Source organism: Camelus bactrianus, chromosome 2 (genome assembly GCF_048773025.1).
Source record: "Camelus bactrianus isolate YW-2024 breed Bactrian camel chromosome 2, ASM4877302v1, whole genome shotgun sequence".
Taxonomy (NCBI): domain Eukaryota; kingdom Metazoa; phylum Chordata; class Mammalia; order Artiodactyla; family Camelidae; genus Camelus; species Camelus bactrianus.
The window spans coordinates 58,231,535-58,302,997 of NC_133540.1; the positions used below are offsets into that span (position 1 = coordinate 58,231,535).

Genomic DNA, 71,463 nt, shown 5'->3' on the forward strand with positions numbered 1-71,463 from the left:
TCCTGGAAGTGATTGTGAAATCCACTCAAGACCAAAGACTTCTGCCTTCTAAATCTACTCATTCTCTCCAAAAACCTGGGGTGGTTTTTCCTTGGTTAGCAAGAGAAAAACATGGGTGTAGACTAGGATTCAGCTCTACCCACCACCGACCAGGAAGAGATGCCTCCCCAGTGGAAGACTCCCGTGGGGTGGGGAGGAAGTGAGTAAGCTCGGCTGCACTGAAAGTTGTTGAATCTGGTGCTGAGCCACGAGGCTTGGGGACTGCACCAACAGAAGGACTACGCCCCCTGTATTCATGATAAATTGGTTTGGCTTTTGTAGTAGACAGACCAAACCAAACAGCATCTTTTAAACAAGATGGAAGTGCATTTCTCTCTCAAGTGCCAGTCCAGCAGGCATGGCAGTCTCATGGCACTAGGAACCCAGGCTCCTTCTAACTTGTTGCTCAGTCACAGCTGCTCCAGCTGCAGTCCCTCCCACCACACTGCAGCCAGCAGAGAGAGGAAGAGGAGAAGGAACGGGCACGTCCTTTCCTTTTAAGGCCACAATCTGGAAGTTGCACACGGCACTCTTGCTAATTAACATCTTACTGGCTAGAATATCATCACATGTGCACACCTAGTTACAGGTGCCCAGCTAAAAAGTTTACTGCAAAAACCAGGGAAAGCAGATGTCAGAAGACAGCCAGCTGTTTCTGCCATAGACCCAACCCTGAAGAGTCATCCCAAACAGAGCGTCCCCTTCTTCCTCCACCTGCAACGATTTTCCAGAACTTCAGTGTAATAATGAGGCTCTTGTTCCACCTGAACTGCAAGCCCGTTTCTGAGGCACTAAGTCACCAGCCACGCCTAAAAATAGGAGGCACAAGCCCAAAAATTGCTTCCAAAGACTCTCTACTCCAAAGTCACTAGCCTTATGAATATATTACTGCTGTTTTTTAAGCACTTGCTCTTAAGACAAGTGTAAGAACTCGTTTGTAATTAAAAGAAACATTACCTTTAATAGGAAAATATCAATCCATGAGAAATAAATGGTCTCTGCCCCTTCAGAGAAATCGTGTACTTTGGGGCATGCTAAGACTATTGCATCACTTTCAAACTTGAGATATGAAAAAATGATCAAAGTCTTACTGTCTGTTTTAATGATAGTTTGAAAGGGACAGTTAAGAGCGAATTTCTCAATTCTCTCTTCATTTACCTATCTTAGTAGTCACTGCATTAGTAAAGGAAGAGGACACGAGATCTGAGGTTAAAATGACTCATACCCAGTTCTAATAAAAACTGTGTTGAATGTATGCATGGAATTTATTTGGATTAATATTACTCACAGTAAAGATACCAGGAAAAACATCCCACGTGATGGGAGATTTGAGGTTCTCACCACTGTCCAGAGCATGTAGACAGACCATCCAGTAGCTATGTTACATTCTAAGGGCACGTCAAACATCTTGTATGTGTCAACATTAAATAGGGATCTGGAAGCGAGTTCGAAAATCCCTAAACTAAGTTTATTTGCGGGCTTAACCATATAAATTGCAAAAGAAGAGAGAAACTCCTCTACAATGTAACACACTACAAACAGCCATCCAGAAATGTATTTCATCAGCTGAGCAGGATCCCCTTGGCAGGCCATCTCCCAAGGGTAAGCTGCAGCATCTGTAACATCTCCAACTCCGGGAGGAAGATGACATTCTCTGAATCCTAGACGGACTGTATTTTCCCCTTAGAACAAAAAGCCTCATCCTAGAGCATAGGCTTCATCAGTTTTATTACCACCGCCAAACCCTCCCATCTCTGTTCCCCCAGATGTGTGTCCTATCTCTCTCTCTCTCTCTCTCATACACACACACACACGTCACCATGAAGAACATCATTTCTAGTAAGAAGAATAATTACATTGCTCATTGATACTTTTCAGCGTCAAGTAATTAAGGTTCTCTGATCAGCAGGGTGGTTAGAATCTTTAACTTTCACCTTTTTCCCAGAAAATGAAAAAAGCATCTGTGGCAGAGAATGGAAGCCATTTACCCTCAGTATCCTTCTTGGGAACAGAACTCTGATTTTCACTTCGACATCTTGCCCCCCAGAATGAAGATTATGTTCCCCGCTTCCTTCCAGCTGGGTGTAACCATGGGACCAAGTTCCGCCCAATGAGAGGTTAAGTGGAAGGTTTCCAGCAAGCCTGTTGAAAGGACCTGACTGAGATGGGAGAGCCCTTTGCCACTCTGCCTTCCCTCCTCCTGATTTGCAACGTGGATATGATGGCTGGAACCGTCACACACAGACAGCCCAAGCAGCCATCCTGGACCATGAAGCGACTCTGAGAACGTAAGCCATGCCTAGGATGAAATTTAGTTAACAAAGGTTAAGGTGCTGTAACAAAGAACACCCAGACTTGGTGAATTAGAAAACAGATGACCTCTCTCCTGTATAACAGGTCGAAGGGAAGCCTCTGGCATTGGGCAGTTTTGCTCCAGTCAGTCAAGGACTCAGGCTCATGGTGGCTCTGTCATCTTTGGTGTGTGGCTTCCAAGGTCACTCTAGCTAACACCATCCAGACCAAGCCAAAATGGGGAAGGGTGGGAGGCCTGCATCAGAGCCCTCCTCTTAGACAGGGAGGACAAGGCTGCCTGGACCGTGTCTCCTCACAGTCCATAGGCAAGAGCTCCGCCCATGGCCACATCCAGCTCCAGGAGAGACTAGGAAAGTCAGTGTCTAACTGGACAGCTGCAGGTCAGCACAGTGCCGTTACCATGGAAGAAGAGGAGAAGCAGAGGTTAATAACCAGATGCTAGTGTCTGGACAGAGGATAGAGCATCCTGATAGGAGTCTGGGCCCTGATGGCACTTTGGGGCTGCACTCTATACTGACTACATCTACATTTCTCTTATTTGACAGAAAAATCAATTTCTGTGCTGTTAAGCTACTTTTATTTTGGACTGTTTTCTTTCTTTGAGGTCAAACATAACCCTAAATGGTACAAATGATCAGATTTTATCTTTGAACATAAGAACACTTTGGTTTATGAGTACAAAATACATATTGTTCAATTAAACAATTATAATATTCCAACTATAAAGGATTACTCTAAAAAACACTGGAGATCATGGCTGCAATTTTGAATTACCTTTAAAATGGAACTTTTTCTTATCTCCTTCCATATTGCTCTTCCTTTAACTGTGCAGTTCACCCTGTGATTTCTCTGTGGCTGAATTATCAATAATATTGGTGTAAAAACTGAGATTTATTTTTAAAAGTAAAACAAATTCTAGACTTAGCAATTCTCTCACAGATGACACCTCTTTAATCCAGATAATTTAATATATCACCTACTCAATTCTCCGTTTCAGAATTATGATTTTTAAAACAGAATCAATTTATCAAATTGATCAAATTTTCTGTGAGTTGAAACAAATTGAAAACAATGTATAGATTTCCCATGTAGAACATGTATTAATTAATTTCAAGTGCTATAGTTCATTTGACAATGTATAACTTTTTTCTTGACACTAGTAAAAATCAGTATTCAAATCTAGGAGGATTCCCTACTACTTTGAAATAGTTTTTTTGTTTTTTTTTTTTGAGTTTGGGGGTTTTTGTTTGTTCCTGTTTTTTTACAATCTATAGTCTCTCACATATCTTGAGTGAGGTATCTGCATTTGTTCTAACCACATTTTATAAAGAAGAACTTGTACACATAAAATTTTCATTTGTGGGATCATGAGTTCTTACTAAATAAAAATTCATTAAATCAGATACTCCCTGATGCCTCAGGCAGCATATTAACCCTTTTAAGTGCTTAGAGCTGCATTTAGCACTCACCTCTCACCACAGCAACATAAAATCAAAATGACTTAGAAGTCTGCTTGCGTAAGTAGGGGAACCAGAAAACATAGGTTCTGGTCTGACTGATCAAACTCAGCTCTCTGATCTTGAACAAGTCCCTTACGTGCTATGATCTCATTTTTCTGACTTACTAAAGCAAACATTCGACTCAAACACTCTCTAATTTTGTTCTACTCTACCCATTGTTTTCCCAGTCCTAAAGTTCCCCTGACTCTGTGCCTACAAGGCCAAACTTGTAGCAGGGACAGCAAATGGCCTAGCCTCGTAATCAGAGTCCTTAGGAGCATGGGAGGAGGCCACGTATTAGTCAGAAATGGTTACACAATTGTGTAAGTCAGGAGGCTGTGTTGTTCACCTTCCTGATAGTTACCTTTACGGGGAGTTTATCATTCGTCAGGCAGTATGCCGAGTGAATTACATGCAGTACCTCAGTTAATCCTCCTGACAACTCCATGAGGGCAGCGAATGACCCCCATTGCACAGATGAGGAATCAGAGACTTAGAGTGATTAAATCATTTGCCTGAGCCACACAGAGAGCAGACTGGAACCCAGGGCTGCTGCCTGGCTCCCCTGTACTCTGAGGCCATGACAGCAGATGATGGGGTCTTCCTGGCAAATGGCTCTATTAACCCCACTTGTGGGTCTGCCACTTGAGTCACCCATCTTTAACTACGTCATGAAGTCTGCATGGTAAACATTCTTTGCGTCCCTCTCAACTCCATTCTCTTACTTCTCCTAATAATAGATGCAAACATTCATTTAGCACTGGCCACAGAGCTCTGCTCTTTAAATAGATGGTCTCATTTCATCTTCACAACAATTTCGGAGATAGATACAATTATTTCCTCCCTTCTGCAGGGAAGGACACTGAGGTACAGAGAAGTTAAATACATTGCCTAAGCTACCCAGCTAGTAAGTGGAAAATAAATATTTGAATCTAGTTCCAATTCCAAAGTAAATAAAAATGTGTAAATTCTGATAGCATTCTAAATTCACACGCATTGAACCTTTACAGTGTGCTGAGTCCTGCGCTAAAGCCTCACACAAGCCATCACATTTAATCCCATAAGGCAGGTATTACTGTTAATGATGTCACTTTTTAGATCACAAAACCCAGCAGTCTTGGTAAATCCTGAAGGAAAATCAAGCAGAGGCTGAAGAGTAGGATGGTCAGGAAATCAGGCTTCCATATCAAACAGGCTGCTGGTTAGAACTACCAGGATGTGTGCTTTCAACAAATTACTGAATCACCCTCTGCTTTAGTTTCCCTACATGTGAAATGGCTGTGTTATGAGGGTTAAAGGTGTTAATATAAAGGTAAAGTGTTTGAAACAGTCCCTAGCACAGAGTAAGAACTATATGACTGTTAAGGCAAAATAAATAAAAGTCCAGACTTTGCCTTTTAATACCGAAGTTGTTTTCTCTCTCTGTGCCACAGTTTTGTCATTTGCAAAATATAAATAATAACAGTACCTCCCTTGTCCCAGAATAGGTATATGAGTAAAAGTGTAGGTACATGTTAGAACAGCAAGTGACATATAAGTGCTCAATAAATGTTAGTTTTCATTGCTGCTGTTATTAGGATTATACCATTATCATTTTGATCCTTTCCCCAGTCATAAAAAATCTTCCCCTGCCTCAGGAGCAGTCAAGCCAGTCTTGCCTGAATGCTTTTTCCTCAAAGGAGCAGAAATGATGTCTTAGATGATCGGCAAATGGGATCATTTCATTTGAAGGACAGGTGTAGATCAGAGGATGTTTTCTTTTTCCTCAGAACTCACCCCCAGGAGGGCTGGAATGATTCTCAGTATCTGGGCATAAATGGTACTCACTACACCATGCAAAAAAGCCCATAATTATACCCCATCTTGAAATGTTTTCTAAGAATGAGCCTGAAATGCATGACCGCAAAGCTATCAGGGCAGAGGCTTCACGTTTACTGTTTTGATGACTCCTGCTGCAGCAAGATGTAGTCCAAAGTATTGACTGATTGCTTGGTTGACTGAATGATAGAACAACTGGCCCTCCTAGCCGCTTCGCTGAGAGCAAAGACGGTCCTGCTCCTGAGAGGTGGGATTGCTTCCAGAGCCTGGCTGTCTGGCTTTGAAGCCTGCCTCTTCCCCTTCTGACTAGATGAACTTAAGCACTTTACCTCACTTCTTTGTGTCTTAAAAATCTCTAAAAGAAGAATCATAATCTCTATTCTGAGGATTAATTGAATTGATCATGTAAATGCTTAGAAAAGTATCTGGATATAATAAATGCTTAAGAAATGTTAGCATTATTGACTGGCTGTCTCAGTTAACTTCAAGTGGTGTGGGTCGTCCAGTCCCTTCACAGTCATATTATGTGTCCCTGCATGAACAGAAGAGAGCTCCTCTCCTTTTGTTGGTATAGGCTATCCATCCAGCAGTGAGAATGCTCTCACCACAGCTGTGCCCTGCCCATCACTCCAGCAGCAAATGTGTGCCAAGCATACATACCTCCATGAATCATTTTGGCTGTTAAAAACCATTCACCAACATGACCTTCTCTTTTCTTTTTGAGCCATGCTAATAAGACTCTGTCACTTGCCACCCACACCTACATACACATGCAAAAAAAATGTTTTTAATCTTGTCTATTCTATTACATTGTACAGACTTGTCCTTGGGCACTAAGGAAAGAACTGTTCCTTCCTTCCCTTATTCTGTTCATCAGCATTCACTGAGTGTCCCACTACCTCAACACAGAGCTAGGCACTGCAATTAAAGTAGTGAAAACTCGATTTTAGACTGGAGTTTATAATCCAAAGAGATGGGGTTGCTGAGGACGTGGAGTCAAAAGAGAAGTAAACAGGCAAACATAAAACCTTGTGATAGGCATAGAGTTTCAAGCTGGGCATCAGGGGTTGGATTTTCAAAAATTAGGCACCAAACCAAAAATCAGAGGTTCAAGGAAGGCTTCCTGAGAGAAAGTAGCATCCAAGCTGAGACCTTAAGCAAAGTTGTTTTTTGTGTTTTTTTTTTTAAATTGAAATATAGTTAGTTACAATGTGTCAGTTTCTGATGTACAGCGTAGTGTTTCAGGTGCAAAGGTATGTTAATTCTCAGAATTATTTCATTACGTGGGTGGAGAAACTGAGGCAGGAAAACATGACCTAAAGTTGTAAAAATGTTTGAGCATCTTAGGAGTAAGACATAGTCCTGTAGACTTGGCGTTCTTTTCTTCCACCATCACACCATGCTCCCTCCCTCCAAGAGATCTAAACATTTTAAGTTTATGAGTCTGACAACTTCAATGGCATTCCTTACCCAGGCTATAAAATTCTAGCCCTGCCACCACAGAGCTGTTTTTTTCTGAATTTCACAAACTTAGAGATAACACTGACTCTAGCTTTCTGGCCAGAAACAGTAATGGAGCCCAGGACCTCGGTTTATATTTGAAGGCTAACTTTACAACTGCAAGAAAAGCTGTTGCCTGTGAAATCCAGGCTTAGGGGGAGGTGGGGGGAGATGAGAGTAGAAGAAAGGATCTTTTTCTGAGATTTCCTGCTTGGGGAAAACTAGAACTTTCTAATCATTTTGTAAATCTTGGATTTCCTTTCAAAGTTGGTTTTGGAGGGTTTTGTTTGTATCAACACAAGAAAATATCATGTCATAGCATCACCTATATAATAATAAAAGTGCTCTGTCTTTTCAAAAAAAAACACTTTGTGTAAAAAATTTTAAGTAGCTATGATGTAATAATTTCTCATTTGATACTGACTGTTCAGCAAAAATAGAAGTTGGATCAATGTGTCAGCTTTGCACAAAGGCATCAACACATACTCTACCTTATAAAATAGTTTGTAAAGTAAGATTATAAGTAAGATTTTCCCTATTTTTACATGTATGCATATGTGCAACCTCTTGACTCTGATAATTTTGTACAAGCATTCATTAACCAAGGAACTTTATATGCCATGGTAAAACTTGTTCAATCCAAATATACAATGATGTCCCTTGCCAAGCATACGAAGGCTACTGCTCTTACAGCCAAATGTAGCTCACTTCCCTTCTTACACTCATGTGATTTGACAAATGAGACATCCCTACTCCCACCCAAATTCATTTAATCAGCCTGATTAGACTTTTATCAGTCCAAGTTTACAACGAAACAAAGAAATTATTATTAGAAGGGAGAAAGATGTTATTTTGGCATAATTATCACCAGTAACCTGAGGTGTGCCAGTGTTAAGTCAATAAAGGTTATTTATAAAGCATGAGGTACCACAGTACTGTTAGGAATAAATACAACCCAAGACTTCCATTCCTAACTTCAACTAACAACTCCTTCTCAACAGAAAAAAAGAATTACCTCTGAAGTTCTGGAAAAGGAATAATGTCAACAAGGCTATATTTCACGTTCTTTATGGAAAGAATATATGAGAAATGAAACGTGATAATAATCAGATGTTTACTCCAACAAGAAAGAATGCATCCATATCAGCTTTTGCTTCCATCATCTGATTATAAACATTCAGTGTCTGTAGGGCTGAATAGAGGCCAAGGAAGGATGAAGGCCACAGTGCAGGGGAAGTGCAGAGAGCTTGAGGCTAGCAAGCATGTTCCCTCAGGGCGATTCTTCTTATTTAGTGCTTCACAGTTTACGAAGTTTGTTTTAATTTGACCGAAACTCAGAAAGTGTCTCCTGTGTGCTTGCTTTGTCATAGGAGCTCTGGTGTCGGTGCCAGCATGGAAATCGGCATCCCATCCCTGCCATTTTATCCAAACCTTGAAACAGACTCACAGGAGGCAGATGCTCTCCCTATTTTTATGGTTACAAAAAGCAAAGTTGATCAGGGCAAATAGATTCTCCTATAATCACGGATCCATTAGACTGAGAAATTAATAAGAATCTGAACTCTGATCATTTGACTCTGGGACCAGCGCCCTGCAAAAGAGATCACCCCACCTCCAGCGGGTGCCCTCGAGCTCCCTTGTGGCCATTCTTAGAGCTTTTTCTATTTAAACCACCTATTATTATCTGGAGGATAGCTCCTGCAGTCAGCCAAATGACCTTGAACAAAAGGTTGGAAAAAAGGAAGAAGGCTCAGAAACTGGAGATGAGGGTGGAAGGGGATGATGTAAAGAAAGGAAGGTAAAACTCCAGCCCCTCCTTTCTCTCCTCCCCATCCCTGAATTAGGAGGAAACTGCCATTATTTTCAAGTAGCTGCTAATTATGATATTAATGTATCACTCATTTTTGAAATAAGTTTTGATTTCCACCAAATTTTACAGTTGCTCGAAAAAAAAGTTTAGCTGATTCTGTGCGGAGTGCAAAAGTTACCCCTAGGTTCAAAATCCTTGAATATTTAGTATTCAGGCAAAAGCCATCCAAAAACAAATCCCATGCTAGTGATTAATCTTTAGGCAGTGGTTCCCAGTTATCATCTCCTGGAGAGTTTTAAACATTACCAATTCCCTAGGACCCACTGCAGACTAATCAGATCAGAAAGTCTGGGGGTGGAGCCCCAGCTTGAGTTTTGCTTCAAAGCTCTCCTGATGATTCTGCTGTGCATCTGAGGTCGATAACCTCTGCCTCTCAGTGGTTCTCAAAGTCTGGTCCTGGAGACCAGCAGCAGCAGCGTCATCTGGGAACTAGTAAGACATGTGGAGCCTCAGACACCACCCCAGAGCTACAAAAACTCTGGCGATGAGGCCCAGCAAGCTGTGTTTTAAGAAGCTCCCAGGTGATTCCAGCACATGTTCAAGCCGGAGAACCATTGCCTTAGAATGTTTTATTAGTCCAAGAGCTCTGATTTATCTAGTTAAACATCCAAGACAGCTAATAAGCCTTTTCATTTCCTCATATTAGCAATGATAAGCTACTTGAAAAATATACGTTGCATTAAAAAAAAAAAAAGGTCGCAGTAAATAAACTCAAACTAAAAGATGCAGAAAAAAAACTCTATCATTTAATTCATCTTTTATGAATTTTTTTTCCTATTTTTCATTGATTTTTTGTTTCCTTCTGTTTCTAGTGATCAAATGATGAAGTTATCAGAGCGCTGGCCTAATGTAAATGAGTTCCCTTCCTCTTTAATTGTATGAGACACATGCGAGCCCAGAAATCTGAGTTACAGATTTACATGTATTAATCTTTGTGAGAGCAGCATTCTCCAAGTAGCATGCAAGCCACACGTGACAGTGCTGGGTGCCACAGGCAGGCATAAGTTGTTTACATTAGCAAATACATTTCAACAAAAACACATGTTGGCAGTTAGCACTCTCTCAGCTCCTCACACAAGCCATTCTATGGGGAGTTAGAAGAATTTGAATTTGAAGAGTTTTTTTTTAATATGTGGTTCCTAACAACCATCTGAAGATCTCCAAGTATTTTGGATATGTTGGATTTTCAGTTCACCATATAGTACAAGGAGTTAACGTGACCAATCCAAAAACCATAAAGTAAGAAATTTAAAGCTCCTCAGGCCACCCTTTGAGTGCATATCTTGATAGGAACACATTTCAAGGAAAGGCGTGGGGAAAACATTATTCAGAAACCAACAGAAACAACCTGTGTTGTGGAAATGGCGACAGAAACAGTCCAGATGAGTGCAGTTCTGAAGAGCCGAGGGGGGGTCATTAAAGTGACACAGGCTGAGGACAAGCAAGCAAGCCATCTCCATAAGGAAGGACAAATACTCAGCTGGTAGAGCCAACCTCTTGGTACAAAATGGAAATACTTCTGTATTGATTGGTAAACTGATGATACTCTGAGCCCCCATAGTGCCATCTCCCTGTTCGGGCCACCCCTGACACTCCCCCCAGGCACCCTCGCCCTCCCCAAAACCCATCCTGCGGCTACAGAGGCAGCACCACACAGAGCAGGGAGCTCCCGGGCTCTGCTGATGCGTGCAGTGATCAGGGAGCTCTTCCAATGGCCAGGCCCAGCCGCATAGTCTGCTGAGTGTTTGGAATGTCACCTCTGCATCCATCTAGGCTAGGCTCAAAAATAACTCACAAGGAATGAAATAAATTCCAGGTGATTTTAGCCCATTACTAAAGTATTTAACGTCTTAGTTTCACATCAATATATTTTTGTTCTGGAATGAAATGTCCTTTAACAGGTATACCTTTTTTAAAGCGGGGGTACACACCTGCAGAGACCTCGTTTCTAACAGCAGCATTGGCGTTGGCAGCATCCAGGTGTCATCGTGGTCGCAGTCGCGGTCGTGGTTGTATTGCCACCACTCCCGGGCCTGGCTTCTCGCCTTGCACCTCTCTCCTAACTAGAGAGAGAACTATGGGCCGCCGGACTGCTGGTTCTCTTTCCCTCAGAGCCAGCATTTAAAGGAGCATACAGTGGCTCGGGGGGAAAAAGTGCATAAAAATCACAAACTCTAGAGTTGGAAGGTGAAAACGTTCACAATCTCTTTTTTTCACCTTTCTTTCAAAGTGTTTGTTTCTGCTCTAGTGAAAGAAAGTTGCTGCCAATGCAAGTATCCCGATGGGCTATCAATGAACCGCGTTGCAGACGCATCAGCCGGGAGTGTCCTCTTGAGTGATCATCTCCTTCAAGCCTTTTTGGCTCATCAAGAGAGAGGGCGGGCCGAGGACTCTCGGAGCCCTGCGCAGTCCGGCGCAGCGTCCAAACTCCTGTGTGAAGCCACCTGACTGTCTGAAGTAGGTTCAGCCAGTCACAGTCTCTACCAACTTTTTCAAGTCCCCACCTTTCAGACCTGCTTATTTGGTTTTGCTGTTGTCAGATTCACACTCCTCAGTTCTCTCCAGCTCCGTGTTTTTGTTCTCTGCCAGCTCCCTTAGCTGAGGGCGTTACTTGTTCCTTTGCTTCCTCCTGTTCCACCCTTGACCCCCAGCATCCCTTGGCGTGAGACCCTGCAACCTCGGGACAGTCGCTCCCACACACCAACCCCAGCACCTGCAAGACCAGCCTGAGTAGCCCCCCTCCTCCTATCCCAAAAACTGCTTGCTGGCAGGGGTGAGAGGGGGCCGGGTTTTGTCCACATCAGTAGGACTTTTTCACAGAGGGAGTCGCTGACCTCAGCATCATTCACTTCCTATCCCCTTGTACTGACATTTAACCAGCTAACTACCTTGAAGCACCAGTTCTTTATAAGTTACCTTCTCAGGGCTCTGGAATCCCTGCTTCCCCAGGGCTAAAAATTATTAATAACAATAGTGGTGGGTAAGAATGAACATTAAAAAAAAGACATTTTAAGATCTATGCAGAAAGAAAGAGGATTCAAATAAATGTATCCATAGTTTGAAGCAAAAAAATAGTTCACTTTTATATACCTCTTTTTTATGTAGCTACTAGTAAAGAAGTCCTATTCAAAATAAGCCCCAAAGGCATGCGTCCAATGGAAAGTTCCTTTTCACTTTTTTAGGTTATTCATTTTTTAGAAATTCTAGAAAATGATATTAATTTAGTGTCCAAGACTTTGCTTGAGCTTTGAGTCCTCTCATCCAAATTCTGATGGGGTTTACAATGTAAAGAGGATTAACTTTAACATTTAATTTAAGCACTCTAAGGATTATATTATCCATAAATGTCAGTAAATAAACATTATCTTTATCCTTTGGTATACAGGATGTAACACTCTTGAACTTCACCTGTTTCAGTAACGGTTGGCAAGTTTAGTGTGGGATGGGCCTTTTTAAGAAACTAATATAACCAAAAACGCGGGTCAAAGATCCATCTGGCACTTAAATGGTTCGTTTTCTCCATTTACTCTAGACTTACGTAAGTTCTGGGTTTTAGTTAATCAACCCCACAACAATATAGTTAATTTTTCCCAGAAGTGGAAATCTTTGCCTTCAACCATTTGTATTCAGATTTTTGTATTTCAAGTAACTTCTTTATATAAATCCCTGCTGGTGAGAAAGAAACACTAAATTAGATCTACCTTGGCAACAGGAATATCCAGTCTAAAAAGCTTTGCTTATCAACTTATTCTTTACCACAAATATTTTCCTTTTGCTTCTTCCTAGTTTTATGATCACATTCCTTGTTGTTATGACTCTGCTAAAGATCTGGTTATAAATTCATCAGAACTAGTGCTCTCGAGAACTTACCTGTACAGTTCATCATCTCTGACCACTATCTTGAATCTCACCACTACTGAATTATAGTACAAAGATAAGAAAGAATTAGATTTCCAGCATCACCCAAAGTCTTATTTTCTTTGTTTGTCAATTATTTCATTTTGCACTCATAGAACAATAGAAACATCAGGATTTTACTTTACCTATAAAATGCTTACAGAACGTCCAGTGACTTCATGTAGAAATAGAACAACAAAATAAGATAAGGTGTTAGAGATGTTGCCAGACATCTTAAAGAACTGGAATATCTAAAAGTAGAGCTGAGGAAAGAACAGCCAGTGCTCACTTTTCCAATGTCCCAAATCAAAATTTTCACTTCTGAAAACAGCAAAACAGAAAGATCTGCTTTTCCATAAATTATCTTTAAAACTGAAAGCTTTCGATCCATTCCCCCAAAGTATATTAATAATAAAAACTACCATTAATTACAGCATAGTATCAGCCACCTTTCAGGAGTGTATCTGTTCCTCCTCCCCCCATGCTGTCCCCTCACTGTTTCCCTAGGACTCCCCCACCTTGTTATGTCTCTTTATTTAAAAGGGGCAGCACATAAGCTTTCATTTCACCTCAGTCTGTGTACATCGTGGGAAATCTTGGTATATTAGTTGACTATTCTTGCATAACACAGCTACAGGATTTCAGTGGCATATGATGAGTATTATTTAATTCTGACTCACAAATTTGCCAGTCAGCGGGGGGAGCTTCACTTCAGGCGGTGGCTGCGGAGGTGGGTCAGACTGGGCTTAGCTCCTTGCCTCGGGCTGGGCTCTAGTTCAATCCTCCTGGATCCTTGTTTTATGGAGCTCAGACTGAAGGAGCAGCAGCTGCCCAGGGGAAGTTCTTGTCACATCAGTGGCACCGATGCAAGATGGCAACACAGTAATACAAGCACTGTCCAGCCCCTGCTGGTGTCACATCAGCTTGCGTCTCACAGACCAAAGCCATGACTGAGCCCAAGAGAAACTGCAAGGTTACAAGGCAAAGGGCATGGGTATAGGGAAAAGTGAAGAAATTAGGCCAATGTTTCCACCTACCCAACCTGGCTAAGACAAGTACTCTTGTAACAAATTTGAAAGGTTATCTCTAGTTCACAGATAAAGAAATAACCATCCCAAGAGATAAAGAAACTTCCCCAAAGTCACAGGTATGACTGACCCGGGATGCTGAGACAAGTCACATCTATCAGGCTCAAAAGCCCTTCTATTCAGAAATGCAAGTGAGTGGCCACCGTGTGCCAGGAAGTGCGTAAAGTCCTGGGGATACCCAAGCAAATAAAAAGTGTTATCCTGACCTCAAAGAGCTTGCAGGCTGGTGGCAAGACGTATAGACATATAAGCATAATACGATTAGGTAAGCGCTGTCCTGGGGGTGCAGACTCTCTTCAGTGGGAGCATGGGAGACAGGGCCCCGGAGACAGAACTCTTGGGACAGTCAGAAGGTCCTCATTTTCCAGGTTTCTCCACCACAGCACACTGCTCGTTCATCTGCACGGTGTGTCTCCCTACCTGACGGTGGTGTTTGCACCCCCAGGATGTCTGCAGAGCTGGAGCTACGGCACTCCCACACAGCAGAACCTTGCTGTGCAGGAATGCCTCAGGCCCTATGCCTGTGAAGATGGAAGTGTGGGTGTTCCTCCTCCAAGTGAGATCCGCTTCTTGAGTAAGTCACCAAAGATAAGGTAGACCACTCCGACACACTTTCACCTTTTCCCAGAATCGGGGCTTACATCACTGCTTGTAAGAACAGTCACAAAAGCTACTCTCTTTTCATCCAGTTTCTAATGCTGTTCACTCAATCTAATTTCGATTTATGGCAAGGCATTTTGTACTTCACTACACAAAACATGCTGCGGATATTTATGTCAAGATAACTTAACAAATATAATGCTTTATATTTTTACCTTCATCCAATTATTGTCATCTTTGTTCAGAATACTTAGTCAGAATGAAATTATTAATAGGAATAAAATGAAAGAAGATATCAGAAGAAAAGAAGATTGTGTTGTATGACTCATTACCACCCAGAATCAGCAGTTTTCCATCCTGGCCACACATCAGAATCAGAATTTATAAAAATACTGATGCTCTGGCCACATCTCAGACCAGATAAATCAGAACTTCTGGAGTGGAGTCTGGACATCATCAGTTAATAAAAGCTTCTTAGGTGAATTTAACAACCAGCCAGAATTGAGAAACACTGTTCTTCTTATGCCATCAAGCTAAATTTTTTTTATTCATTTATTTCCTTGGTTAGTCTAACGTTGCTATCTGAGCTGTTGAGGTATATCCAGTATCCTTACTAGAAACCTTATTTCAGTTCATTCATTCAGCAAATATTTGCTGAGTGCCTGCTACGTCCCAGGTGCTGGGCTAGCTACAGAGGGAGGCAGCGAAAACAAAACCAGAGCCACAGTCCCTTCCTTAGGGAGGTTACAAAACAAGCAAACATTGAACAACTAAACAAAGACTATTTAAAAAGCAAATCAAAATATTAAAAATTATAACAAGTGTCACAAAGTAAAAGCCTACCTGAGCACATCAGACATAAACTGAGACTTGAGGGATAAATAGGAGTTCAACAGACAAGACCTGGGGAAAGGGTATTCCAGGCAGAGGGTGTTCCAGGCAGAGGCAACAGCATGTGTGAATGCGCTGAGACAGAAAGAATCGGGCTTGTTCTGGGAACTGGAAAAAGGCGCCTGTGGCTGGAGCAACGGGGGGTTCACAAAATAAATACTATCATCCTAATATCATAAGGGAAAGAATATTTTTATCTTACACCAAGAGGGATCTATAATTAAAATAAAGGACAAACATTTATATGAAAGAAGGTTAGCAATATTCTAAGGTATATGAAATAAAAGTCATATTTTACGGCAAAACAAGAAAAATTTAGGCATAAATTCTTCTCTGCCCTTTGGCCTCCTCTCTCTGCACTGTGCGTTATGTATCTGCCTTATGTAGCCAAAACCTCCATCAGTAGGAATACCTGCTCAACCTTAAAAAGCAGCATTAAAAAAGAGAGAGACAGGAGAGAGGGGCCAGGCTGAGAGGTGGGGGCCACATCTTTAGGGCCTTAAGGCTGTGTTTTTATATATATATATATATATATATATATACATACACACACACATATATATATGTATTCTACTCTAATATGCACTGTATACAGTAGGACACCATTCAGGTAGTGGGAGGAGGAGAGGGTGACTGAGGAGATCCAGTTCATCCCAGTTAACAGGGGGATGATGGCTCCTGTTTCACCCCTCTCCCAGGAGACATTTTGAAAATAGAAAGCTCACAAACTAGTGAGTCTCTAGTTGGTGGAATAACAAAGTGTTTATGAAAATAAAGCACAAATTTGTGAATCATACACACACACACACACACACACACACACAAAGCACTGTCACCTAACTAAGGCTCATTCATAGCAGTGGTAACTCAGGTCGGAATACTTACTGGTATGTCAATATTCAGCTCTACTGTCTCTTTTAATAATTGATCTTAAATACAGTGTTTGCCACCCTGAAAAATTGATAAATGGTGTTTGTAATCATTCCCCTTTTATTGCCAAACCTAATTGCCAGTTTTTGTTACTATAGAATCTGAGTTCCTTCTGAAGAGAAGGAAACGCTTCATCCATTTGCCCAGGAAAGGCAGTATCATTTTAAGCAAAAGCCGTTCATTTGATTTTCATTGATGAACATCAGCCAGTTGATAAATCTTCAAAGAGACACTTATATTTACATATAAGTACAATGGATTTCTGATGCGCTAATGGGATTGGTCCCACAAAGAATCCTAGCAAGATAAATATACTCTGGGAGAAAATGAATTTTTGCTAAACGACAGATTAACGGCTTTAATGGCTTCTTTCAAGCCTGGCATAAACACAGTGCCCAAGAAGAAATCATCAGGTCTGTGTTTAAATTATCATTTTATGACTTAGATAAATCTCTTATATGTTCATTTTTTAGAAAAGTGTTTCATGAAACTTATATAATGTTATAAACCAATGTTCCTTCAGTTAAAAAAGTAAAATTTAATTAAAAATCTTTTTAATTGTTATACTTTGTACTAATTTCTCAGGATTATCATATCAAATCCCACAAACTTGGCAGCTTAAAGCAATAGGAATGTATTCTCTCACCACATCAGCAAACTTCTGGGGAAAATCCTTCCTTGAGTCTTCCAGTGTCCAGTGGCTCCTGGCTTTCCTTGTCTTGTGGCAGCAAAACTCCAGTCTCTGCCTCTCTCTTTACCCAGCCCTCTTCCCTGTGTCTCTGTGTCTCAAGTCTCTCTCTCTCCTTTCTCTTCAAAGGACATTATGGGATTTAGGGCCTAACCTAATCCAAAATCATCTCATCTCAAGACCCCTAACTTAATTATATCTACAAAGAATCCTATCTTCAAATACAGTTACATTCACAAGAACTGGGGGTAGGCCTTGGATATATCTTTTGAGGGGACACAGTGCAATTTCACATTTCTACAACTTGCATTCCATTGGCCAGAATTTTATGATATGGCCAACCTAGCTGCAAGAGAAGCTGGGAATTATTGTTTTTCACTTTGGGCAGCCATTTGCCCAGCTAAAATCAAGAATTCTATCACTAAAGAAGGTGGAAAATAATATTGAAGGACACCTAAACATCTCTGCCCCAATAGCAAAATAATCTCCCAGAATTATTTTCAAGAACTGAATATGCTGAATTGCCATGTTCTGTGAAGAATCAATGCCTGCATAGAATCTGAGTTTAATCTCTGAAATAACCACACCTTCATTATTTTTTCTTTCTTTAGTACTACCTATGTGTTTATTTGGTCTCCATAGACAACTGTGATGTCTGTACCAAATGCACCAGTTAAAAAGTTATTACATTTGTTGATCATTACAAAGTCTTATCAACACCCTTGATTGCTAACCTATTGTCAAGGTAATATCCCACTATATTTTATCATTGGGGTTACTATAAAAATGATATGAATGAAAGGTGCCACAAAAGCAAAGGAGAATGATCAGAGTAAGGGGGGATTTCATCCAGAAGAAGGAAACAAGTAGACTTGGAAAAAAACAAAGAAGCAGCAGCAGCTCCCATTTCAGCAGGAAATGAGCAGTCCATTTCACCCCCAAATGTGGCAAAAGAACTACAGTTCAACAATAACAGAAACTTAAGGCCAGTATAGGTAGTGATCAGCTGAGTCAATGGAAGATAGAAATGCTTCAGGAGTTGCTATAATGATAATTTGCCGAGTCAATTACAGACATGGACCAGGAGATATCCTAATGTGATATAAAGGAGGTAGTGGAGGAAACTCAGCTCTAGGAAATAGAGCTTATAAGAATGAGACCAGGAAATAAGCCCCAGAAGCCAGCTACAGTAGTGGATTGCCCCAACTCCCTACTAGAGACCAGAAAGCTAAGGGGGGGGGGGGGGAAATCCAGAAATGGAAAAAGATCTCAGCAGAAGGGCAGTAGACTGTCAGATGGCTTTACCAAGGATAGATTCAGAAAACCCTTGTCAGATACTGCCAACCACAACCACAGAATACGGCATCCTCTGGAACATTGCCCTAAGGAGTAAGCAAGCAGAAGATATTTGCCAAACAGTAAGTGGGGGAAACGTGTCTTAATACATTGATAGGTGAAGTTCCAGCACAACCTGCTGGTGACATTCATTTACCAACAGTGAGAACAAGTCCCAGCGAGGTAAGAACTGACCACTACTTTCTGAAATATATGTATCTCTGTGATTTAAGTACCATGTTAATTTCTTTATTAACCCACATCTGAGGGCTCTGGTTTAAATCCTAAAAGCAAGATTGCTTCTGTGACAAAACCCAAAGCTAACTTATTTTAGGCCTTCAATTTTTCTGTGTCTAGTCATAGCATCTTCTACCCTTTACAATGGAACCATTCTTTATAACACTCTTGAGTATAATTAGACAGATAATCCTCTTATTCTGAACCACTATTAAAATGAGCAAATCCGAGTCTCCCATTAATAAACCAATGAATGGAAGTCTTCTGAATTCAGGCGCTGGTGGAAGAACTCATGTGTTTCCAAAATGGTAAAGAATGAAATATTTTCTTTGCAATGTCATAATTTGAAAGGCAGAGTCACAGTCTCTAAGATACTGAAAAAGAAAAAGTAACTTAAGTTTTATTCCAAACATTACCAAAAGTGGTAGAAACAGTTATGTGATGAAAGACAGAGAACTGTCATCTGTTACTGGATCAGACATCTATCATTTGACCAGCTATAAGTCAGATGTTTTTTTACTGTAGAGTGTCCTTTTTTTCCCCCACATCTGTTATAATCCCCTACAAACACCACAGAGTTCATATAAAACTCATTTTAGGAAACAGATGTGAGGGCACTTTACAGTATAAAGTAATATATAGATGCAAGATGTTCACACTCCTGCAAGCATCAACACTTTCTTCTGAAGGAGTATTTTGCTCACTTTGACTCACCACAGGACCAGCGTAATTGCCTGAGTGCTGAGAGGATTTTGTTTTATGTTCATTGTTATATAGTTCGTGTTCCCATTTCATCTTTTAGGTCTTTATCTTGATTCTTTGATTTGTTTGCTGAATTTTCATTTTGCTTGCTCAGGAATAAAAATCTTCTGTTTATGATCCCTCTGCTGCACATCTTTTCTCATTCCACAGCATGGAATTGTTGGTGAATCCTTAAAGGCTTCTTTGAGGGGAGCACATGGGTTGGAAGAAGTGACTTCCGGTGTTCTTTCATTGCTGATTGACTTAGGAAGTTTTGGAAGATAAGAGAACAAGTTAGTTCAATGGGTGGACTGGAGGTACAAGAGGGCAGGGAACCTCAACCTCACATTCTGCCTTCAAACACTGGGAAGCATTTGGAGCACCTACTGAAACACAGATTTTTTTCTTCAAACAAGGTTTTGAGGGGTGGGTATAGCTCAGTGGTAGAGTTCGTGCTTAGCATGCATGAGGTCCTAGGTTCAATCTCCAGTACCTCCATTTAAAATAAAAATTCCATCCACTGTAGCTTAAGTTTCCCTGATGATAATAACCTTATTGGTATTTTCAAGAGACTTCAACCAATAGGAAGTACTGAACCAATAAGAAGTAAGACCAAAGAGTCAGCTAATGAGCAAAAATACCCACTTTATTACTGATACAGACTAGGTTAGAGGACTTTGCTTACTGTGAGAACCAGAGTTGACTTGTTCACTTCTGACCCCTAGCCTAGTCCTCAGAACAGCTCATCTGAGGGCAAGTTTGAGACCACACGGCAGACACATTTACCCAGGTCACTGTCTCCATTTCTCCGAGTGGAGAATGAAAGAGAAAGACACCAAATCCCTTCATGCTCAGGACTTTTAGTAGAGTAGCTCCCCACAATCAAGGAAATTGGAATAATGGCTGTCACTAGGCAAACGTATCTCCCAGGGGAGTAAGGAATTGGGCCAAAATTTGGGGGTACATAAGGGTGATCCCTCCTCAGAGACATCAGAAGTCAGAGGAGGTGCTTCTCTTTAAAAAACAAGAATAGCTAATGTTTATTGAGTTCTCACTATGTGTCAGGCACTGCTCTAAAAGCCTTTCTCCCTCTGCCTTTCTGTTATAAACCCAGATTTACTCATTTAAACCTCACAACAAACCTATAAGGAAAGTTCCTTTATTATCTCCACTTTACAGAGAAAGAAACTGAAGCACAGAGGGGTTAAGTAATTGAAGGAGAAAAAAGAAAATCATGTCCATATAGAAGGCTCACCAGGAGGTAAGGCGACATTATATCACTAACAGGATTCATGAGAAAATCCAACCTGGATGGAAGAGTTTTTCTTCTTCCATATTTAGGGTTCCTTCTGCTGATACATCTGGGGCTGTACTACTGCCTACACACCGTGCTGCTCACGAACTGGACTGGACTTGATGCAGTACGACAGGACGGGCAGGAGGAATGCTCCTCTCTCTCCAAAGTGTCTCTCCCTTAGGCTGATGTGGAACCTGCGTGAAATCCCCACTGACTTCTCTCCTCAGCTTAATGGGTCCAAGATCACTTGTAAAAGACAAATGTTATTAAAACAGGGTAACAGTGAGTTATAATCAGTCTTATCTCCTTGCAACAAATTAATTGGGGGTTGGGATTTAGCCCTAGGAAGAGAGCCCTGAGGAAAGGAGACAGAGGTTGGAGACAGCTTAGCAGAAGGCGGAGATGAGTGGCTTGGTGAGAAGGGCTCACAGGTATCCAGGAAGCGGGGTGAGGGCACCATGATCTGAAAGGGTGTGAGCACAAAACAGGGAATGTTCTGTCCCTCTCTCACTCCTTCACTTTATTTGACTTGATATTCTCATCTTTCTCTGGGGGATTTTTTAATAAAATCCCCGTCATTTGCCAGAAGGTCATTATTGCCTGTCTATATCACAACAAAAACCCTCATATGTCCCTGAAGCTCTTCGACTGTCCACTCCCATCAGCAGACACCCACTCTCCCTTAGTGTGTGTGAAGTCAGCAGTGAGAGAAAAGACATCGGTTCTACGATTTTTTTTTTTATATAACATCAGTTCTATCATATCAGCTCTTCCCCCATGTATTAGTTTCCTGCAGCTGCTATAACAAATGATCAAAGGCTGAGTGGCTTTAAACAGACATTTATTCTCTCAGAGTTTTGGAGGTCAGAAATCAGATATCAAGGGGTTGTCAGGGCTGTTCGGTCTCCAGAGACTTTAGGGGAGGATCGTTCCCTGCCTCTTCCAGCTTCTGGTGGTTCTCTGCGCTCCTTGGTTTCTCCAAATCTCTGCCTCCACCTTCACATCACCTTCTCCCCTGTCTTCTCTTCAGTCAGTCTCATCTTCCTCTGCCTTTCTGTTATAAAGACACTTGCCATTGGATCTTGGGTCTACCAAGATAATCCAGGATGATCTCATCATCTCACTATCTTTAAATTAATTATGTCTTCAAAGACTTTTTTCCAGGTAAACTGACATCCACCAGTTCCAGGGAATAGGATGTGGATATATTTATTTAGGGGACCACCATTCAACCTACTGTACTCCATCAGAAGGACAAATGAGAAAAAATGGGGAAATATAATTAAGTTGTACAGTATTAGAACCCCAGGCTCCCTCGCCTCATCGAGAAAAATGTTAAATTGATAGGTTATATAGTGATGCCCAGAAAAGAGGACCAGGTACTTGTCCCAACAATACCAATAAGCATGCATGTGACCTCGGATGATTCTCTTATCATTTCAGAGCCTCAGTTTTCTTATCTACAAATGAGGGGTTGCTAAGATGTTCTTTGCATATTCTTCCAACCTCAATATCTTATGATTCTACAGAAAATTCCACGCATATCTTAAATCCCAGCATGCACACGGTGAGAAACAGAGAAAATTAATGTTATCCCAGCTAGTCTTTCAATCATCAAACGCTGTTCAATGCCTTCTTTTTGGCAGGAAAAAGAAGGGTATATGGATAAATAAATACATTGAAAAATAAGCCACTGAATTAATTAAAAGGATCCCCAGAAGCTCTCTGTGATACTAAAATTAACAACCCCCTACAAAATTAAACTGTTTTATACAAAGTCCACCCTATTGGAAAAGAAGGAGGAGGAAAAGAAGAGAGAAACCTGGCATAACTAACCTGAAGCAGAGCTGGCTCACTGCCTCCAGGCCCACCTGAGTTTGTACCATGCTAAGGAGACACGGTGCTAGAAAAGGAAATGTATGCGTTCCGGATTCATTTCAACCTAAGATCGATCCCAACCCCGTGTGATCTTGAACAAGTCACTTAACCTTCCAGAATCCATTTGCTCAAGGGGAAAATGGGAAAACCGTAAGAATGCTTACCCCCTGGAAAATGGTGAAGACCCAGCTTGAGAAGGTATGGAAGGCATTTAGTGGCAGCTCTCTGGCATGTGCTGTTTCCTTCTGTTTGACCTGCCCCAGAGAAAGTAAACAGAGTTGACCTTAAACAAAGTTGTAAAGTGTTTAAAGTTCACTTTTCACCTGCTTTCCTGTACTTTTCTTTTCCCTCTTGTTGGTAACCCTTCCAGGCAAGGAACTTGTCATTTATAATTGTTTACTGGTTAAACAGAAATTATTCATACCAAAATGGTGCCTGAAGCAGATTTTCAATTATTTTGTCTCTAACTGTAGAAGGTATGTCAAGAATATTTGGATATGAGCAAAAAGATGACAGGAGATCAGGGTGGGAGTAGAGAAACTGATTCTGAAGTTCCTTGAAATGGAGCTGGGCCCCCTCTCCAGACTCAGAAGAGGAATCTCATTAGTCATATTTGAAATGCATGCAATGACTGAAGGCAATGTTACATAGACTCTTCTGTTTCTTACCAAAGCCAGGCTGAAAACTGGACTCTCACTCTAATCTGCTGCAAGAGGTGGTTTAAATAAAATAATGACAGTCCATATTCTTAAGAATGAAAAGCTATACCATCGTCACAGTCACCTTCCTTAAATTTACCTAATGTGACCACTTTCTATACCCCCCAAGATATCAAGATGCATAATGAATATTTTCTAAAATAATTTGTGGTTTGTTAATATCTGATGATTTTTTTTGTCATGTCCAAACCTTCCCCACAGCTGTTATCCAAGAAAATACCCCTACGGCTCCTAACTATATTTATGAAGCTCCCAAAAAGTGCACGTGCTAAAATTATACTCTTCATTAACAGAGGCAGTTGAAAGTGAATATGAACATTTGGACCCTCGAGTCAGACAGGCCTGGATTTGCATCCAAGCTTGTAACTATTTGCTCACTCTCTGTTTTTGTGAGAACTTGGGAAAGTTACTGTCCCTCTTTAAGTCTTACTTTTCTCATCTGCAAAATGAGGACGATAATAGTATCGATGTAATAAATTGCCTAGCATAGTACACTCATTACATATGAGCTATGGTCATCATCCAAAACCTAGACGTATGAAAAGAAAAGCTTATTACTCCAGTCTTGAGAATGAGAGAAGCATTACTCTGAATTAACGGAATGTTTAACTGTAAAATAATTTTAAAGAAAAAAACATAAAGAGTCCCACACTATTGCCTAGTAAAGAGCTTGTTTGTCTCACTAAGACATATTTGTGGACCCATATAATAGACCCATGATGGGCAATTTGACTTGAGTGAAACATTAAAAAAAAAAAATGAACCATACTGCCCACAGGTCAGTCCGATATAGTTATTATTATCAAAATTGCCAGATATGTCATTTTTAGTCCTGATTATTTTCATCACAAAGAGTTTGTCATTTGATCCATTTATTCTTCCGTTCCACAAATAGCAATTGTTGGTATCAAGGAATTGTGCTTGGAACACAAAAATTAATACTTAGCCCATGGCCTCCGAAAGCTGACATATATACATATATTTATTTCTTCCCTGTTGCAAAAATTAAGCTGAAGGAGCACAATTAGCTCAAGAAGGCAGCACTTAGGAGCCTGACTCAGGTTATTATGTGTATACTTGAAAGAAAATAAAACTGCCTTCCTTCTAAATATTCTTTAATTTACACTTTCACTAACAGTCCTGCCATCTTACCTGTTTTTTGTTTGTTTGTTTGTTTGTTTGTTTTGCTTTTCATAGATAATGTGCTTAAAAATAAATATAATGTGCTTAGCAAGCTGTAGTCAAATCACTTAGGAGTTTTCTCTTCATTATGACAGAGGACAACAAACAGATTTTCAATTTCTTTTCACATAAATAAATTTACAGAGCAAGTAGCAAAAGATACTGAATATGATCCAAACAGTTAATGTTCATGGAGAGGAATAACATTTTTCATACATTCCAAACTTATACTTTCAATACAGTTTCAATACAATACTGTAATTAGCCAGCTCTTTTGACATAGAGTATTAGGATGAATGAAAAGGGATTATTTTTAGCTTCCCAGGGCCAAAACAATCTAGTGATTGAAACTGGGACATGATACAGCATCTAAAAATATTTCAATGTATCATTTTATACTACTAAGACCATGTCACTTACTTTTTTTTAATTGGCCTGAGACAAGGAGGTTTTCATTAACTCTCACCAACATTACTCCAAAGAAGAGTCAGCTTCAGATTAAAGGCATATACTTTTTTAATTATGTGTAACTGTGCCAAGGTGTTCTTGGGGAGGAAAAATAAAAAGCTCCCTTATAACCCTTACTGAGAATCTTACCATGGGGACTTTATTCTTACTTAAATTAAGAGTCAATCCTTTATTAAACATATTCTAAATAGCTATTACTCTTATAGGAAAATCACCTCTATGAATGAAAAGATTAGGGATAGGAGAGGCAGGGAGAGTCTGAACTGGATTGCTTGTCTTTTTACAATTCATCCACACTTCAGAATGCTTTTAAAAATAGAAAACATCCTATACTGAATGAAGTATGCAGTTAAACATTGTGCTACGCCTACATGAGCTCACAAGGAAATGACACAAGATGTTTGATAAATAAATTGTAAGTGATGTAAAAGAATTTATATCTGAGTTCTTTAAATGAGTCAAAGAGTTTTCCCCTTTTGATTATTTATCCTACTCTTTATTTGTTTTTGTTGTCAAAATTATAAGCAGTAGGACTTACAGGGAATGTTGACATATAATGTATGTATATATGTGCATAAATATTTATACACACGTTTATATAGAGAGGCCTATTTAAAATCATAATGCTTTACATGGACCTCCTATGGAAATACTTAAACACATATCTATTTCTCTATGTATAGAATCCAGAATGTAGAGAGAATACATTCATAATTATGTGACTATTTTAAACTGTCTTTTTAGATTTAAAAGGGTTAAAAATTAAATAAAACACAGTCGTAAAGTTTCATTCATTTTACTTCTAATTAGGATAGAGAGATCTGATTCAGCCTTCTTAAGTGTTTTATGACAGCTTATTTGTCGTAAGTTTTTTTTTTATATAGGTATGATTCTGGCAGGAATAAAAAACTAAAAAAATCCATAGTGCAAAATAATAATGAAAATCACAGCCACTGACTTCCAAAACAGTGAGGTATTTTCAGCTTAACAGTAATGTTTATCAACTAAATCCTAATAGTAGTAAAAAAAAAAAGAGAGAGAGAGAAAAGTGTTTATTATATTACAGTCCCCTCGATTATCAGTTATTTTGAACATCTAGAATAACATCAGCTTCACAGTTTTCAGATATCTGCTTATAACCTGAGGTAGGAAATCAGACATAATGAATCAATTAAAGTCAATTAATTTTATCCAGATCAGTAATTCATCCTATTTTAGAGTTAATTGATATATTTTTTCTTATTTCACAAAGAAATGTTGATTTTTGTGCTTTCCTCCCTACTCTTCAACTTCACATAGCATGTCTTTGCCAGGCCAGCATAGACCAATGAATGAGCTATAAACAGAATGCAGAAGCAGAGGAAGGGTATAGCTCAGTGGTAGAGTACATGCTTAGTGTGCATGAGGTCCTGGGTTCAATCCCCACCACCTCCATTAAAATAAATAAATAAATAAACCTCATTGCCCACCCACACCCAAAAAAAGTCCTTGTTCAAAAATAAATAAAATTTAATATTTACAAAATAAATACATTATTTTTAAAAAGTAGATTCCTAGAGGGGGCATCGACTCCTGTCCAGTCCGTGGTAACAGCGGGGAAGAAGCCCTGAAGGTTCCACTGCTTCTGTCCCAGCGCCGCGCCCTGAGCTTCTCTGCCCTGGGAGGCTCCTCATTCTACATGGGCTATGTGACCTCTAAACGGGGAACTCCGGGGATATATCCTCTTTTGAGGAACTCTCTCAAATGTCCTCACCTGTGTGATTCAGGTAGTAAAGCCCAGTGAGAGCAGCCTGGAAGCTGGTTCAAATCCTCGTCTTCACCTTCCTTCAAATCCTGGGAGCCTTCTGAGGTCAGAACTAGCTCAACGACTGAACTATAGCTTCTCAGTGAAATAATCTTTGGAAGGACCTGGAAATAATGCACTTTCCTACTTTTTTCAAACCCCCCAAAAGATATGTTTAAAGGAAAGAACTAAGACAGCACATTTAAACTCAATCATGGTATTCCTTACAATACAAATTATGTGTAACAAAATGGTCAAGGAAGTGAGAAGTTAAGTTCACCTGAATTTAGAAATAAACTTTCAATTTAAAAATGTAATACTACTTAAGTTTAATGTGGGAAACAAAAGACTCAAAAAGAGTCTCTTAAAGTCAATCTGCAAACTGTTCTACTCTCAAAAATTCTTGTCTTCCCCCAACCCTGCACCCTACCACATCTGTTTAACCATCTCTCTTTTCTTTCATTTTCATGTGATCATTTGCGTATAATTAAAGTATTTAGTCTTTCTTTTTAAACTCAGCTTATGCCCTTTAAAGATCTAGAAACACATCTCCATCATCCAAAACTCAGAGTAACAAACTACCACAAAATGAATCTACCAAATTAATCGAACCATCTTGTTGACCCACAATCCTAGATTCTGCCTCAGCTTTTTTCTCATTTCAGTTGAGTTGAGTCATTCCTTTTCCTTTCTTGATTCCTTTTTCTCTCTATTCCACATATTCTTGTGGATTTGGAAAGGGTAGAGGATGAGGAGAGGGTATATGATTTGTGTCATAATTTTAAAATATATAGGAAAGCCATAAGTTTCCTTTCTAAAATTAGGAAAGCAACAAATAAAGGTTTTGAGATGAAAAGCATTATTTTTATTTTCACTGACTTTTGTGAACCCTCCTTGAGTTTTGTAAATCAGAAACCAGTAGAATGACATTAATGCTTCGGGAAAAGAAGTATGAGTTGTCAACTGTGGCAAAAGAAATAAAGAACTGAGAGGATGTAGCTCTAACCTGTACAATTCACAGTTGCTTTCCCGTGAGGAGGAAGATAATATGAAAGGCTCCCTGGAGTGCATCTCTGGGAGAAAGGAGGAACTACTTCAGGGGAGAATAAGGAGAGCAAATATCAAAAAGGAAAATGAGTAAGAATCCTGTTGCTTTGGGCTCATAAATTACATTCAAGAAAAAGAACTTCTCCCCAAATGTTGGAATATGTGGATTTGGAAAAGAAAGAACATTTATATCCAGATAAAGATGATGCATGGAAAATCATACTTGTCCCAGGATTGTGCCAACATTTTCTTTCAGGAAATTTAAATCTTTTTAAGTGAATCAGTGACTTTACGCTTGGGAAACAAAACTAAATACACCTGAGAGAAAGCACACACCTAAACAAAAAGGCAGTTGTTAGAATATCAAGTGAAGTGAACAAAACGATCAACATCCTCCCAAGAGACAGTGTAAATATCAAAAGTGCTAATAAGTGGAGGCAGTCCCCTCGTGACAGGTGTGGTACATGTACAGTTTCCAGGTAAGAACAAAATCATGGCACTTAAACAGTGGCAGAACTGTTTTTTACATGGGAAATGTGAAAAATATGACAACCATCTCAATCTGCTCAAGTAGCACTCATGGTAAGGGTGAAATTTTATCAACATCGGTTAACTTGTGGTATATTTAAAAAGTAGCAAGGAGATAAATTGATGGATTAAAAGATAAACTACTCACAGGCAGACAAACAGAAGGACAGATAGAGTTACAATCAAACATGTACTTTACTCAGACAGATAATAACTAGCCCCAAGAAGTGACGTGCCTGCTAGGAAAGCCTTGAACGTAGAATTTTCTGACTTTGCCTTTAACTTACTTCTTTCAGCACCGTGCTGCATAGCCAGGGCTGACTCTCTGTAAGTCTCTGTGACATAGTTTTCCATCTGTTAATGGGGCTAATAATATTTTCATATAGATTTTTGAAAGTAAAAGACATATGAAATATTTAAGAGTCTGGAAGAAATGCCTTCTATTAATTGGAGCTATATGATATGACATTATTCTCTTCAGTACCTGGGGTTTACACAATAGATAGCTATTCAGTGTATATGTGAAATTATGAGGCATCCAAATGCATTAACAAGGGATCTAAGGGGGAATCTTTCCCAAAGAGTGTAACTGGATATCTTTCTGGGAATAATTTAAACACAGGCTGAGGGTGAGTGTACCCTCTAGATCCTTTCTAGTTTTTAATTTCTGTGGATCCTAATTTTTCTTCCCCGTTTATTTATTTTTTTAAAGTAACTATGAGACTCACAGGCTAGAGATGGAAAATAAGACAGTGTGCCCTTGAACTTTTCTTTCAAAAATACCATAGCATTTACAGGGATAGTCTGGATTCCTGTGACAGCACAAACTGAGGTCTCCCTTGAAATGAACTCACATATCATTTTTCTTTATTTGAACCCACTCCTCATGTTTCCTTATTCTACACACACCACAAAAGAATAAGAGAATTTTTTACCAGAAAACAGGAAACTGGATTGAGTCTTCTTTTTTTTTTTTTTTTTTTTTTTTTGCTTCTTCTGTGCTTCATAAAACTGGGAATCCATACATACACTTGTGTGTATCTATCCCTTCTGGAAAAGGCTGAAGTGAAGCCAGTTTTGGCTCATTTTTGACAAAGGGACAAAGCTGAATTGGAAATAACCTTTACGATCAGCAACAGGCCCACTATGATGACATGGATTTTGCAGAAGTCTCCCTGACGTTCTCTCCTGGCTCACGTTCTACCATCAGCAACTCATCTAAGTGGAGCATTGCTCCCACAGCCTGTGTCCTTGGGATCATTCTCTCTCCCCTTCATTCACCTCCTGATGCTCCTCCGTGCAAGATTTCTTCTTCAGCACAGGAAGTCATCTCACTGTAAATTTCAAATGACTTCACAACAGTAATGGAGATACTCGGGTGCACTCTAGGCAGAGGTAGGTAATGATAGGTAAGATCTCGTTTCTCCTTTGAGCCTGGCATGATTTAGCACAATAACCAGATTCCTAACAGGTTTTTCTAGATTTCACTCCCCACTCAACGTGCATGTTCCTGCAACATGGATATTCTTATTACTCAGTCCTTACTTGCATCTCTCTTTGGTTCTAGAATAAAACTACTCAAACTCAGTTTAGATATTTTAGCCTACTTTGGAATCTCAGGGAGAGTCTTATGAACTACATTCCTAGATTTATTAGGCTTAGGCCATCCTGACCATCTAAGCATTAATTTTCCTACTGTTCACAAATATCCCTGAACTTATCTTTCTCTTTCCTGGAATGGCCTGCCCAGGACAAATCCTGGAGCTGGGCTTTCCTGATGTCTTTTATTCAATCATTTCTCTTTTCCTCCTCTCTAGCACTTAAGGCATTTCTGACTTTCTCCATCCCCTAGATAATATATTTGCTTTTCTTATCTCTGCAGTTTTCTTTTGTTTTTTGAAATTTTCCACATGGAAGTTCTATATTTCTTCCCCTCAGCAGATTCTGACCCTCCAGTTACAGTCACCACCAGTTCAGTGTACTAGTTAACATTTGGGACTCTGGAGATGGTAGACAAATCGAGATTCAAATTCCAACTGTGACACTTAATGCCTATGTGATATGAAGTAATTTCCTACTCACTCTGCATGCCAGTGACTAGAAGCTCTTGCTCTTACCAGGTAGTGACCTTGGGCCAATGACATAATCACTCCAAACCTCACTGTCCTCATTTGTAAAATGACAGTATCTACCTTATAATGCTAGTATAAAAATAAACGTGATGAACAATACAAAAGTATTTAGCATGATGTTTAGCTAATGTTTAGCATGTTTAGCTAAAAGTTTAGCATGATGGCTAAATAAACTAATCACTCTATAAACATTAGTTATTACCTCTATTACTTATTCAAATTATCAGCCCCACTTCGTATAGCATTTCGTATAGCAGGTTTCCTGACTTCCCTTGGTTCTCAATGTAAATGCTCTTATTTCTTAAACCCAGAATTCATCATACCTCATTAGCCAGAGGCTTTTTCTCATGGTCCACATGAAGTTTAGGGTGGAGAGCTGGGGGAGCCAGAGCACTGCCAGACTTTGTATGCAGTCAAAGTCATCTAAACACGTCTGAATTTGAGTTCTGGTGAGTCCTCACTTGTCCCATCTCTTCTGTCTGCTACAGCTTACTAACAGAGCAGTTTTCATCTCAATGCATCAAAACCTGAACGCTGAGATTGTAATAATAAGTATAGCTACAACTATAAAACGTCATCGAACCGGGGACTTATGAAACCACACTGCGACGACCACAGCGGGGGGAATCTGTGTAAACACCAAGCGCTTCAGAATCCCGCAGTCAGGAAGTCAGTGCTCTAATTAAAGGGAAATTCAGGATGGGAGATTTGACCACTGCCTCAACCACATCACTGAACTCTGGCTTTCTTCAGCTGAAGCGGCTGTCAACCTCCAATGTCTCCTTCCTCCTTCGTTGCTTTGAAGGCCACTCCTCCAGCAGTGAGAATCCATCGAAGAGAGTATCTTCGATGAGAAGCTATTCCTGTTGCTGCAAACACTTGCCAGAAATTCCAAGAAAATTTACAAGGTACATTTGTAGGACAGCGGTAAGTCAGATGCATTTCAAGTTCCCAATTATTATACAAGAAACAGCTTAATTTTTAGATTTTGGTTTTTGTGGCAATGGTGATAGTGGACCCCACCCACTCCTCAAAATAAAAAATAAAAGTAATACATATAGCAATACAAATTATTATTACTTGCAACAATCAAAAAAACTTCCTGAAAAAATGAAAACTCAGAGTTTTGTATATTAAATACTTCTGTTATTTGAAAACCAAGATTATGCTGGCAGAAAAAACTATTTTAAAATCAGCATAGTAATTGAGCTTGCCTACAATGGATGCAACATCAAACAATGATGTGAGGTCTGGTAAGAACCAGCAAACCCTAGCAGATAGTGTAAAAATAACCTACAGAAGCAATATTACACCCCTGAGCTTACAGGAACAGTCAGCTCAAGGGGTTTACCTAGGTTCACGTTGTCTCTATGGCTTTACTTCCTGAAGTTGCTATCAGAAGTTAAAAGAAATTCTTCATAACTGCTTTTAATGGAAACTCAGATTGGTCAATGCACATAAAATACACAAGGCAGTTTGTGTCTTATTTGTTCCCACTGTTATAAATGGAATTAAACCACTGAAAGTTGTAGACTTTGGGGGTCTTCTTTTCACTGATGAGCCCAAGGTGTTTCCCCTCCCTACCAATAACCATGATGACATATTTTCCCTAATTCTGCATATACTGAAAATAAATGGTTATGAACAAAACCCAGAAACATAATTTGCATTCGAATGAAATGACCCTGAAATTGTTCTTTTTACTGTGGCTTTATCTGCTGTTTCACAGTGCAGATTCCTATAGCTCTCCTGCTTGGAATGACTCAGTATAGATCATAACCAGAGTTGGTGGAGGAATCCTGAAAGCAGGGATTCTGATTCCTAATGCAATCTGTATACCAACCTACTGCACGTGTTGCTCTTTATTTACAGTTTGGTAAAGATCGTAGGTGGAGATGTTGTGGACACATGTGCATGATGGTCAAACTGCTTTGAAAAAGGGATGGGGACAAGAGAGGAAGAAAGAAGGAGAGAGAAGTATCCAAGTTCAAGTCAAGCAGGCATTTCAGATTTCAAGAGACAAGCTGAAAAGGGAACACCTGCTAGACACCCTGGGTCTGAGGGCAGTCTGTGCAAGCCTTCATATCTCTGAGCGTGCACATAGTGCAGAGGGTGGAGCCTTTTAACCTCAAATCTAAAAAGATTGAGAGATTTCGGAAGGCCCAGATGTGCCAAAGGTCAGAGGGATCAATATGCAGACCCTACCATGGGGGAGGGGGGAAGATTTGGATAGAAAACCACTACAGAAAAGGAAACCTATTTAATTCTGAATAATTAAAAAGTTAAGAATAAGCAAAGTCGGTTGCCACGGAGGGGAAAGAGGTGGGGTGGGATGGGGGATGAAAAAAAGCAGTTGATGTGGTAATTAAGAATTTGGTGAGAGCCTGGGCAGGTCACATCCTTTCTCAGATCAGAGCCCCATCAGAAATTCTTTCAAGTGTCCTTCTGCGTCGCCAAAGATGACAACAGCAAATCAATAAGTGCTTGAAATGAAAGGGGATGTTGGCGAGCCCCCAGGCTACAGATTTCCCGCCGCCTGCCTTTTCTGAACTCCTAGCGTGCCTTTGCACCGCCTCTCTTAAGAAGAGCTACCTTTTATTCTTATTCTCAGGACGAAGGTAAGTGCTCAGTTAGCATATCTATTAAATGTCGGCTCCATTTCCAGCTCTCCGACCGAGCTGAGAGAGCGCTGCGTCGGCCCGCCAGCCAGTCGGCGAAGCTGGAGGAGAGGAGAAGGCTGTCCAGGCCGCCGGCGGGGCCACAAAGCCCCCGGGCTGGCCCAGCTTCTCCCAGGATTTAGCGCTTCTGGGTCAGGGCTGGAAGGTCCTGCCAGAGCAAAGGGCCTGAGCGACCGCGGCCACCGGAGCGCTCCTTCCACTTCATTTATTTACAAACAAGCACAAAATCATCAACAACAGAGAAGGGCCAGTGCTCCAAAATTAAAGCTCGAAATCACCGGAAACTCCGTTCTGAGTTCCAGACCTCGGTCTGTTACCCTTCCAATATTCGTCCCTCCCCTGATATGTCTTGATTTTACAGTCTTTCCAGAGCCCAGCATCCCCAAGATGTTTTAATTAGGTAATTCATTAGTGAGTCAATACAGACATGTATATATTCTTTTAGCTCAAGTGGTTAAGCACTAATTTCGAAATGCTTATAAAACACGGGAATAAGCAACGCATAGTAATTTTAATTTGTATGCAAATCAATTGGTTCATCTTAAATGCCTAAAAACAGAAAAACAATTATTGTATTGTAGGATCGGAGGTAAGGATCAAACTGCCTGCACAGACAATTCGGAAGCAGACCCTGGACTGGGAAGAAAATTTAGAACAGCCAGCAAATCAATAATGTTTGAGGCAGTTAAACATCTCTAGCTATTGGTATTTACATACTGGCTTTTTGTCAGATAAGGAGTTGGGGAAATTGCTTGCCAGGGTTGAAATCATAATCCAGAGTGAAGAAAGTAAATGGTAGCACGCAGCCAGCCACGGGGGGCTTCAAAACAATACTGTACCTTTCCCAAATCCTACCTCTTGGGTGAGAAGTGAGCTGGCAGACGTTGTTCCACATTTGTCCTCGGTTTTGCCCCACTTTGATCACAAAATGTTATGTCCTCTCTGAGCTTCACGATTTGATTCTTATCCTAATATTTCTGCCACTTGCTTCAAAATATTAGAGAGAGGGACATAATTCAGAATCTCACTAAAAATTCTCTGAACCCATGTAGCCAGCACCATTATTCCTATGCTGATGGGGAGCTGGGGGGCTATGTTTAGTTCTCTGTATCCCCTACACATTAAATCAAACAATTGAAAAGGCAAAAGGAACGGCTAGAGGAAATGGTCCAGTGCACTAGTTTACTGGAAGGTTATTATCTTTAGACAGAGTTCAAAATTTTGGTAAAGTAACAAGGATGTATATTTCCAGGAAAAAAAATTTAAGATATTCAAGAACAGTGAATCTCACCAGGAGATCGACTCCGGAGTTGTTTATGTAAAAGTGTAACATACTTGAAATTCACTGATACATAAGGTCAGTGTCTCCCCACCCCAGGCTCACAGCCCAGGCGATCTGGCCCTTAAGGAGCTGGTACCTTTGATGCTACAATCTTGTTTACATCTGCAGGGCAGAGAATTGCTTGCTTTGCTTGGACGGTCCCTCCACCCCCTTCTAATTTGAAGTAATCGGAATCTAAATACAATCGCCACAGCCCACTCTTCCATTTCTGTTCTGACGAGAGAAAAAACCTGAAATCCACGTCTTAAATCAGCATGGTGGTTTGTAGCCCCCCAGCACCCTGCCTCTCTGCTGCATGCCTAATGTATTCCCTGGTGGTTCTGGGCATTAATTAGTTGTTTAATAGGAGTATGACTAAAAATGTAAAAGAAGGATTAGGAGCGTGAAACGTATGTCCAGCTCCTTCCACACACTCGAGGAGGGAATGAGAATCATTCTGTGTCTTCTATTTCTCCAGGAGCCATTTGCATTTCCCACCAGCTGCTCACTTCAGCTGCACTGGCTCTGGGCAAGGCGAGGACCCAAAAGCTCGGCACGGTGTCTGCGGCGGCCGGGGCTGGGGTTAACCAGCCCCTGGCGGGCGAGACTCCAGACATAAGGGGGGGCGAGGGGAATGTGAGCTTCCCGGAGCCCCTTCATCCTAGCCCGGGTTTGCAAACCTTTGAATCCTGAAAGAGGGAGGAGTGGCACGCGCTTATCTGCGCGTCTCTGCAGCGCAGTCCCTTTCTCTTTCTCTTGTCTCTCCGCGCGTCTCAGAATCTTCCTATCTCTGATTTTCTCACTTTTTCTCCACTTTTCCGTGAGATTCCCCATCCTCGCCTCCGGATGAAGGCAAGGCTGTTCTGCTATGAGCGTCTCTTAATCTCCATAAAATGAAAAGAAAGGGGAAGACGTTAACCCATAATTCAGGGGGCTGGGGAAGCAGCAAAAATCTTTGATGGGCAGCGACGAAAATGTCTTTCTTACACTACATTACGCGGTATGTTATGACCTTAGATTTCAGTCCAGCGACTTGAAGAAATTTGATTTTCTTGCCTCAGCAAGATTTCAGAAAGCAGAAATAGAAATTCTCAGAGACAGAGGGGAAAGAAAAGTAAAAACAGCAAGTGGGCATTTTACCCTCATTTCTCTCCCCTTAAATAAAACTGTCTTGAATTTCCACCGGGTAAAAAGAGAAAATTTGAGTTTTCACGGATGTTACGTGGAGGTTAGAAATGGCTTAAAAATGTAGACCTCTCATCAGTTTTCTTCGTGGCTGAAGAGGCTAACCCTTTCCATAAAATGAGTCCATCTGTCGACTGTTAGCTATTTCAAAGTGAAGGGATTTAGCACTCAAAACAAATTGAGCAAGTTTGTTTGCCTGTTTTTACTGCTAACTCAAATGAATTCAAAACACGGAGTAATTCAAGAAAATACATAACATGTTTCAGACAGCCCCCAAATGTAGGGAAATCCCGGCACATATATGGTGACCTAGGTTATTTTAAACGCCAGGCTTTCAAAAATGTATGTATCTCACACATATTCTCCCAACATCATTCTTTTTTCTTAAAATTGCAAGATTGGTATATTGACTTAGGAAGAGCAATAAAACTTTTAAAGGGGACTTTATCCTCTCTTGAGGACCAAAGGGGAGGACTCTCTAACGGTGGGCCTGGCTGAGTTTTGCCCCTATGCAGGAAATAATATTGGTGGGAATACCAAATGGGACCTATGGATGTTTTCCTGACACATTTCAAAAACATGCATTAACACCGCGCTCTTGAGATTCAAAGAACGTTGTCCAATATGCCCGGCAGAAGTCTTGGCACCTGGTCTTCCAGGAGAATCATATTTATAGTCCTTCTACCCAAAGGCAGGACAGAGCAAAAATATCCTCTTGCTACCAAAATACAAGCCCTTGCTGGAGTAAAGAAATCGGAAAATCAGGTTTTAGAAGTGGGGCACACATTTGGGGGAAAGGATGACCCTCCTAACTTCACATGTTCTTCGGTTTTTAGGAGCAAATCTGAATTTGAGGGTAGCTTCCTTTCCCATCCCCATCACCATCCCTTGCAATTTAATACTATGCTCGCCAGGAACCTTAACCTCGTCATTTTAAAAAATGAGATATCCGTGACCCGGAGTGAACTTGTTGAGTGTAGGTACAGCAGAGGAAATTCTAGACTCTACGATCACCCGAGCCTTATCCAGCGCAACCCCTTGGTGCACACTGGTCAGCGCGCAGCGGTGCCCACCTGCGCGCGGACACCGGGTGCAGCGCTCTTGGTCACCCCGCCTTGACCTCGGGCGCGGTTTCCCGGTCGGTGGTGCTGGGCCAGGCATCCAGGCCTTCCCCGGGTGACTAGCCTTGTTCATTTCTTCCTAGATGTCTCCCTCCCACCCTCTTCCCAGATCCCGCCACCCCACCAAGCCCCCGCTCGCTCCAGTTTTCCAGATTTCTCCTCAGTCATCCTCTCACACCCCCACCCCGCCTACCTTCACTCCAGCCTCCTGTCTGTCTCCCGCAATCCCTGGTTTCTGTGACCTCTTTCCTCAACCCTGCAGGCCCGAAAGAAGGTCACACACAAGCACAGTCAAACTCACACCCCATATGCCTCGCCCCCAAACGAACCCATGCACATTATCCTTTGTTCCATTTCTTGGGCCACTTTCTCTACCCCTTTCTCCCTACCAGTCCGGGTTTGCTCCCCGGGAGTTTGCCCCGACGCCTTTGCCCTCCCCTTCTGATTTATTAGAGCTCCCGGTTTGGCGCAGATTCCTTTTTCTTCTCCTCCTTCCCATCCTCCCTTCCCGTCCTCCTTTCCACAGTGGGCGTGCTTGAGCCTCCTGCTCAGTCGGCTTCTATCTAAGCGCCCTGCCCGACTCCCTCTCCTTTCGCTCTCCGGGCTCTTTCCCTGGCTCCCGACTCTCCGCCCGCGGGCCTCCACCTCCCTCCCCTGCCCCGCGTCTCGCGCCCCTGCTGGCTCCCCCCCGTGCTCGCCCGAGCGCTGCGCTCGCTCCTTGATCGCCCGCCGCGCGGCCGGCTCGGCTGCCCGCCCGCCCGCCCGCCCGCCACTGTGCAGTGGAGTTTGGTGGAATCTCTGCTGACGTCACGTCACTCCCCACACCGAGTCGGAGCTGAGGGAAGAGAGAGGGATGAGAGCGAGGGAGGGGAGAGAGAGTGCGAGACCGGGAGAGAAAGCTGGAGAAGAGCAGAAAGAAACTGCCAGTGACGGCTAGATTCCGGAGGCCGCCGCGGACCCGTAGACCCCCTCGGAACTTGGCACCCTCCGGAGCCCAGCAGTACTCTCGGGCCCGGCTTTCGGGCGCTTGCGGTGCAGCCCGCGCCTCGGTTCGCTGGAAATCTCTCCAGGACGCGGCGGGACGCGGAGACAGCCGCTCTCTCCCGGTAGCCGGTAAGTGGAGGCCACCTCTCCCGCAGGGATGTGAGATAATGCGAGTTTGGAAATTTGTTCCACTTTGGAGATTCTTCGCCATAGGTGATTTGTGGCTCTTAGGGCTGCCTTTCCCCCTAGGTAACGCACTTGGCAAACAGACCTTGCAAAGCCCCGTTCCCTTCGTCCCAGTCACAGACACTAACAATCTATGCATGGGGTGCTGAAGTCGAGTGGGAAGCGAGGCCATGGCTGGCATTTAAAACGAGGTATCTTCCCTTAAATCTTGGTGCCAACGCTGAAGGGACAAATCCTCAGATTGAGGATTAGAATTCTCAAGATAAAGGGCCGGGTACAAAGTTTCAGCTACTGGAAGATTAGCCCCCTTCCCATTGTTATCAATTGGAAAAAAAAGCTTCCATCTTAACTGGCAGTTAGTGACCTCTCAGGCCCAAGCGAATTACCTGGGAGCCAGGCCTGGATGCCAAGCTCACACAATTACTTCGGATTATAAATCCCTTAAATTGATTACCAGTCAACTCCAATCTTGCACTTCAGGAGATACATTTTAAATGTGTGCAGGGAAGAGGACTATTTTCTGACTGTCCAGTAAGAAAAACATTATGATTCTGAATCAGAGAAATATGTTCCTCTTTTTATTCCAATTTAACGATTTTACTTTCCTAAGCAATTTAGAAATCTTTTTTCTCTTTTCTTAAAGTAAACTAAAATTTTAAAAAAAACTTTTACTATCACGAATTTAAATAATATACGGAATTCACGCATTCTAAAGTAATTTATGAAATATTAATTTGATTTAGAGAGATTTTCTTGCATTCTTTTTAGTCCATTAATAATAATTAAAGATGCTTTTAATATCATTTTGGAGGAAAGCCATCTAAAATTCAAATGCCATTTAAGTCAAGGAAACAAAGCACTTAAGCAATATAGATAGAGGATTTTTGTTGATGTAACATAAAATAAGCATACAAGGCTTCAAATATCAAACTTTCCCTAAAAATTAAATAGCTACTTCATTTATGGACTGTTTTACTCTACCTCAGCAAAACTACACTTAAATTATTCAGGTGCTTTGTTCCTCAAGTTGAGCGTGTTTGTCCTCAAGTGTTCCTAAAGCATCAATATTAATTGGTTTAAAAGAAGGCTTAAACTGGTAAAATACAGAACTGTGCTAAGCAGCATTTTAATTTCCTTAAATGATTACCCACTGCAAATTAATTTACTGACTAATCTCACTAATTCAGTTCACTTAAAACATATGTTCTTGTCATGTTTATTTTTAAACTTTCCATTAAAGATTTTGTTATGGGGTAATAATGTGAATGGAAAGAAGGGAAATGCGAGGGAATTTGGAATTATTAAGACTGTATTTGTTTCCAGCAATTTCATCTTATGACAATCAACAGAAATTATTTTTAAGCAAATTGTTTTATTTCCTTCTATTTGTCTGCCCTAGCCAGAGGTTCAGCGGGCTCCATTAGCTGTGTAGTGCTTTTTAGCAAGCTCACAATAGATAACTCAAGGTGGCCAAAACAAGATTGCCGCATATATATACATTCCAAGCAGGACATGAACTTTTAGGGTGAGAACAACTATCCAACAGGAAAAGTTGCTCATCTTAATTTGTGAGATTAGCCATTCAAGCCAGTGCCTAAATCCTGCAGCCAAATTTGTCTTGTAAGACTTGTCTTGACAGGGCAAGTTTAAGGATCAGCAGGCAGGACTTGGAGGTCCCTTCTTAAAAATTATCTTCCCCAGTTATATAGAGTCAATTCATCTAGGAGGCCTGATCTTTAAATGAAGCAAAAAAAAAAAAAAATGCAGGTCTCAGGACTCATTTTGACTGCAAAATAAATCCACAAATCACAAGGACACGTAGGAGTAAGCTAAGGAACACGCCTTGACCTTATTTTCAGTCTTTAGAGAGGAGTTCTTGAAGATTTGTTTTGTGTTGCTTTGTTTGGTCTTCAGTACTGAACCTTGGGAGTAGGGGGAGAATGTGTAATAATTGACTGACTTTACGCTGAGCGACTGGATCTTTTTCTTTTGTATATGTCATTATTTTAAAAAATAAAAACTATTTGCAGTTACCATCTGCAAAGCTAATAATGCAGCCAGTTCAGAAATAAGAAAAAAGAAAAGAAAAAAAAGATTATCGAAATGATGATGACATGCAAATTTCCCCTGAAATTATCATAAGTAAACATTTGAAGTCTGGACTAATAAAATCCCATCTGTGTTACTTCATATCGAGTTAGTAGAAAGCTGTGATAATGAATTTTGTAATATCTCACGAACAGACATCTCAATCAGGGACTAATCCTGTGATTTTACTGCAGAATCACTAAATCTGGAGCCGCCAAACTGCTACTTCTGGGCGCCCGGGCCTGCAAGGATCAGCAGAGTCCCCGCCCGCGTCCACGCTAGCGGGTGGGGGAACCGCCTGGCTGTCCCCTCCCTTGGATCCCCACGCTTGCCGCGCGGGGCAGCCCCTTTTCTAGGCACCGACCTTGGCCAGAGGCCCCTCGGCCCGGCTCCTACCAGGAGAGGCCGAGAGCCGAGAAATGCGACTCAGTCAAGAGCCAAACCCCGCAGCTCCCTGCCCAGCCTCTGCCCCTCGAACAACCGGGCAACGCCCGCCCCCAACCCCAGCCCTGGACCCCAGCGAGGTGGGCCCTCCCGCCGCCGGCGTACCCTGGTTAACGTGGAGCGAGGCAGGCGCCGTGATCCAAGGGGCCTGGGGAGCTGGGACCTTCTTTCCTTTCTTCTGTCTTTAAAGCAGCCACGGCTCTTCTACCCTCCCCGACAGAGCCCCTCGCCACCCACCTCTCCCGGTTTGCCCGTGGCAGAGAAGGGGGCGCGCGTTAAACGCTTGGCTCGCTGCGCTCTGGTTAGAAATTTGAAAAAGATCTGGTTTGCCAGGGAGGAGAAGGGGGAGTACTGGGGAAGCCATTCCCTCGGAGCTATTTCTCTGTCCTTGGCGAGCGGTAAACCCTCCGGGGACTTTTGCCTCGCTCTCCTCAGTCTCACTCGGTCCACCCCATTTCCCTGCTCGGCGATCTTAAATCATACTTTAGGGTAAATAAATGGCTGGGTGAGTATCTCCAGGGGAAAGTGTGGCTAAATATGGAAAAGTGGCTCCTGATGGATGAGAGGCCCGAAGCCAGCTCACTCCTGGAGCACCACAGGCAGAGAGCTTTGGAGTCCTGTGTGTTTCAGAATTACAGAAAATCGAGAATTGCTGTCTAGGACAGGGACAAGTTGTTTCTGGCATTTTATAAATATTTGCTGAGCTCCATTTAACGAACAAGCACTGTGCTGGCCTTCGCACACAAGTCCCCAAAGAGAAAGTCCTCTCCACTCATCCCTAAATTTTGTATCTGCTAAGGTTGTCCTCGTGTTCAGACGGGCTTTTAACCCCTTACACAGACACTCTTGTGGATAGTTCCACAGCCTAAGTTCCCAGAACATAGTGGTTTTATCGGCCAAGAGCCCCTGGGCCCATTCGCTGCAACTCTGGAGGCCGATCCCGCCCCTTGGTAAACATTCAGATGTCCTGGACCAGGGCTAGGATGGGGATGAGGCTGGGCAGCCAGAGGCTGTCAAGTCCGAGAAACACTCCTAAAACCTAGCACAGAGTAGGCGCCTAATAGCTAGTGTTGAATTTGTTTGCCCCACAGGTAGCCTCCTTTGAGCCCTGCGCGCTTGCCTGCCGCCGACTCTCACAGCCTTCTTTCTCTTCTGTTTTGTAGATAACGGGGAATGGAGACCAACTGTCGCAAGTTAGTGTCGGCGTGTGTGCAATTAGGTAAGAGTCGTTTCTTCTGCCAGGGTCACCCGACGGGAGACCGCGCCACGCGAGGGCGGCGAGAGGGCACAGGTCCCGCGGCGAGGCCGCGCGAGGGGGGCTTCCCGCAGGAGCCGCCCAGGGCAGGAAGGAAATCAGAACCAGGACGCCGGCAGCCTCTCCCCGCGGGGGGCTGTGGGTAGGGAGGGGGCCGCTCGCCGCGTCTCGAAGCCCCGGGCCTCCTCCTCCCGGGGGGAGCCGCTGACAGCCAGGGAGGCGCGGTGAGAGTACGCCGCCCTGCGCCGGGTTGCCAGAGGGTCCGGGAGACTGGAGTGTCCTCCGCTCTTTCCTCTAACTGGGTCTTTGCTCTTTGTCCCTTTTTCTCCTCTGTTCTGCCTCCCTCTCCCACCCCGCTCAACCCCTGTTACATTCCGCCGCCGTCTGGGGCCTCTCTTTCCCCGCACGTGGGGCGGGCGCGCGTGGCCCAGGCGTGCAGCCGGCGGCCGTTGAATGCCTCTTCTCCAAAGACTCCGAAATCAAAAAGATCGAGTTCACGGACTCTCCCGAGAGCCGGAAAGAGGCGGCCACCAGCAAGCTCTTCCCGCGGCTGCATCCCAGCGCCTATGGTAAGGCCAGGAGCGAGGCGCACGCCGCGCGCTTGGCGCCCGCCCCCGGGCCTCTGGGGCTCTGGTGAGACGCACGCAGGCAAGGCCGCCAGACTGGGCGCGCCTTCTCCGAACTTAAGACACTTGGCCTCTGGGTAGGACGAGAAGCAGCCGTCCAAGCAACGTTAATTCCTTTCCCCAAATTATACTACCCTCCTGAGACCCATCACCTCTCCCTCTCGCTCTTTCTCGCTCTCTCCTTATGATCTGATGTGTGGCCTGATCTACACACACCCCAAACTACCTCGGTGCCTCTAGCTGGCGTGGAAAAGTGGTCCAACAGCGACCTCTGTCGCTCACCACGTCCCACTGCGTACAGTACCAGCAGGGCCCACCCCGTCCCGGCGGCTTTTGGTCGCGCCCCGCCCAGGCTTGTGGGTGCGGGGTTTACCGCGGAAGATCAGCAAGCGAGGTTGGCGGAGGTTCGCCCAGGCAGCGAGGTGGGGGAGCTGACAACAGCCCTGCAGAGCCTGAGGGCAGCGACTGCGCGCAGCAGCAGAGGGTGGAATGGAGTTTGCCCCTGTCGACGCGAACCTACCTGTTGTGCTGGTTCCAAGGCCTCAGGTTTTGGTAGTGTGGTTCATTGTCTTGTTTCACTCTGGACGAGTCAAGGGATATTGCTACTCAAAGACTGCAGGCTCGAGTAGAACTTAACGTCTCCAATCCCCGCACAGGCCTTTGCTGAATTGAAATGTGTCCTTTAGTTGTGTGCGTGTGTGTGTGTGTGTGTGTGTGAGAGAGAGAGAGAGAGACAGAGAGAGAGAGAGAGAGAGAGAGAGATAAGTGGGACAACCTGTCCTTTGGAATACAGAAAAAACTCAAATTTACTGTTGCTCTATTCTCTGTGTTTTCCAGGCTCCTTAATAACTAAGTGCCTATAGAATGTTGTTGACCTTTGATAGTGTGAGGAGATAAAGCACCCCCCCACAGCCCTCATCCCTAACCCCCTCTTTCCGGATTAAAGTTTAAGGGTACAAATGTAATGTGTGCTACAGAGGGGCGAATTGGGACCCCCGCCAAGTAAACAAGCCGTATTACCGAGAAGAAAACAAAGGCCTCCCGCATTGGGCTTCCCAGTGAATCTGAGAGAAAAGCATCATTTGTTGAAATAAAACGTCTAAAGTGGTGTGGAGCAGAATGGCCTCGACACTGCACAAAATCGCTAGTCCTCCCGCTGGGCCAGTTAAACGCTCACTTGTCCGGGATTAACCCCATGGGGTTAAATGAGGCCACACGGAGATAACATCGGGTGATTTCTGTCATTAAGATTGTGTTAAATTCTTCTTCTGTTTGATAATCGGTCGTAAAAATAAATTATTACACCGGAGCATGTTTGGGATATGGTTAAAAATCAAGAGCAGCGATGACTCCTGGGGGAAATGCTTTGTGCGGGCTCAGCCCTGGCTCCGGCCAGGCTAGGGGAGCTCCCCAGTCTCGCTTCGCACAGCGCGGGCTGGCCGCCGCCCAGCCGAGGCTGGCGTTTCTCGCTGCGCTAGGAGCCCAGAGACGCAAAATGTCTCATACCCCTAACCCTACCCGCACCCAGGGTTTCCTTGACCCCAGGGATGGCTTCTGAGAACAGGTGGCCTCCACGTGACTAGGGTCCCTTCGAGGAAAAAAGAAGCCTGAGGTGGGATGGGGGCCTCTTGGATGGGCTAGAAGTGGCGGAGCCAGGGAGTCCTGTCCTCTCCTGTCACCGTCCGAGCAGGCGGCCCTAGGAGTTCGCTTTTGATAATTAGCAAAGAGCTAGAAATAATAAACGATTATTTTCTTAATCAATACTTTTAGGCCCGGATTATTTTTGTGCAGGGAAAGGCTCTTCCCTACACTGCCAGTAGTCTGTTTTCTGCCTTTTGGACTGAAGACGAAAACTGCTGCCCAAACACGTTTAATGCCATTAATTAAGAAGAGACACGTGGTAGGGGAAAATTATGAAAATCTTGATTTTATTGGCTTTTAAGGAATCGAGTAGACCAAAAATGTCACACAAATGTAGACAAAGCTGTAGTAAGTAAATTTAACTTACAGAATAGGCAAACTCCTAGCCACAGCATAATTTTTAAAAGAAAAAGGGAGAGAGATTATTCTCCTTAACTTTTTAATAGTTTTTATTTGCTTTTTAAAAGAAAAAATATTTACAATGACATGCAATTTTTGAAAAGGTCCCTGATATCCTATTGAAGACACTACCCTCTCCTAAACCCCACCCCAAAACACCATGTCCTCCTTGAATATTGAAAAAGTTCTGTGAGTTGACAGGATCGATCTCTGGGAGATCTGCCTCTCTTCCCAAACAAGTCTCCGTGCCCTTGATACCCATTGAGATGACCCACAGCCTGGCTCAAACCCAGAAATGACTGGGGGGCAGGAAGCTGCCTGAAGACTCCCTAAGGCAAGGAGTTTGAGAGAAGGATGGCAAGGATGGCAAGTGAAGAGAGGAAGAGTTGGTAAGTTAAACAGGATTCCCCCAGACAGAAGGCAGGCTGAGAAGTTCCCTTTGAACAGACGTCCTTGGCTTTTCCTTGCTTTGAGTGTCCTGAGTGGAGCCTCCGTTTGGAGAAACACGAAAAGTAATCTTGACCTTCAGGAAGAGAATGGCCTGAGCCTCCCCTGTAAATCACCTTTAAAGTTTCAGGGCTGTGGCTGTAAATTTGGGGCTGTAATCGACCCAGCTGCGGTCCGTCGGTCCCGGCGCTGGCCTCGGGACCAGATTTGGGGCCGATACCTTCGCCCGGCCTCCCTCAGCTACGCCACTAATTTTTACGTGGTTTGGCAAAGCAGTTGGGCTGAAATTGTTCAACCTCGGCCTCTGGTGCGCGCAGGCTTTCTTCCCTAAGGACAGGGACTCCAAGACTCCAGCCGCGACACACCGTCTCACGCGGCAGCAGTCGGGTCCCGGTCTTCTTCAGAGGAGCGGGGGTAACCCTCGCCGCCTTTGTGGCCGCAGAGCCATTCATTCAATCACCAAATGTTTGCCAAGCACATACTGCATGGATTCCTAATGCCTCCCCCTCCTCCCCCAAGCAAATCATCCGGTTTCCCTTCGCCGTTCGGAAGCGACTTTAATGCTAACGAGGATACCAACAAAAGCAACCCAGACCACCTCTAGCAAAATGCTAAATGGCGGTGCGAGGGGGAGGCTCTCGGGCCTGAGCGTGGTCAGAAAGAAGGGGGATGTTTAAAAGGGTGGAGGGCTTTTAGTGCGAAGCCGGGGTAAAAGACCAGGGCGTGCCAGAGGGGCGTGAGGTCTGAAGAAGCCGGGAGATGGGAGAGGAGAGATTTCCATTTTCTTTTCTACCCCCATCGCCACCACCCCCACCCCGCTTAAAATCTTCAGCTTATTGGCAGAAGTTGCTTCTCCTTTTGGTGATGTTGTTGTTGTTGTTGTTGTTGTTGTTGTTGTTGTTGTTGTTGTTGTTGTTGTTGTTGTTGTTCCCCAAACAGGAAATTGTCCAAAGGTAGTCAGTTCCTGCGGATCCCCGTTCGCGTCTTTACGGGTCGCGTTCCTCGGTACCGACGCGGTGTGCGCTCAAAGTTTCGCAAGGCTGATTCGGCTGCTATGCCGCACCGCCCGCTGTTAATATATGCGGCAGTTGTCAGAGCGACTCGGGGGAAAAGGAAATGTATAACGAAAGCTTATTCGTGAGCAGGAATATACTAATGGAACAATCTGATGTCTTCTTAATCCTATGTAAAAAGCTTTGTCGTCTTCCTAATATTGACTGAATGGGTAATTAATGGCTCTTCATCTAGGCGAATACCCTGTAATCCAAAGATAGGCAAAAGACAACAAGCCCAAGGTAGAAGACAAAAGCCCCGACTGCGGCCGCCACCCTCTTCTCCGCCCCCTACCCAGGGTCTTCACATGGGAAACTTTCCTCTCAAGAGAAAAATGCACAAGTGGGAGAGTATACGTACCTTTCCTGGGCTAGACTTAAACACAGAACCTGGCTGTCCAGCTCCGTCTTCCCCCACCAGTCCTTCCCTCTGCATTTCTTTCTTCTCAACTTCTCTAGAAAGACTCCCCCATCGTGGCCCTGACCAGCACCTATCTCCCCAAGGCACCCATCTTTCATTTAGGGAAGCGATTGATAACAGAGGACCAACATGCAAGTCCTCAGAAGGCTCAGGCAAAGGATTGAGCTTCTTTCTCATCTAGACGGAGACTCCTTTCTCTTACAACCAAAGGCAGAGAATCTGTGAGGACAAGATGGTTGGGATGGGAAGAAAGAAATTAATAGAAGGAGAGAGAGCATGCAAAGTTGTGTATATGTGTTAAAGAGAGATCAAGAGTGATGGAGCCAACTTCATTGTGAGGATCTGACATGAAGAGTGCCCAAGATTCTCCCAGAATGTTTTTAACAGGCTGACATTTTAATTTAAACCTTTAGAAGTAATATATTACTTGGGTTACTACAATGAGGTGGGTTTTTTTTTTTTTTTGGTCAGCTGACAGCTTTTAAAATATTATTTCGCTAGGGAAATAAAAGCTTCATCTCAGATTATAGGTGGGTATTTTTGGATTTATGTGATTTATGGTCACCATGACAACTAATGCTGAATGTTAGCTACCAGCATGTCTGGGAGAGGGAAGACAGAAAGAAGGGGAGCAAGAGAAATAGAAAGGGAGACGGACATGAGCTGGAGACGGAAAACAGAAAAAAATAGAAAGAGAAGTATTTTAATCCAATTTTTTAAGTGACTTTAGTTAGTCCTTTGCCACTTCCATCTCTCTAGACCTAGGCATTGATGTTTATTTCAGTCTCATTTCTCTATCCCTCTTTTACCCTCAAGCACAAGTATACCATTGACTTTATTTTACTTTTCCACGCCTAGTTGCCTTCCGTAATTAAATGAGCGCCTAATAAACCCGTTGTGCTAACAGACTAATGTGCAAAAGCTCTACAGCACGTGGGTTAGTGATTGCAGTAGCCCCTCTCCCCCTCCCCGCTCCTCCCCTAATCCCCAGCTCCTCTTCACCCAACACTGGCAGGTGAAAAGAACCCCCCAGCCAGTTACCCCAAACTTCAAGTGGTTTGTGGGGGACAGAAATATGGTTACCATTTGTGGAGACCCAGAGAGGGTGGATGTTGCTCAGTACTTCTACAGGCTTTTGATTTAGAAAAGAATCCGCCCCCTTTTTACAAACCTGCACATTTATTTATTTATTTATTTATTTATTTATTTATTTATTTATTTATTTATTTATTTATTTATTTATTTATTTATTTTTTCCATTTAGGGACCAGGGAGAAACCAGTGACGGCAGAACCTTTAATTTCTGGGTGCTTTGGCTTGATGGCGGGGTTGGGGAGGACGGCGAAGGGGCCTTTTCTAGCTTGATTTGTGTGTGAAAAAAAGCCAGGCCAGGAAAAAAGGGGAGCAGAACCATTTCTCGGGCAAGGTGCAAGGTCTCCATCTGACCTCTGCGCCTTACACCGCAGGCTCGCGCGCTCGCGCGCGGACACACACACAGACACACTCTCTCACGCACGCGCACGCGCGCCTGTCATGTGGCTGCGAGCTGACTCCTGCTGGCCTCATCCTTGAGCTGGCCTGGACCTGAGCGAGACTCCTAGCCCTCTACCACCTGACAGCGCAAGGAGACATCTAACTGAACCATCTTCATGTGAGCTTTGAGGATAGAATTTTCTCCAAAAATCGTGAGTCGCTTCACTGTGTCCCAGCTCGCGTCCCGGCCGCTGCAACCAAGAGTTTGGCGGCGCTGCCCGACCCATCTCGCCGTGATGGCCAGAGGGCCTTTGTGCAACTAACACTAAAGAGCGTGAAATTAAATAAGACCTTAAGACTAGTAATCGATGGCAAATACCAGCTCAAAACACGCCTGACCTCGTATCACACATTTCCCTCCTCAAGGGTCTTTCTTTGAAAGAATAATTAAGAAAACCCAGTTGAGGCGATTCCTGATGTCTTCTGAGTGGAAAACCCAAACCCTCATTGGGCTTCCTGTTCTCTCCCCCACTGCAGCAGTGCAGCACCTCCAGCTTCCCTGAAACCACTGCACTGATTTTTTTTTTCCTGGATTGACCATTTCTGTAATGGAGGCCGAAGTCACACTAATTTCCAGAACCAGTCAAAGAAGAGTAGGGGCGGGAAGGAGGCTGGTAACGGTAGAGCTGAACTCACAAAATGCCTAAGATTTCCTTATTTCAAATTCTTTTATCTGTACTGCCTAAACGTGTACACCTGTGCACCACAACGTTTGGGGTTTTTTGTAGATTAAATCTAAAAAAAATGCCTACTACCAATACAGTTTTCACCGAAAATTGTTTCTTGTTTCCCCACTACACACTTGCTTTTCCTCACCCCAACTTTTCACATTGGAATAATCCTGCCACACATGGAGTGAACTTTGTTGGGCCTGGAAAGGGTATTGACCAACCTCAGAGTGTGTGAAGTGATTAGAAGATTAGAAGAGAGTTGAAATTCTAGCCAGAAAAATGCAAAGAAATACTGCCCTGGCTCAGTTGGATTGAGGAGGTTGGGGAGAGGTATATGTATTATGTATGAGCATTTCTATCTATAAATAGATACATGCATAATATATATGATTTTGTTTTTACTTAACCAGAGTTCTTCAAATAATTTATTCTCCACTTGATGTTACAATGGATCAATACAATTTAAGATTCCTTATCTTTTTTGGCTTTTAGGCCACCTGAAGATCACTAGCACTTCCGACATCTCCCACATTTGGCACTCTGAGGAACTGCCACTTGCCCTTGGGTTTTTCACCCACTTTAGAGGCTGGTTTAGGCCCTTCATATGTGTATATTGGCCATAAAGTTCTGTTAGTCAATGGAGCCAATGAGATTAAATCAAACTTCCATGGATTTAATGAGACACGGGCTTAGAAATCTATACATCTCTGTGGAGTTTTTCAACTCTCCTGAGTAAGGCATTTTGAAAACCACTCAGGCTCTCCACCAAAAACTGTGGCTCCAGAGTTTGAATTGTGAAAAAGCAAGGCAGAAAGTATGCTCCTTATGGAGGAGAACCTTTTATACTTTGATGTGATGGATTTGTTTTGTGAAATGAAGCCTTGAGCATGTGGTATTGTAGGGATAGCAACTATGCTGAGGTTTAAAGAAGATACTGGAATATGATTAGTAAACATGGGCAGAAAAGAGCTGATTCATATTGACTTAGTTGTAGGTCATGGACTGGCTGGGCAATGGGAGGAAATATTTACTTTACACATATACTTTATGATCTTGGAGGAATTAGGGGAAATTCAATAAGAAAATGGCTAGAAACATTTAAAACCTTTATTTAAAAGACTTAAGCAAATTAGAGTCTTATCAGATTAAAAACCACTACAAATGTAAGAGCACTGTCTTCAGTGAAACACTGTGGGGTCTGAGAAAGAGATTCTCTGCCAAATCTCAGGGATAAAATGCGTCATTTAAGCACCAGATAATGAGCAGTATGTAAATTAATTTAACCTTCTTTACCAACAGGCTGCTTATGTAATATGTATAATTTAGTGATAAGATTGCAGGACCTAATATGGCTGGATGTGTGAGCCTCAGCTAATGCAGACCTGTCACATGGGGATCTGTTCTGCTCTGAGCAGGTGTGTGTATGTGTGGAATGGGGTGAATTGGAATGAAAGGTTAAAAGTAGAAATGCTGATTTAAAGCTTGCTATGAAGAAAGTTCCTTCCTATAGCTAAATTCTTCTTAAAATGGGATGATGCTTGTGAAGAGAGACCAAAGAATTCTCACTTGGTTCTTTGGACTACTCTCAAGCATGTTTAACATGGGGGAGGAGTTCCAGATAGGGTTGGGGAGTGGGAGCAGGGCAAAGGAGAGACACATGGGTTACAAACATATTTGTAGTCTGCTTCATCCACTCTGCCCCAGACTGAATAAGTTTCCCAATCTTAGGAACAAGGACGAGGGAGTTTTCTGAAGATACCTCATGCTCGTGTTGCAAATCATTGACTGTAATGTCAAACAAATACACATTGAGGGATGATAACACTAACTCCACAATAAAGCAATCGCCAATGCAAAAACCCAGGGGAGATTAGTTTGTGCTCTCTAGCTGACCTAAGCCAGAGGACAAAAGGACTTTCACAAATTATTTTGAATGATATCTTTGGATTTCTTCTTCAGTTTCTTTGGAAATAGTGCTGTAAAGATTTAGATGTCCCCAAAGTGTTTTTTTTCTCTTTTGTTTTATATAAATGTACAAGGATTTGTTTTTCCTAGCTGAGTGTTTCCCTAGGCTTTTGCCCTTTGCCTACAACCTACTGCCTCTGCCTGCTTAGACTCTTAACAATTCAAGACAGTCTTGAGCTCCCTAGGAATAGAAAATGACTTAAAAATTATCCTTGAAATTGGTTATTTGGCAACATTCTTAATTGTATGGAAATTCATTAAAGCATATTTTATACGTAATTAGCTCAAGGTTGTTGATTCTACAGGCTTTATGGATTTGAATCTGATTGATAATAAAGTAAACAAGAGAGTCAAATTTAAAGCATGGCTCTCTCTCGGGTTAGGATGAGCTTAATACAGTGTATAAGGAATTTGAAAGCTCTAGGATATGTGTCTTAATACACGTTAAGTAGAATGGATAAGCTTTCAGCATTTTGAAAGTGCTGGGTTAGGGTTTCTATTCTATTGTATGTTTTCTGTCTGGGGACTAATAAGCATTACAGAGAACGTGATCTGAGGCGACTTTTTATTCTTGTATAAATCCAGAGTGAACCACCAAACAGTTGTTCGCTTAAAGTCAAAGCAATTTTCCTTTGACAGGTCCATTTGCTTCTCGATTTCTAATTTATTAGCCTCTCTTCTCCCTGCTATGTCTTCTTTGCAATTTAAGTAAAGCTTTTTCAGATTAGCGCCGCAGCATTCACTTGACAGACTGTTTGGAAAATTTAAGATCGGAGAGATGATTTGTTGGGTGTTTTTAAAATTTTCTAGTTTTAAGCAGCATATCTCCTTTCCACACAGGGGGAGAAAAACACCTCTCTGTTGGAAATTAATGTAAGGAGACACGAAAGGAAGGAGGGCTGGGTGCCTTGTTGATCCTTGTACCTCTCAGCCTTCGACCTTTCCGCTTCTTTCTGCCCAGCCTTTTACTCCCAGCCATCTTTCCACCTCCCCGCCCAAACTAAAAGCCGGATCGTCTTGGGCCGGGCCGGAGCAGAATTCCCGGGAGTCGGCCGGTGTAGACTCCGCCGGCAAGGCGAGTTATTAGCTCGGCCCCGAACAGCTGATAGGTGCAGACAGGACTGTCCCTCCGCCGCGTCTCGAGGGTTTCTGATTGGTGCGGAGCCACGTCACTCCAGCCCGCGAAGAGTTTGGGAGGAGGCAGAGGCGGGGAGGATTGGGGAGGGCCGCTGCCGAGTGACGTCTCGGCATCAGGAAGCCCGCCTCTGGTTTTAAGATGTTAGGCCAACAGGGAAGCTTGGAGCCGCAGATCTGGTCAGTCGTTCGCCTGGGTGCTGGGAGCTGAGCAGCGGCGAAGCTGGGCTCGAGCTCTACAGCCCGAGGGGGTGTGCGTGTGGGCACCGCGGAGGGTGCGCCTAGAGGCCCGCGCCGCTGCCGCCGGAGATCTAATATCAGCTACCTGTCCCTGTCACTCTTGACACTTCGCTGTCAGGGCTGCCGCGCGAGGGGCGGGCAGAGCGCGATCGGCGTTAGCTTTCCTTATTGGAGGGGTACTTGGGGGAGGGAGGGAGGGAAGAAAGGGGTCTTTGCCCACTCTTGTTTCGCTTTGGAGCTTGGAAGCCTCCTCCCAAAAGACGCTCCGAGCTGTGCTCTCCTACCCACATCCTCATGTCTCCGTTTGCCCACTGACTTTCGGCCGCCGGACCCTTTCGCTTGAGCCTTCCGAAGGGGACTGGGGCAGCTCGGCTTGAAGACTCAGCGGGGGTTGTGTTCCTTGGCTCTGCCAGCGGCCGCCACGGCAAGGAAACTCCCCGCCTAGAGCGCGAAGCAAGCGGAGCAGGCGGCGGCAGCCACGGGGCTTCGCAGGGCGGCAGCCCAGGACTAGTAGGGCGACGCGTTCCTTCGTCCATGAACTGCATGAAAGGCCCGCTGTACTTGGAGCACCGAGCAGCAGGGACCAGGCTGTTGGCCGCCTCCTCGTCCTCCTCCTGTCACCATCCCCAGCCACTGGCCATGGCTTCGGTCCTGACTCCCGGTCAGACCCGCTCCCTGGACTCTTCCAAGCACAGGCTGGAGGTGCACACCATCTCCGACACCTCCAGCCCCGAGGCCGCAGGTAAGGCACCGCGCCGCCCCTTGCGGCCCGGCGCTGCTCGGCACTTCTAGCCCCCAAGGAAGTCGGCCCCTCCAGGGGGAGGCGTGGTGGGAGTGGTCGTTCAGCTTGCTCCCCGCAGCACTTCCGGAGCCAGGTTCTGTTGACCCCGCGTCCCTTTCGCTCTGCCTCGACCTCCAGGCTGGGGTGGCGCGAACCAAGCCGGCCATTCAGCTGCCCTCCCTGTTCCTATCCTGACTTTCCTTCTGTTTCCTGGGTCACAAAAATCTCAGCATCCCCATTAGAGGATTTTCAGAGGGGGCCCCCTGACCCCCATCCCCACTCCCACCCCGGCCCCTGTTACCCTCTCGGCTTTCAGTTCCCAAGAAGCTCCACTTGTTAAAAAAATATTTGTGAAACTACGCCTCAGAAGAAGAGGCGGTTTTTCTAAAGGGCGGAGGAACTTGAGTGACTCGCCGAATCCCAAAGTTTACTTTTCTTAGCCTTCCGAAACTGCATCGAAATCTGAGCTTTCTACGAGAGGGAGAGGGTTGTGTAAAACGCGCGCTTGAGGCTGTGTCGAGAGATTTGGTGTGTCCGCGCAGAGGCGTATAAATATACTTGAAAGCACAGGCTATAAAAATGAATGTGCCGTCTCAGTGAGATAAACATGTAAATAAAACGTGCGGCGCTGGGGGAGGGGAGGAGATGCGGCGCGCACACCCACACTCACATCTGCACAACCCGCAGACGCAGCGCTCTTCGCAGCCCGGATCGGCCGCTCACGCATTCCTTCCCCGCCAGGCAGCCTCGCTCTTCCCCGGCCTCTGCGCCTGATCCAGTTGGGGTTAGCGGGTAGCAGGTGGGCATGCTGACGGGAACCTCTGTGCTTTTCGTTTTCAGAGAAAGATAAAAGCCAGCAGGGAAAGAATGAGGACGTTGGCGCCGAAGATCCGTCCAAGAAGAAGAGGCAACGGCGGCAGCGGACTCACTTCACCAGCCAGCAGCTGCAGGAACTGGAGGCCACTTTTCAGAGGAACCGCTACCCTGACATGTCCACGCGCGAAGAAATTGCAGTGTGGACCAACCTTACGGAAGCCCGAGTCCGGGTAAGAGCCCGCAGGGAGGCTGGGAGGACTAGTGGGGTAGGCATTAAAGAGATGCAGGCACTGTAGACCGAGATGGGGGTGAGGAGTGTGGAAGGCAGCGCCGCCCGGGAGGGTTGGAGGGGGGCTGCTTCTGCAAAGGCAGAAGGCCTCGCGGCGGCCCCAGTTGCGAGGTTACAGCTCCCCCTTCTGAGGCCAGCTGCAGGCCTGGCGCAAAAGCCCAGAGCCACACCGGCTCACAGGCCGCCACCCAGCGCCCTCCCAAACTGGGCCGCGTGCATTCCCCTGCACAGGGTATTGTGTTCCCGGCTTCACCAGACAAGAGCTAATAAAATCCCTCCCCGGCCAGGAACCTAGAACAGGCTCCAACCTGTGCCCTTTTAACAACGAAAACCCGCCTGAAACACTCAAGGGTTGGTTCTTCTTGGAAAACTTTCACTCCTGGCCTACCCCAGCCTTTTCTCTGCTCAGGTTGCCCTTTTATACGGTCTTTGCAGTTTTTCTGCCATTCAAATCTCTCCCACACCCTATTCCCTTGTTTTGTGATCTGCGGAATCAGTTCTAATACACAACTCCTATTCTGCTAGTCCTCTTAGAAAAAAAAGAGAAAAAAGAGGAAAGACTTTACGGTTTTGTTTATTTATCTTTTCTCAGGAGATTGTTACTCACACCCTTCCTCCCAGTTATAATAGTTTTATTAAAGAAAGAGCTTACCTTTGTAGCAATTCTGTACTTTATGGATTGGTGAAAATTAACAGATAAATTACCCAGTAGCAATATCCTGGTTTATGCTGGTCGGTGGAAAACTCCAAGATTGTTAGGATTCTGGAAGTAGAAAAAAATACATAGCAGGGTCGAGAGACTTTGCTGTTTAAAAAAAAAATGCTCTGGATAGAAAAATAGAGCCTCCAATTACAGCAGAGAAAACGGAAAGAAAACACTGTATAGCAATGATGAAATGAATAAAGACCAAAATGCATTCCCAAAACAGAGGCAACGAAGGCATTTTCTAGGTGGCATCTGTGTAGAGAATGAGGCTATGCTGGTGGATAAAAGAGCCGGGGTGAAATTGGAAATGGTTTTAGTTTAACTGCTCAGAGCTGCGCTCCAGCCTGGGCCGCGTGGTTTTTGCGCAAGGTCAGTCTTTCCTTAGCTATCCTACGCGTCTGGGGAACAAGTCTCGCACGTACTCTTCTCGCCTGGGCAAAGTTTAGACCGCCCAGGGTAGAAATGGCAAGTAATTAAAATGAGAGCACAATCTGTGGGTTCTCTGGAATCCTTCGGAAAAGCCCTCCCCCACCCCTCCGGCTTTTTTGCAGTCCCTCCCAAGTCTCCGCCGCCGCAGCGCTGGGCTCTCTCTCCCTCCGTCAGCCTCTTTCCAGACCCGCGGCTTGTCCAGCCAAGTGGGGAGTGAGGCGTGCTTTTTATAGCAGTCGGGTGCAAAGAGGAAGGGGGATAAGAAGGAAATCGAGAATGAAAGGGAAAAGGGGGGAAAAAAGCGGATTAGGCAGCTGGTCCTGGCTGAGATGTGTAATGTGAAACATCACTGGTGTCAACTCGGAAATCTCGGGCCAGGCCTCGCTCCAATACACAAAAGACGCCGTCTGGGGCGGCGGCGGGCCCGATGTGGATTGAGAGTGGGGTTGTGTCGGGGACACCGGACGTGGGTGGGGGCTGGCCAGCCGACTGCAAAGCCCAACACCCGGGCTGGGTGGGCCCAGCCAGTCGGAGCGGCACCCAGCGCGCGGGCCTGGCCTGGGATGGGTGGAGGGTGTGAAGGAGCGGAGCGAAGTAAGGGGAAGGCTGCAGAAAGACTAGTTCTGGGGTCTCGGAGATTTACACGCCTAGCTCGAGGAGTTTAATGAGCTGTTGGAGAGGTGATCTTTTGCTTCTTATTTGGTTGTTTTGATAGGCGAGGAAGGGGGTCGCGGCCTGGCGCCTGTTGAGAGCGCACTTTCCGTGGAGTAGTGGGCGGCAGTGGAGATACGAGAAGGGAGGGAGTTGTATGGAGAGAGCGCGGGCTGCTGGTGCCCTCCCAGCCCCTTGTCCACACCACTGAGTCTGTGGCTCTGGAATGCAAGCAAGTTTGCAAGGTGAACGGGGAAGGGTTGGGCCGAGAGCCCACAGCTCCGCGTTTATTTTTCAGTAAGTGTTTTTGGACCCTGAGGAGGGCCTGGGTTAGTGTACAAGCCACCCGCAGGCCGCCAGGCGTTGGGCTGGGGTTTGTGGCACAACTCAGAGCCCGGAGTCGAAGGCCTGAGCCGGCCGGGCCTTCCTGGTTTGGACCGGGCTCCGGCAGCTTGGGGAGCAGGGCGGGGATAGTGGCGGCGAGGATGGATGTGTCCGAGGAGGGTGGCCGCTGGTGTCTTCTGGGATCAAGGTTTTACTAATCTGGACTGTGGCGTCTGTTTTCTCCCTTGCCCTCCACCCCCAGGTTTGGTTCAAGAATCGCCGGGCCAAATGGAGAAAGCGGGAGCGCAACCAGCAGGCCGAGCTTTGCAAGAATGGCTTTGGGCCGCAGTTCAACGGGCTTATGCAGCCCTACGATGACATGTACCCGGGCTATTCATACAACAACTGGGCCGCCAAGGGCCTCACGTCGGCCTCCCTGTCCACCAAGAGCTTCCCTTTCTTCAACTCTATGAACGTGAACCCCCTGTCGTCGCAGAGCATGTTCTCCCCACCCAACTCCATCTCGTCCATGAGCATGTCGTCCAGCATGGTGCCCTCAGCGGTGACCGGCGTCCCGGGCTCCAGCCTCAACAGCCTGAATAACTTGAACAACCTGAGCAGCCCGTCGCTGAATTCCGCGGTGCCGACGCCCGCTTGTCCTTACGCACCGCCGACTCCTCCGTACGTTTATAGGGACACGTGTAACTCGAGCCTGGCCAGCCTGAGACTGAAAGCAAAGCAGCATTCCAGCTTCGGCTACGCCAGCGTGCAGAACCCGGCGTCCAACCTGAGTGCTTGCCAGTACGCCGTGGACCGGCCTGTGTGAGCCGCGCCCACTGCGCCGGGATCCTAGGACCGTGCCGGAGGGGGCAGCTCTGCCCTTGAAAGACTGGGGATTACGCTAGAAGGTCGTGGGCGCTAAAGAAAGGGAGAGAAAGAGAAGACAGAAAGAAAAGGAAACCACTGAATTAAAGAAAGCTCCTTTGATTTCAAAGGAATTTCCGCAAGTTTGACATCTTTCACTAAAAGTATTTCCAACAGTTGCAAGGACACACACAAATGTTTGACTGGATATGACATTTTAACATTACTATAAGCTTGTTATTTTTTAAGTTTAGCATTGTTAACATTAAAATGACTGAAAGGATGTATATATATCGAAATGTCAAATTAATTTTATAAAAAGCAGTTGTTAGTAATATCACAACAGTGTTTTTAAAGGTTAGGCTTTAAAATAAAGCATGTTATACAGAAGCGATTAGGATTTTTCGCTTGCGAGCAAAGGAATGTATATACTAAATGCCACACTGTATGTTTCTAACATATTATTATTATAAAAAATGTGTGAATATCAGTTTTAGAATAGTTTCTCTGGTGGATGCAATGATGTTTCTGAAACTGCTATGTACAACCTACCCTGTGTATAACATTTCGTACAATATTATTGTTTTACTTTTCAGCAAATATGAAAAAAATGTGTTTTATTTCATGGGAGTAAAATATACTGCATACAGATTGGTCTGGATTCTTTCTGCCCTCCTTTGTCACCTGTCCAGGGTTTCTTAGTCACTGCTTCCTAAACAAACCAGTTCCCTCTGCCTGCCTAGTTAAATACACAAGGCAGCAGTACTTATTTAATTTTGGTAAAAATAAATTATAGTCATTCATCAGAAACTAAAAAGAAAAAAAAAAGACACTCTCAGGGGAAAAAAAAAACTTGCAAAGTCTGGACTTGTCTCCCAGATTTTTGTTTGGCTTAAACCCAGAGGATTCCATTATTGCTAGCAAATAATATAAGAGGGAAAGAAGAAAGGAGAAAGAAATTTAGAAAGTACATTAGCTTGGAATGAGTCTCAAGTTTACTCTTTTGGGGGAGGGGAGAGCTGCACATCCAGTAAATCGTTCTGGAGAAGTATGAGTGTATGTATACATGTACAGTATATATACATTCCCCTCAAGAGGAATACATCAATAATAAGTTTACAAGGAAACACCTCCAGTTCAAAATATTTAGGCCTCCACGTTTATCTTCCAGGCTTAAGTAGAGAGATTCTTCATGTTATATTACATTACTATTTCCAAATCCTTTCAAGACATTAAAAGAAACAAAGACCATTTCTAATAACCATAGCCCTTTAGTTTCTCAAAGAGCCCAGGGGTTGAGAGGTTAGAGTGGAGTTTCCTGAGTCTTGTCGACCAATATGTAGTTGAGGCAAAGGTCATGCTCCCTGTGTTTTGTTTTAAATAATATTGACCCATTAATTCTAAACCTGCTTGTTCCTGAAATTATACAGGATTATAGTTTGCAAACTGTGGGACAATGAAGCAAATCAAGATGAATTACAGCCCTGGTCCTCCCTCCCATCCTCTGACATCTAAAAGGGGAATAAAGTCGGTGTGAGTGTTTAAAAGAACTTTAAGCACCCACTTTCCCTTTGTTGGTGGTTTTCAGCTTTTTTTTTTTTTTTAATGTGAAATCTGATTTTGTAACTAAGAGTAGCAAATACAACTTAGTCCCAAAGAATTCACCATGGCGCAAGGGGAGGTCGGCGTGTGTGTTGGGGGGGGGGAGCTCTGAAGTCTTTTGCCATTCGGGTCACCACCACCCATCCCCCCGCGATGGGCGAGGACAAACACCATCCAGGGGAATCGGGAACGAAAAGTAGCCGCTGGTTTTTCTGGGGCGAGAAAACCTGTGTTTTTGCGCTCAGGTCGCTTTTATCTGACTGAAACTTTACCTATAGCTTCTGGAGCTCAGACACTGAGTCTTTGTTCTGCATGAAACTGCTGCTGCCACTTAAAGAGATCACAGATAATGTCCCCGATTTAAGACCAGTGCTTAATGTACATTAACTGTCTTTCTTTTTTAAGCTCTGCCTCAGACCTGCGGAGGGATCACGCGGCAGTGGAGGGCAGATAAAAGCCCTTTGGACGAGGGTCACCTCGGTCCTTGTTGTTCACTTGAGAGCAGTGGAGAGGAAAATGGTCCCCACGGGCGGACTTTGGCTTCTGGAGCCGCGGGGCTCGTCCGTCCGTGCCGCCCAGAGCCTCCGTCTGGTATGGGGGAGGGGCGGCGGGAGAAGGGACTGGGAGAGGGGATTTGGGGATGGGGAGCTGGAAGCGTTAAGGAGACCTGCTGGGAGGATTTGCGTCTGCGGGTCTAAGAGTGACCTGGGAGCGCTGGGTGCAGGAGGTGAATCTCGGCCTAGTTCGCTTGCTGAAATAGAACTCTATTTCGAAGAAATCAATCAATCTGCAGGAAACAAAAATGGAAGTCGAGGTTTGGGAAGGGTTGTCACTTCCCTGACTTGAGTGGTGCGGGCTGGGGGCGGAGACTCGGGACTGATGAGAGGCCCTTTCTCCCACCTCAGCTCCTTTCCCCGGACTTCCAGAAGGAAGAATTACCCTCCTCACCCTTCCCCCGCCTCCCCACACCCATCCTCCCTCGCCCGCCGGCCCCTTTCCGCACCTCCTTTTCCCTTTAAGTGAGAAAAGCCTAGTTCCCGAGCCAGCGGAGTCGGTCCCCTCGCCCCTCCCGCTCCCATGCCGGTCCCCCCCCTCCAGCCATCGCTACTGCCACCACCTCGGTTCCACTCAATCGATTTTTGCTGCATGTCAACATTTATTACCGGTGAGTGTGAGGGTATTTCTTCCTCTTCTCTAGGTCTCTTAATGATTTCTGAGCTAGTTGTGTATTAAAGTGCTTAAAGGAACCTTTAAGGTAATCTATAGCATGAACACCAACCTCCTCCGCTTAGGATCAAAGATGGCGAGCGGGAGGTCGGGCCCCCAGGAGCCCGGGCCTCCCAGGCCTTCAGTCCCCCGCCGCCCACCTCTGAGCGCCCTGAGGCAGGGGGTCTGGGACAGCAACAAGCAGACAGTTCGCGGTCTACGGGCTTTTCCTCCCTGCCCTCCTCACCTGTTACTCCAATCCTCTCTCCCGCAGGTCCTTGGTTTCTAAACTTAAAAAATTCAAGGCCCCAAACTCTTCCTTACTCTGATCCTGAATTCAAATTAATGGAGACCTGGGGAAAGGTGGATGTAGCTCACGTTTGTCTCAATTTCCTCCCAGTTCTTAAACCTGAGTTTTACAGCCCACAGCATGATTAGAAACTTAATTCTTAAAAATATCTTGGGCAGCCTGGGCCCTGTAGGCGGTTTGATTAGGAGGCAAACCCTCCCCTTCTCCTCTAGGCCCTGTTCTTTCTCCCACTCCCACCCTCTTCCTGCGAGGTGCTGAAATCCAGGAGTCCTTTCAGGAGTGTAACAAAAAAAAAAGGGGGGGGAGGAATAAAGAACGTCTTAAAAGTCCCAATATTCCTCGAAAGCCCCATAAATTAACCCTATGAAGAGCGGCGAGTTCTTTTAAGGAGAGTCTATAAAAACTTGTCGCGATCTCCCAGGAGGACAACTCCCTCCCTCCCCAAACCCCGTCGAGAATGTGACCAAACAAAGGTCTGCCCTGCAATCCACAACCTAATCCACGAGCGCCCTCGCCGCCGTCGCCAGGGCTCCCCAGCCTCCGGCGCTCACAGACGCAGCAACGCTGGGAGTCCCCGGCTCGCCGACTGAAGTTCTTGAAAGGAAAAGGGAAAACAACAATGTAATCAGATCAGAGGCCTTTATGAATATATTGATTATCCTATAGAACCCCCCTACAAGCTGCAGTTAATCTAAGCACACGGGGAAGCCAGAAACGTGGTTGACTGAGGGAAGAGAGGTCTCGGAGTAAACGGGAGAAATTTCTTATAGCAGATTTTCAGAAGGAAATTTTTTAAACTATCTATACACATTACTTATTTACTTTTTCAGGTCTTTAATCTCAAAAGTTTATTTATGACCCACCCTACTCCACCCCACCACCAAAGGAGGCCTTCTCATTGTTGCCATTCTATCTGAAAAGACAGAAACCAGAATTTATTGTGTGGAGGATACTTAACTTCATTCACTTCTGTGCCGAGTATTTTACGCATTTTATGGAAATATGGATTTTAGATTTTGTTTGAAGCTTAGAGAAGGCCTGCAAGAAACACAATGTCCCACTCAAGATGTATTTAATTCTACTTCATTACCTTTAAAAAAAAAAATCATTTCCACTCCTGTTATAACATGCCTTGTTAGTAGTTCAGTGGCAGTTGTGGAAAGCAGAAGATACTGGAAGTTAAAGTTACTCAGCCAAAGAATGACTAAAAGAACCATCTAAATTCCCTTTTTAAATATTTAAAAAATATTTAATAATTATATGGTAAAGGTGTTCACTTTTAGGGGATTGTGTCGGGGACTGTATATTTTTTTCTTCTTCTTCTTCTTCTTCTTCTTCTTCTTCTTCTTCTTCTTCTTCTTCTTCTTCTTCTTCTTCTTCTTCTCCTTCTTCTTTCTTCTTCTTCTTCTTCTTCTTCTTCTTCTTCTTCTTCTTCTTCTTCTTCTTCTTCTTCTTCTTCTTCTTCTTCTTCTTCTTCTTCTTCTTCTTCTTCTTCTTCTTCTTCTTCTTCTTCTTCTTCTTCTTCTTCTTCTTCTTCTTCTTCTTCTTCTTCTTCTTCTTCTTCTTCTCTCAGAAGAGCTAAGAGAAGTTCAGACTCATTGGACCCTCCCTGATCAGGCTATGTGTCTGCATCCCCTGACTTTGATGGATCCTTCTAGAGCCAGTTCTCCTATTCTTCCTGCAAAAATGTTTAAGGTATTTGCCCCACACTCGTGCTTTCTGTCTTTTTCTTTTCCTATCTTTTCCCTCTTCTGTTTTTTTCTTTTTATCCACTCCAAAGTGGGGTTTTTTGTTTGTTTGTTTGCTTGCTTGTTTTTCCTGTTCTATCAACTTAGAAAACGGACCAATGATGCTGCAACCAAATGTACCTTAGAGCGTCCTTAGAGCTTCGAGACTCCCTCTACCAATGCTTTCTCTGTCCAGAAGCAGTAGTCTTTCTGCCTCCGCCAACAGTTTGCAGCAGCGGGGGACCCGCCCCCACCCCAAACCCCCCACCCCGGCCTCCCTCAGCCGGCAGTCCTGGACAAGAACATTTACCCTCGTCCCTCTAGGGAGATGAGACCTTGAGGCGTTTCTGCTGTCCCTAAGAAGACAGTGGAGCAGCATATGGAATGTGACTTGGAACCCAGATTAGCGGCTACCCAGTTCTTGGGTGCTTTCCCCCGTTCTGCTTGTCTCAACAGCCCCCTCATGTCTGCTTCTCTGGGTGGGTATCTGGGTGGGGTTGCTGTACCCACATGAAGCTTGATGGCATCGTTCTCTGTCCTCCCAGATGAACTGGCAGGGCCTTCTGTAGTGTCACTGTACAGGGCCGTTTGCGTTGTGCTGACCACGGGTCTCTGTAATTCACCCCGCTGTGTGGGGGCACAGGGGGCGGGGAACGCTGTTGTGGACTGAGGTGGACACCTTGCAGGCCATCCCCAGCGCCACAAAAGGGGCTTTGCCTGCCAGAGCCCAAAGCGACAGACGACGGGTCACTTTGTCAGAAAATAAGATAATATCAAACAAAAGAAAGTAAAATAAAACCCTTCTTATGCGGGCGCTGGGCCTCGGGGGATGTTCATTCACAGGGCTCTACTAACATCAACGCCTCCACCCTCTCCTAAAATCCATGAAATCGTAGGAGCCACTCTTATCTGATGAGGCAGGGTCTTGTTTGTCAGTTTCTCTGACAGGGGGGAAAAAATCCCGCCTGCGAAGACTGGGCTGCAGCTCCCGGAACGAAACTTCCCTCATCAGCTCGGAGCCTCCTCCCCCCCTGCAGCACTGCCGGCCTGTCAACTGCCCAGCGCCAGGGGATGGCAGCCTGGACAGCTGACCGGGACCTTCTGGACCTCTGGATTCCGTGGGGACCAAGCGGCCCAGCTCTTAGAAAGACCCGCGGTGACCTCGCTCCAGCTGAACATGCCCCCAAGGGCGGCTTCGCCGTGGGCCTCACTGGCTGCCCGCACTGTGGCTCGGACACGACCCAATCCTCCCCTTTTCTATTGACCACAACAGCTGCTTTATCTTAATGTTCATTTTTTTTGGCCGGCGACGCGGGAGAAGGGAGGTGGCAAGACTTGCCGCCTCTCATTACCCTGATGGTATTTTCAGAGGGACCCAGAGAAGTGGTGGCCCAGAGGGCAACCTACGCACCCCGCTGTACTCCTCTCGGGTCTCCGCTATGGTGTTTGCGCGTCCCTCCGGACAACAAAACCGGAATCTGATCCGCAGCTGCCGCCGTGCGCCCACTTCCCCCCTCCTCAGCCCGCAGCCCCAGGCGAGCATCGGAGCCGGGTGCTGGAGCGGCACAGCCTGCCTCCGAGTCCCGCTGGGCCGAAGCGCCCGCCCGCGCGCCCGCCGCCCCTGCACGCGCCGCTCCCGGCCTGGGCCGCGGCGTCGTGGGCGGTCTGGACTCAGCCCGGGCACAGCCTCCCGGCTGCGCCTCCGGGGACAAGAACTGGGCCCGGGCCTCCGACCCCCAACCCCCGCCCCCGCTCCTCTACCCTCTCAGAGTCGGCCCAGGGAGGCCCAGGCCGGAGGAGCCCCCGTCACATCCTCCTCACCCTCTCTCGGGCTTCTGAGCCTTCACTCCCGAGCAGCCATATACCTTGAATGGGTCGTCCCCGCCTGCCTCCCTCGACCTGCCTCTCGAAGCCCTGAGGTTGAACATTAACCAGCCGGAGCTATAGAGTGGGGTAAAACGTTACATATAAAAATGAATCATCTATCCGATCCTGGGAGTGAGGACCTATAGAGAGTTCTGCGCCGAGAGCTGCCCCGGCCAAGTCCCTGGCCCGATGCACCGACCCTTCCGGCGGCCACTTCCCCAGCGGCTGGGATTGTGTTGGGGCGGGAGGGTTAGAGGTTAACGGACCAGCATTTCTCCTTGAGTAGCTTGATACTTAGGCCTTCTAACGCAAGTGAATGTTCTTTCCTCTCACACTTGAGATACACAGAAAGATCTGAGACAGATTTCCTCTTTTCCAAAGGTTAGTAGGAGCAGCTGCAATTCCAGAAGGAGTCGCTGCCCACAGGGTCCGGAACGTAGTTTGGGCGGACATCTCCGGGAATCCGCCGCCAGCCCTGACGCTCTGGGTGGACCCTGGGAGGCAAGGCTGTGTGGGTAAAGAATGGAGCACCCCAGGCCGCCAGGAGCCAGAGGCGAGCCGCGAGGAGGGTGACGCAGGGGATGCGGGTCCTGATCCCGAGACAGACTCTGAGCAAAGCCCCGGCCAGCGATCTGGCTGAAATCCCAGGCTCAGGTGCCAGCCTAGCCCCCACTCCCCCGGACCCTGTCACTCCTACTCTCTGACCTATTTGTTTCTTTAAACATGAATATTAGAACGTTACAGTGGTACTTCAGCACTGACTTATGTGCCCAGTCAAATGTACAGAACATATGAAAAGATAACAGCTGGAGAAGCAGTGAACCTCCTGAATTCTTGTGCCCTCACCTGGAAACATTAGCAAATCCCTGAAAAGGAAGGTCATTTCCTTCCTGTATCCCGTCTCTTTCCTTCTCCCTCATTCAAGAAAAGAGAGAAAGTAGGTGCAAACAAGAGAAAGATGTGATGTTACAAGAGCTTTCAGGAATTGCCAACCAACGCGAAGAAAAATTCTTGTACCTCTTAAGAAGACTGGTGTATTTCTATGCAAAATAGCTGCTTTACTCAAAACAGAGTGCCTAACCTATAGTAACTTCTCAGCAAATATTTTTTGAGCAGGTAACCCCCTCCCCTTGGACCCTCCTTCTGACCTGTTCATTGAAGCAGCACCATTTTTACTGAGAGCATTCACCCGAATCTTTGTATTTAGGTGTGCGATCAAGTAGCCATGGTGGTGTGTATGTCTGGGGTGAACTCTGCCTCATTCCACTACTCTTATGCTCATGTCTTAGCTTCTTCAAGGTCACCTGCTATTCACAGCCTGTATAGTGATCCTGAGAGTTTCAGGGGATGGGGGAGAGAGGCAACTGAGATATTGGGGAACACGGTTTTCAGACAATCAGCAAGGCATCAAGCATGTGGTGAGTACTATGCATGTATATTAGTTGGACATTAAACAGTTCCAGAAGAAATGGCTTTGAGCTTAAGATGTAGTTAAAGGATGTCATCACTTCATGTAGTGTCAATGCTCTAACTTTAGTGCATTCAATATTCTATGTGGTTCTCTTAGAGCAACAGAGCCCAAGTTTGTCATCACTCAGCTTTGTGTTACCCCTCTTCCCCAAGAAAAAGAGAATTGACTCAAATGTTCTATCAGTTAGCTCCTCAGAGAGAATGAACACATCAAAGCAAATAAATAAAAAGAGGTATGAATCATACTCAGTTGCCCTCCAGTGACTTAGAGACATAGAAAAACATAGGTAGATAAAGGACATTTACTTTTAAAGGTGTGTGTGGTTGGAAAAGGGGGTATTATAAAGGGTATTGCAGTGCTCAAACTGTCTTCTCCCCCACCAAATTACCATGTTATCTGACACCCTCAATCTATTTGTGTCCTGAGTAACAGACAGTTTGACCAAAAGGTCCTAGACTAGAGGGCTTGGGTGATTGGAAACAAGTTTGACAAGAAAGGAATCTGGGTGGGTAGAAGTGGAGAGAGGATGAGGCCACAGTGGCTGGAGAAGCCCAGCAACTGTTAAGTCTCTGCCAGACCCTGCATTCACATGAAATGCCTTGTCAGAGAACAGGGGATTAGGAAGAGCTATCAATACAGCTTCATGGGTGGGAGAAATTTACACATCTCTCCACATCCCTTTTCTTTGCCTTCCCTTTATTTACTACCTTCTTCGTGTCCTCCTCCTTTTTGCCCTTCTCCCATCTCAGGAGACTCTCCCCAGAATTCTAAATGCTCCTGGATTATCCTTGGCTTGTCCCCTCTTTTGAGTTAAGACTTCAGATTGTTTGCAGTGTTTACTCTTCCAGATATGAAACGTTGTTTTATCCAATCCAGAATTTACCTGTAAACCATTTGTATTCATAAATATGGAGTGCTTGTATAAATAATAAAGGTGTCAGGGCCAGTAAGTAAAGCATGCAATATGGGAATCTGTATTTTCATAGCAACAGAGGGACTGTACTTTGCACGTTCTTTAATAAAGCCCCACTGCATGTTGGGTATCCTGGAAGGGTCAGTGAGCACACTCCTTTCATTCCAGGCAACATTACCCTTAGCATTATGACTACCAAAGTGGTAAATCTCAGCTTAGTTTACTATTCTTAGTGTGGAAGCTCCTTCTCTGCCTGAAATCACCACCTGTAGATTTGCATACATTGTCAAAATTATGTGTTCCTGGAGAAGACAGATACCGTCCTGTGTAGAGTTTATGTGCTAATATAAGTTCCTTTCTGCATCTTTCCATATAAAAGTATTTCTCTTTCTTGTGTTATGTCCTATTGTTATTAGCTCAAGCAGTATTTTATAGAGGTTTTTCTTCTTTTTATGGTTGGAAAACACCTTTATTGTCATTCTGTAACTTTCAGATTAGGACTTGGTAGAAAGACTTCTTCCTCCACAGAAGAGCTGCCACATTTCTATCCTCCTTTGATTTCTTTTTTTTCTAATTTCTTCCAACATCTGTCCCAGATGTAAGTCTAAATCTCACATCTCTCTCCCTTTTTAATTTTTAAAATTTCAGTTCTGGGCACTCATTTTTCCCATACCTGAAAATTATCCCTTGTCCATACTACTCCTTTGTCGTTTACTATGTGGAGCATTTTAATGAATTAACATTTGGGGGATCATTTTCTTTTAGGTTTTTTATGGGAGCCTGGCATAACAGTTGGCAAACAGTAGATGTTCAATAAATGCCAACTGATCAAACAGTATAATTAAAACTTTGTTCACAAAAATCAAAGATCAAAGACATTAAAATCTATTTAATTGGCATGAATTAAACTTCAGATTAATTCTAATTAATTTCTAATATTTTCTCAATAAATCAGATATTTGAAAGAATTCTATAGAAAAAATTTCAACTTAAACTTTTTTACCACCACTTCATCTTTATGTGAGAATTTTTAGGATAATAATTCATATTGTTCATCATTTTCATTAATGTTCATAAGACATTGGACACATTTTAATGTTTCCTGATATATCTTTATTAAAATAAACATTTAAAAATATATCTATAACGTGGGAAACGTGTGTGGTGAGGGAGACAGGGAGGAGATGTGCGTGTGTGTGGTGTGTAGTGTGTGAAGGGGGGTGAGGAGACACATAGATGACAGAATTTTCCAGTTTACAATGTCACAACCTAAGATTATTTTACTAGTTGAGATTATGATCCCCAATTCTCATAGTTATTTTACACTTTTAACAACTTTACTATTCACAATATACAGTAAAACGCAGTGCATCAAAATATACTTGGACAAAGTTGTCTTTTCACTTTTGTAGTTAGAAATAAGGAAACTTGAGACGTTAAATAAAAATGTTAGTCAACCCTAAAACAACACAAAAGTATTCGTCCAATCAGATGTTGATTAAAATCATAAGCTAAACAAACCACAGTAACTTTTTTCTGCTGATTTTTGCCCAGATAGCTTCAAATATTTTTAATTAATTTATTGGTGGCAAATATTCCTTAGATCACTTACCTCATTCACTCCCACTTTCCAGCTACTACCATAAAAATAAACACACATCACTACATCAATGGGTAGTGATGAGACAACTATGATGAGACAACTTTTGATGAGACAACTATGAAGCATTTAGTAATTCTTATACTAGAGAAAATATTTTGTCTTATCACGCTAAATAAAGGAGCAAACAAACAAACATATATGAACAAATACGTAAATGTAGGGATTGGAATGGTAGGGTGTTAACAGTGAGGTGGGTTTTGCAGTGCCTATAGGGCTTTCAAAGACCCCAGTTTCTACTGAAGAATCACTAGTCCTGGCTTCGTTGTTTCTTAGAAGGCACTCTAGGGAGGGTTAGATGACTGGAAATTTGAAAAATCAAGGGGAATGATGATTGGGAACTTACAAAATGTGATGGAGTAGATAGATATTTTTGATCGGCTCAGGCACTACAATCATCATTTTAAAAAATTATCTACACACTCAAAATAGGAGGCCAATATTATTTTCACAGCACTCTACATATACTGATGCTCAGAAGTATCTTGCCTCAGGCTACCTGGTTAGAGTAGCAGAAATGAACCTAGGATAGGACTCAAATCAGGCACAATCTGACAAGAGGCTTGTACTCCCAACCACTAAGCAAACTGCCACTGTGAAAGAATTTAGTCTTCTGCATTACTTTCTGTTGATGTGATTAGAAAATGTCATTCATGACTATTACCAAAAAGTGTACAAATAACAAATGTTGGCAAGGGTGTGAAGAAAGGGGAACCCTTGTACACTGTTAGTGGGAAGGTACATTGGTGCAGACACTGGAAAACAGTATGGAGGTTTCTCAAAAACTAAAACTAGAATTACCATATGACCCAACAATTCCACTCTTGGGTATATATCTGAAAAAAAAGAATCTACTAATTTGAAAAGATACATGCACCCCAGTGTTCATAGCAGCATTATTTACAATTTCCAGGATATAGAAGCAACCTAAGCGTCCATAAGCAGACTAATGGATAAAGAAGACATGGTAGATATAACCAATGGAATACTACTCAGCCATAGAAAAAGAATAAAATTTTGTCATTTGCAACAACATGGATGGACTTGTGATGCTAAGTGAAATCAGTAGGATAGAGAAAGATAAACAATCTATGAAATCACTTATGTATGGAATCTAAAAAATATAACAAACTAGTGAATATAATAAAAAAAAAAAGAAGCTGATTCACAGATATAGAGAACAAACTAGTGGTTACAAGTGGGTAGGGGGAGCGGGAATATAGGTGTGAGGAAGTTGAAGGTACAAACTACTGGATGTAAGACAGGCTCATGGATGTATTGTACAACACAGAATATAGCTGATATTTTGTAACAAGTATAAATGGAAAGTAATCTTTAAAAATTGTATAAAATTAAAAATTTTTTAAAAAGAAAATACCATTTATAAAAGGCATACGTATTAAGGAAATATATGAAAATAATATTACCTCATTAGTTTATGAGATGAATAGTGTAGTGACTTAGCCAATCAAAAGTAAATTTGTTCTACTCTTTTCGCATGTGTTTCAAGGAATATTTCTTAGACTAAAGCAATAGGTATGACCTCCTAAGATATTTTGAAATGTGACATTTTGGATATGTTAGGAAAAGGAGAAAACTCTTGCTAATATTAAAGAAAGGATACACAAACACACACACAGACATCAGCTGGCATATGAGCAAGTGCATTTTCCTTGGTCTTGTACACTACAACCTGCTTCATTCTTCATTCTTCTTGCCTCTCTTCACCCCTGTTGTCCACTTTTGAGGCTGACTTGCGATCTCAGCTTAGACATTCCTACTCTGCAAAAGGCCTCCCTGATATTTTGGCCTTGGCTTAGGTCAAGGTTTCCCTCCTGTGTGCTCCCATAGCCATAGCAAAGCACATAACGCACTTCCCCGTGAATTTAACACTCTTGAAGCGTATAGGCCAGCTATTTTGAAGAATGTCTCCATTTGCTTTGCATGTGTGTGATATTTTCACGTTATTAGACTCAGATTACATTTATCTTCTATGATATTCAGGAATATTACAGAAGTGATGCTGTGTTCTTAGGCACATAGTGCCCGTTTAGACGATGTTTGGTGGTGTTACATTGATCACCTGATTAAGGTGGTGTCTGTTAGCTTCTCTATCATATTGTTACATTTTTCCCCACTGTAGTTAGTATTTCACGAGAAGCTTCATGGTGAGAAACTGAAGTCCCCTGCCAACAACCGTGTGTGACCTTGGAAGGAGATCCTCCAGTTCTTCAAATGTGTGCAAGCCCTGGCTGACAGCTTGACTGCAACCTAAGCTGATTCCAGATTTCTGACCCATAAAACTGTGTGAGATGAATATTTATTGTTATAAGATGTTAAGTTTTGGAGTTATTTGTTACATTGCCATAGATAACTAAGACACTATATATCATTTCCTATCTTCCAAAAGTTTTTGTCACTTTTCACCTGTTGTAGTCTTTTCTCATCTTCACTTAGGGGTTTTTTCTTTTTTTTTTTTTTCCTTCTTTTTTGCTGCCATTTTAATTGCACTTGGAGGAAAACAAAGATAAATCTATTCAATTCTCCACATTTTATCAGCAGTCCAAAGAAGTGAATGTTAAGCACAGATATGAAAGAGAGAAAGGGTAGGACTTAATGATGCTGTGTAAGAAAAAATTTGAGACAGAAGAAACATAAGAAAAACACTAAGAGGCAGAAGAATACATTTACAGAAAATAATAAGCAACGGAAAAAGATTTTAATTCCATATTTAGTAAATATAATTCTGATATTTTTTAAGTATAATTTTAAGAATACTTGTTTTATCTGTCCAGCCTCATACTCTCATCCATGGATAGAACGGTCCACCTTTGGAGGAGCTGCTTTTCCCTTTACTCAAGCTGTGCTGTTCCAGTGGAGGCTGCCAATGACAGAACTGGTCACTCTGTTCACAAGAGGAGGCATATGACCGAGGCTGGCCCTGTGGTCCCTCCCTGGGAATTTTCAAATTGGATTTAGAGAAGAGAAATAGTCCTTTTCATGATGAAGAGATGCTGTGTCAAAAGGCAGGTTCTGCAGGGCAGAAGGGTTGCAGTGCCTAGCAAGACAGAAAGCTGACTCAGAGAAGCACAAATGAGAGCTGGCTGGGGACAGTCTAGCTGTGTCCCTGTTCCTGTGATCCTGGAGGTCCAGCTAAATCCATGCCCTTCCTGAGACATTGCTTATCAGGTCAGTATATTTCCTGTTTTGCCCACAGTAGTTCAAATTGAGTTTTTGTTACTTGCAACCCAAAGAGTTCTTCTTCAATAGAGGGTCCCCAATAAATAGTCTTCTTCCCTGGAGAGAGCAGAAGAAAGTGTCTTTGGAGCCATGATTTGAGAGAAACTTTGGGTATCTTCAGGGGCTCCAGTGTGAGCAGAAAAATCTCATCTTCTAGAGGCCCTCTGCTAACACTCCCTGGGAAATCCTGACATGGGGAAGAAGGAGAGTTGTGCACATAAAAACACACACACACACCTGTCCAGCTTTTTTGCCAATACAATAATATTTACTGAAGGTCTATTATATTTCAGGCACTTTCACAAACATCTGTTCTGCATTAGCCTAAGAAACTTGATTTTTTTTCAGACTGTTCCTAATTATAGATGAGACAATACTTTGCATATAAAAGATGTTAAATATTAGTCTTTATGAAATGGGAAAGTTATGAGCAAAGACTCATCGTGTGTACCTTTCTATACTTTCTCTGTTTAACCACCGGTTTGGGTGTCTCTTTTACTTTCATAATAAAAGGTTACCCCAAGAAACTTGAGGCAAGATGTCAAATGCAAATGCTATTTCAGTATTACTATTTGAATGACTTGTTTCTAAAGACATTTTGAAAAAGACTGTAAAAAGTGAACAAAAAATCCAAATTAAACTATAACTAAATAGCGTGACTTGCCTTGAAATTCTAGCTTTATTTATGTAAGTTTGTGTCCTCCAAAGGAGCGGACTGAAACAAGTCAGACCAAATC

The 71,463-nt window shown here is 43.8% G+C and overlaps 1 protein-coding gene and 2 long non-coding RNA genes across 6 annotated transcripts; 1 reads left to right on the forward strand and 2 right to left on the reverse strand.

The window, feature by feature from the left end:
• Positions 1 to 21,567: 21,567 nt before the first annotated feature.
• Positions 21,568 to 40,959, reverse strand: LOC123616499 (uncharacterized). 2 transcript variants are annotated; one of them, XR_012499387.1, is made up of 4 exons: positions 40,593 to 40,959; positions 22,786 to 22,875; positions 22,580 to 22,646; positions 21,568 to 21,797 (listed from the first exon to the last, which is right to left on the reverse strand). It is a non-coding gene; the product is annotated as an uncharacterized LOC123616499 (long non-coding RNA). The 2 variants fall into 2 exon arrangements; XR_012499386.1 differs by lacking the exon at positions 22,580 to 22,646 and having other exon boundaries at positions 40,593 to 40,958.
• LOC141573562 (uncharacterized) lies at positions 29,310 to 36,859 on the reverse strand. The gene is made up of 2 exons (XR_012499388.1): positions 35,160 to 36,859; positions 29,310 to 34,145 (listed from the first exon to the last, which is right to left on the reverse strand). It is a non-coding gene; the product is annotated as an uncharacterized LOC141573562 (long non-coding RNA).
• On the forward strand, positions 37,614 to 57,382 carry PITX2 (paired like homeodomain 2). Of its 3 annotated transcripts, XM_010953687.3 has the most exons (5): positions 37,614 to 37,898; positions 41,651 to 41,706; positions 42,174 to 42,311; positions 53,493 to 53,698; positions 56,130 to 57,382. In XM_010953687.3, exons 2-5 carry the CDS (start codon positions 41,661 to 41,663, stop codon positions 56,691 to 56,693), a joined length of 954 nt encoding a protein of 317 aa, XP_010951989.1. In that variant the 5' UTR covers positions 37,614 to 37,898; positions 41,651 to 41,660; the 3' UTR covers positions 56,694 to 57,382. The 3 variants fall into 3 exon arrangements, with proteins under 3 accessions (XP_010951989.1, XP_010951990.1, XP_010951988.1); XM_010953688.2 differs by lacking the exon at positions 42,174 to 42,311 and having other exon boundaries at positions 37,618 to 37,898; XM_010953686.3 differs by lacking the exons at positions 37,614 to 37,898; positions 41,651 to 41,706; positions 42,174 to 42,311 and adding an exon at positions 52,080 to 52,613.
• The last annotated feature ends 14,081 nt before the right edge of the window (positions 57,383 to 71,463 follow it).

Excerpts from the sequence above, each read along its gene's own strand:
- PITX2 (XM_010953686.3), top strand. The coding sequence starts at position 52,406 with ATGAACTGCATGAAAGGCCCGCTGTACTTGGAGCACCGAGCAGCAGGG. Across the intron at positions 52,614-53,492 it reads CTCCAGCCCCGAGGCCGCAG|AGAAAGATAAAAGCCAGCAG; the intron begins GTAAGGCACCGC and ends TTTCGTTTTCAG. Across the intron at positions 53,699-56,129 it reads TTACGGAAGCCCGAGTCCGG|GTTTGGTTCAAGAATCGCCG; the intron begins GTAAGAGCCCGC and ends CTCCACCCCCAG.